At 34.0% G+C, this 72089-nt stretch overlaps 1 protein-coding gene across 2 annotated transcripts; it reads right to left on the bottom strand.

The window, feature by feature from the left end:
- Positions 1-15218: 15218 nt before the first annotated feature.
- On the bottom strand, positions 15219-61522 carry LOC131040958 (L-type lectin-domain containing receptor kinase SIT2). Of its 2 annotated transcripts, none has more exons than XM_057973923.2 (5): positions 60908-61522; positions 18619-19096; positions 18082-18303; positions 17488-17787; positions 15219-16013 (listed from the first exon to the last, which is right to left on the bottom strand). In XM_057973923.2, the coding sequence occupies exons 1-5, from the start codon at positions 61431-61433 to the stop codon at positions 15509-15511; spliced, it is 2031 nt and encodes a 676-aa protein (XP_057829906.1). In that variant the 5' UTR covers positions 61434-61522; the 3' UTR covers positions 15219-15508. The 2 variants fall into 2 exon arrangements, with proteins under 2 accessions (XP_057829906.1, XP_057829905.2); XM_057973922.2 differs by lacking the exon at positions 60908-61522 and adding an exon at positions 22064-22908.
- Positions 61523-72089: the final 10567 nt, after the last annotated feature.

Below are 72089 nucleotides of genomic sequence, written 5' to 3'. Positions count from 1 at the left end.
CTCCCCACACATCCTCTTTTTTGTAAATTTTTAATTCCTAGTCCTCTCCCAGGGAATTTTATATTCCTTTCCTCTCTTTCCAAGGTACTTGGGGAACTCTTCCCCATGTACCTGAGAAGTGTGGAGTGTTGCAAATGTGAAGTTGATTGATGTTTCAATATGGATGTCATTGATGTCAATGTACTGATTCTATTTCAATGCTTGGTCTTTGCTTTGGATATTTTGACTTATTGCAGATATATTCATGATATATTGGCACGTTGTTGGATATTGTCTTGAGATTCTTGTCTCATGTATTGGTGGTCTGGAAGGTGTGCTTTGAAAGTCTATGTTGTGTTGATGATTTTTGTCTGTCAGAGTTTGTAGAGCTCTGCATCTTCAATTCTCTTGTTGTGTTCCTAGATTTATGCTTCTAATGCATGTATCTTTGTTATTCTGATTCGGTGCGTGTTGTTGTTCTCCAGAATCATTCTTACCTAATTCGGCTAACCTCATATGCTCTCTCTTCTTGGTCTGGTGATTGCGGAATTTGGATAATGTATTGTAGCATTGTGGTGTGGTCCACTTTTCATTCCTTTCCACCATAGGAATTCTTAGTGAAGACCTATTTTGAATTATGTTTTATTATATCCTTGGCTAACTTGGAAAATTTATCTTGGAGATCAATATATATATAGTATGGTTGTAATGAAATACATATAGAAGGATTCACACAAGGAAGTTGATTGCAAAAGGAAGATATATCTTTGGTGATGTGAAGTAGTTGATTAGTGTGGTTATGTATTGATGTTGTTTGGTACCGATGGCAATGAGCCTAAAGTTTCTTTTGGCATTGCAGAAAAGTGGTAGTTGTGCCTTTGCGGTGGATGTTTTCTTTATTCCTTTGGGTAGTGAGCCCTCCTTTTTCTAGCGGTTTTAGCTGAGCAGTGAGCCCATCTGTAGTGAGAAATTTTGGCAGTGAGCTATCTTGTAAAAATAACCTTAATCATTGTCACCCTAATAGATGCTTTTAATCTGAGAACAAACATTCTCCGTGGTTTTGCCCTTCTTGGGTTTTCCACGTCATATTTGGTGTTTCATGTGTGTGTTCTCTCATGTTATTATCTACTCATGGTTAAGTAATTTGAAGTTTAAGTTGTTTGATTTATTCATGTAGGAAAGTAATATAATTTTTAATTTACAACTGATTCACACCCCCCCCTCTCAGCTGTCAAAAAAAATCAACAATTGGTATTAGAGATTTGGTTCCTAGAAAGTGAGACTAACCTCTCGAGGAGATCCAATGGCACATAAATTGACTATTATTACCTTTGAAGGATGGGACTATAGTTTCTGGAAAGTAAAGATGCGAGGATATTTGATTTCTCTAAGTTACAAGACCTGGAAGGTTGTGGAGATTAAGTATTTGGCATCAGTAAATGGACCTACTATATCAGATGAGATTGAAAAATATTAAGAAAATGAGCAAGCAAGGTATGCTATCTTTAGTGCCTTATCTAGAACTAAATTGGTGAAGGTTGTTGCTTTAGATACTACTTATGAAGTTTGTGAAAGATTGAAAAGTATTTATGAAGGAAATGAAATATTCAAGCTATCTACTTGATGCAGACTGCTAAGGGCACATATGAGAATTTGAGAATGGAAGAAGGTAAAGGAGTTGCAATCTATTTTCGAAAGGTTGACAGTGATATGAATGAGATCAGAGATCTAGGTGGCATCTTGGACGAGAAGGATGTGATACAGAAAATCATGAGAACTTTACTGGAGAGTACAATGATAAGATGTCAGGTATTGAGGAGACCTATGATCCATCAAAATTCACTAGAGAACAGTTTTTTAGCACCTTGACTACATTTGAGATGAGGAAGTTTGGTAGAGACAAAGAAAAATCAGAAACTACCTTTAAAACATCAAAAGATGCAGATGAAGATTCATATGATGAAAAGAGCCTGGATGAGATGGAAGAAAACTTTGTGAGAAAACTTAAGAGAGGAACCAATAAGTATAAAGGTATGTTACCCCTTAAATGTTTTAAATGTGGAAAGATTGGTTATTATGCATCTAGATGTCTGGAAAGAGGATCAAAAATAGAATTTTAAGGATAAAAAATAAAAAATTCAATAAGAAGCTTACTATGTTAGAGATGATGCTAGTATTTCAGATGATGAGTCAGATTATGAGGATAGTGAATGTTTGTTCATGGTAGAGAAAGATGGACCTAAATCTAATAACTCTAAGATTGTTAAGACTGTTGCTTCAACATTGCATGTTAGGAGAGATAGAAATGAATGGTTGATTGATAGTGGGTGTTCAAATAATATGATTGGTGACAAAAGTAAGTTTGTAAAGCTTGAAAATTATGATGGTGGTTCCAATTAGATTTGGAGATGATTAGATTGCTCAAATTGTTGGAATTGTCTCTATTACCTTTGATGGAAAGCATAACACTAACAATGTTTACTATGTAAAAGGATTGCATCATAATCTCTTGAGTGTTGGATAGATGTGGGAAACTGATTACAATGTTGTCTTTCAGGATGGTGGCTGTGAGATCTAGAACTATTATTGTTATGGGGAAAAAGACTAGTGGAAACATGTATCAATTGGAAGCTTCTATAGGACATTACTTATTATCTCATATCATTGAGAGTTGGCTATGACATCGGAGGATGTGTCATATCAATTTTGACAATTTGGTGAAGATTAGTATAATAAAAGTTGTGAGAGATTTACCAAGACTAACTAAACTGGATAATAGTATTTACAAATATTGTCAATTGGGAAAGCAAACAAAGGAACATTCAAAGGAAAGGAACAATCATCTACCAGATTGTTGGATTTGATACACATAGACCTATGCGTTCCGACTAGAACAAGGAGTTTGCAAGGTGAGAGAAGACATTTATCATCTCTTAGGATACCTCAACAGAATAACGCAGTTGATAGGATGAATAAGACCATTCAAGAGGTGGCACGAACTATGATCAAGGAATAAAACCTACCGGAAGTTTACTGGAGAGAAGCTATACATATTGTTGTGTATACCCTTACTAGAATTCTATTTAGAAAGAAGTTTGGGAAGACATCATATTAGTTATGGTATGGAAGGATACCATCTGTGAAGTATTTCAATTTGGATGCACATGTTATATTCAGAGAGATGAAGGAAATCTTGGAGAGTTTGATAGCTGAGAAGATGAAGTTATATTTCTTGGTTATTTTACAAAGAGAAAAGCTTACAAATGTTATAACAAGAGGTTGAATAAAATTGTTGAAAGTGCAAATGTGAAGGTTGATGAAAACATTTCAAAAGAAGTTGTTGTCCAAGCAAGGTATGAATTTGATGAAGAAGAAAAGAAGAACAAAGATGAAAAGAAGCGGAAAGAAACTTAGGTTGCTCTAATAACTTTATCAAAAACCCCAAGGTATATGCAGAAATATAATTTTGAGGATCAAATCATAGGAGATAAAAATAGAGAAGTCATTAGAAGAAGCAAAGTTGCTAAAGAGAAAGTTATTTTGTGTTTACTTTCTGAGTTCAAACCTAAGACAGTTGAAGAAGTCTGTGAAGATCGGAATTGGATGAAAGCAATGAAGGAAGAGTTGGATCAAATTGAGAAAAATTAAATTCGAGAACTAATCCCTAGACTGGCAGATAAGAATGTTATTGGAACAAAATGGGTGTTCCAGAATAAACTGGATGAAGATGGCCATGTTGTAAGAAACAAAGAAATATTAGTATGCAAAGGTTACACACAAGTTCAATGAATTGATTTTGAAGAAACTTGTTCTCTTGTTGCTAGAATGGAGGCTATTAGAATGGTTTTGGCTTTTGCAGCATATCAAGATCTCAAAGTCTATCAAATGGATGTGAAGTCAACATTTTTTAATGGAGGATTGAAAGAAGTCTGCATTGAACAACCAAAAGGATTCAAATTATCAAATGATTATGATGTTGTTTGCAGATTGAAGAAGGAATTGTATGGATTGAAACAATCACCTAGAGCCTGGTATGAAAGGTTAGATAAGTATCTACTAAATTTAGGTTTTCAAAAAGGGTTTGCTGACAACAATCTCTACTTCAGAGTTGAATCAAGTAAGATATTAATTATTGTTGTATATGTGGATGGCATAATCTTTGGTGGCAATGATAATATGTGCAAGGAATTTGCTAGTGAAGTGTTGAAGGAGTTTGAAATGTCTATGATTGGTGAGTTGAATTTCTTTCTTGGATTGCAAGTAAATCAGAATAGTAAAGCCATTTTCATTTCCCAACCAAAGTATGTTAAAGAATTGTTGAAGAAGTTTGGATTGGAGAATTCCAAACCGGTATGTACTCCCGTGACTATCAGATTCAAGTTGACTAATGGTGATAAATCTCTAAAGACTAGTGCAAACAAGTACGGATCAATGATTGGATGATTGATATATTTACCTACTACAAGACTAGATATCATGTATGTTGTCTGGCTTGCAGCCAAATTTCAACATGAACCAAAAGCGACATGTTGTTGCAATAAAGAGGATATTCAGATACTTGAAACGAATGAAAGATTTTGGCCTGTGGTATCCCAAAGGATCAGACTTCACTCTAAAATCTTATACTGATGTAGATTGGGCAAGAAGTGTTGATGATGATAAAAGTACAAGTGGTGGAGCATTCTTCCTTGGCTCTCAGTTAGTGGCATGGTTAAGTAAGAAGCAATATTTTGTATCTTTATCAACCGCAAAAGTTGAGTACATTGCAACTGCTTCATGCTACACTCAGGTCCTTTGGATGAAACAAACTGAAAGAAAACACAAGAGAAAGGAAAGAAAAACAAAATTCAAGTTTATTGATGAAATAAATCTTACCAAGAGAAATGCAAAAACCTTAGAGCAATCACCCAAATGTGAAGGAGGTGCAAGAACTTTTGAAAGGGGAAAAGCAAAGAAAAACCCCTTGTGTTATTATGAATGAGGCAATGCCTAAAATGAGAGAGAGGGAGAGGGAGCAAGAAACTCTTTACAATATTGTCATTAAGAATAAATGAAAGAGGAGACATCTCTTAAATAGAGATGAGGAGAGGAGTTACAAAGTAACTCCCAAATCTATGAATGCCACCATTCATAAAATGTGTGTGCCATGTGTCCACATCCTCTTAAGGAGGAAATCTAATATTCCTTAATAAAGGAAAATAAAAGAAATGACTTGTCCTCACACATGTACTAGAGGACAAATTACATGTAGGGATTCCAAAGAAATATCTTAAACTAAATACAAATAAACCTAAGCCAAGTAAAAATTAAATATTCTAACACCCCCCCTTAAGCTTTACTTGGGGATTTTACATCAAACCCTTCAATGGGTTGCAAACCAATATTTTTACAATGAAATTGGAACTTCTCTCTACAAAGTGGCTTGGTCAAAATATCTGCAACTTGGTATTCCCCCTTGCAATAGAGGAGTGAAACTTGCTTGTCTTCAATTTGTTCTCTAATAAAGTGGTATTGGAGAGCAAAGTATTTTGTCCTTGCATGGAAAAATAAATTTTTAGCCAGGCAATGGCACTTTGGTTGTCACAATACAATGGAGTTGATTTGTTTTAAGGTAGACCCAAATCTTCAAGTAGTCTTCTAAGCGACAAGGCTTCTTTGGAAGCATTAGTGCATCCTTTGTACTCAGCTTCAGTGGATCCAAGAGAGGTAGATTGTTGTTTTTTACTATTCCAAGAAATTTCTCCTAAACCAACAAAAAAATAATAACCACAAGTAGATTTCTCATCATTGGGATCTCTACCTAGATCGGAATCAGTAAAACCTTTTAAAGTAAAATCAGAATTTCCATCATAAAACAAACCTACATTAATAGTTCCTTTAATATATCTTAAAATTCTCTTAGCAACTTTAAAGTGTGTTTGTTGAGGTTTAGAAATGAATCTTGAAACCAAACCAATGCTATAAGCAATATCTATCCTAGTAAGAGTTAAATAATTCAAACTTCTAACTAATTGTCTATACAAAGTAGGATCAACAAGTGGAGTTTGCATATCAAGCATTAACCTAGTGTCTAATTCAATAGGAATTGAAACATGGTTAGCATAATTCATTTTAAACTTGTCTAAAAGATCTTGAGCATATTTACTTTGAGATAGAAAAAACCATTACTTGTTTGCCAAATTTGCATTCCCAAAAATTAATGTAAAAGTCCTAAATCAGTCTTTTGAAATTTTTGATTGAGTTGAAACTTAATTTTAGAAATCAAATTATTGGAACTTTAAGTTAGAATTAAATCATCTACGTATAAAATAATAATCACAATGTCATCTTCACTATGTTTAATATACAAATTTGGATCATTTTTACTTCTAATGAAACCTTGAGAAAGAAAGAATTTATTAATCTTAGAATACTATTCCCTAGGAGATTGCTTCAAACCATAAGTTGATTTCTTTAACTTGCAAACTAAATGTTCATTACCTACCTTAACAAAACCATGAAGTTGAGACGTATAAATTTTCTCGTGTAAATCACCATAATAGTAGACATTAAAGCATAATTACAATAATTAACTCTTCTAGCTTGAAGTCTATCCATTCTAACTAAGTATTCATCACTGTCTTGAATTAAAGATTTAAACCATTTAGGCCTTCTTTTAGAAGTAATGGATTCATCACTAGAAGAAAAGTCATGAGGAGTAGAGTTATTATTATCATCATCATCATCACTATCACTAGAAGGAATAGAAAGAGATGCATTAGGAGTAGGGTTAAGAGAAGGAAGTTGGTCCTCCACAAGCACAACTTTTCTCTGAGCAAGTTCATCATCCTCTAGTTTATAACAAACATAAATGCCTTTTTCTGCAATACAAACATCTCTTGCAACTTTTACCTTGTTAGTAATAGGATTGTAAACTCTATAACCTTTAGTATTTTCATCATAACCAACAAAAATAAAAGGAGAATATTTAGCATTTAATTTTTGTCTTTTCTTCTTAGGTTTGTGAACATAAGCTGTGAAACCAAAAATTCTTAAATTCTGCAAATTGGGCTTTCTACCAGACCAAGCTTCTTCAGGAGTTTTATCCTTTAAGGCTTTGGTAGGTGTTCTATTAGTTAAATAAGTTGCACAAACCATAGCTTTAGCCCAAAACTTGTAATCCATGTTTTTTGCATGCAATAAACATCTTGCCATTTCCACAATGGTCCTATGCTTCCGTTCTGACAATTTCAAATAAGCATGAAATGCATTATTGACATATTCTCTTCCATTGTTAGTACAAAGAATCTTAATTTTAGAACCAGATTGTCTTTCTACAAACATATGAAATTCAGTAAACACATCAAGCACTTGATCCTTACTATGAAGGAAATATATCCATGTTCTCCTTGAAAAATCATCAACAAAGGTAAGAGCATACCTTGAACCTTGGATGGAGGGATTCTCCATGGGAACCAAAAGATCACTATGAACTAGATGCAATTTAGTATATGCCCTTCAAAATTGACCATGAGGAAAGGGTTCCCTATGCATATTACCACTCATGTGACCATCGCAAACAATTTGAGAAGGAACAATAGTAGGCAATCCATCAACCATATTTTATTTTTACATCAATGAAATATAATTAGAATTGAGATGGTCAAGTCTTTCATGCCATATAGTAAAATCAACAGTAGTAAGCAAGGAATACTTTGTAGGAGCAAATTCATGGAACTTGAATAAGTTATCAATATCCACTTTAGCAGTAGCAATAACATGATTAGTTTTTGGATCAATGATATAACACATGCCCCTATAAAAGTTAATCTTATAATCTTGACAAAGTTTAGGAACTGAAAGCAAATTTGATTTTAATTCAGGAACATAAAGAACATCATGTAATTTATCATTAGGGACATTGACATCACCAATAGCTTCAACTTTGCAACTATGATTATTAGCTAATTGAACATGAATATTGGAAGTATCAGGATGCAAAGATTAAAAACGTTCTTTATGAGAAGTAACATGCTGAGATGCACCAGAATCAATAATCCACTCAAGTGGTTGAGAAACATTATAAGTACATGTAAATGCATGACAAGATGAATTACCATTATGATTACCTTTCTTATAATTAGGTTTATGTTGTTGATTATTTTGGTTCATTGTCTTTTTACCATTTTGTTTCTTAAAACAATTATTAGTCACATGACCATCCTTACCACAATATGTACAATGGGGCCTCTTAGAATAATTATTCTTTTGATTATTATTAGAATTTTTATTATAGGATTTAGAATGAAATTTATTATTAGAATAATAATTGTTATGATTATTATTATTATTGGATTTAAAATGTTATTATGATTTTGATTTTTAGACATAAAAGCATGTTCACCACTTTTAAGAGTACCAAATTGAATTAATTTAGCTTCCTCTTGACGCAATAAATTACAAAAAATATCATAAGTTAATTGAGTAGCTAAACTAGGAATAGCAAGTTGAGCATGAATATTAGTAATAAATTGTTGAAATTGACGAGGAAGACATTTTTTAAGAATAAGATGAATTAAATGTATATATCCTAAACCAGTTAATTGACTATTAATAAAATCAAACTTTAATAAAAATTCATCCATGGATCTAAAATCCGTATACCTGACGTTTTCGAGTTGATCTTGAAGCTGAATTTTGCGAGATTCATTTGAACTATCATAAGTTGTTTTAAAAATTTCTCATGCTTCATATGCTTTTGTACACTTTCCAATAAGAACATACAATTCAGGAACCATCAAAATACCAATTAAACCAAGTGTTTCCTCATTTTGAGCCTTCCACCTATCTTGGTCGGCTTGAGGAGCAGTTGAAGCAGACTCGAAGGTTTTATCAATAGCAACATCCAAAATGTGCTTGAAACGAAAAATAAAAGAAATATGCATTTTCCATGAATGATAATTAGAACTATTTAATTTAACTTCCAGAATTAATGTAGACATAGTTGCAAAATAAAAGATTAGAAAAAAAAAAAAAAATACCCCCTTTTTAAATTGAATAATAATTTACTATAAAATAAAGTGACAAAAAAAGTAAAAATACTTTTTATTAAAAGAAACTTTATTTTCAATTCTTTTAATAATAAATTTAAGTTAAAAAAAACTTTAAGTGTAATTAAATAAACTTTAAACCTTTAATAAAATGGAAAACAAGTTATATTAAAAAATATTATTTAAAAATTACATATATATTAAAAGCTTTATTATTAAAAAATTATAAACGTTTAAGATACGTATGTATAAGAAAAAAATCTTTTTATAAAAAAACTAACTTTTCATTAAAAAAAAATTAGTTTTAATTTTTTTTAAATATTCTTAATATCTATAAGAAAATGTTATTTATGAAAGTTTCAAAAAAACTTTATTTAAAAGCTTTAAAAATATTTTATATGAGAAACTTTGAATAGATAAATTTAAAGAAACTTTTTAGATTATCTCATTTAAAGCTTCAAATCTTGCAAAATTAAAAACTTGTCTTATTATTAAAACTTACATATCTATGAAAAATCTTTTATAATAAAACTTTGCAGAGCTGTTATTACAAAGCAGGGTTGTTACGAATTATAGAGGCAGAATCCAAAAGTGCAGATACATTACAAATTATAGAGGCAAAATTATTTTAAACAAAATTGAACCAAAAATAAGTTTCATTTAGATTTAAAATTTAAGAAATGATTGAAACAATATTGAAAAATAAAATGATTAGAGCAAAGAGAAACTAAAATAGTTCTTGAATCTACAAACATAAATAGTTAGGAAAAAAAAATCAATAATAATCTACAAGTGAAATAAATGTTAAAACCTGCACAAAACAAAAAGATTTAAAACTTAATAAAAAAATAAAAATTATTAATAAAAAAAAAGTTTAGTGGAATAATCCACTTTTATTGAAAAAAAAATAAGAAATATTAGAACCTGCAAATAAATAGAGAATGTCTTGGCGGCAAGCCTTCCAAAACCAAAACTTAAACTAAAAGAAAAAAATCTTTGGCGGCAAGCCTTCCAAAGATAAATTAAAGAATGCAGGAAAATAAAGAGGTTAGAATAGAGTTTTGGCGGCAAGTCTTCCAAAACTAAAAAATAAACTTTAAACTAGAATCTAATCTAAATGGATTAGTCCTCCATGCAAACTTGTTAACAAGTTTGAAAAAAAAAATTAAACTTAAATCAAAATCTGCACAACAAAACATTAAAGAACAAGCTTCTTCTCTTCTCTTAAAAAAAGTGCCTCCAAGAAAGGTGAACTCTACAAAATGGTAACCTTCATCAATCTCAACTTGAAACAAGGATTAGAACATGCTCTAATACCATGAAAGAAAATGCAAGAGCAAGAGAAAAAAAACAAAATCCAAGTAAGTTTATTGATGAGATAAATGTTACCAAGAGAAATGCAAAAACCTTGGAGCAATCACCCAAATGTAAAGGAGGAGGCACAATAACTTTTGAAAGGGGAAGAGCAAAGAAAAACCCCTTGTGTTATTATGAATGAGGCAATGCCTAAAGAGAGAGAGAGAGAGAGAGAGAGAGAAGCTCTTTACAATATTGTCATTAAGAAGAAATGAAAGAGGAGACATCTCTTAAATAGAGATGAGGAGAGGAGTTACAAAGTAACTCTTAAATCTATGAATGCCACCATTCATAAAATGTGTGAAGGAGGAAATCTAATATTTCTTAATAAAAGAAATGACTTGTCCTCACACATGTACTAGAGGACAAATTACATGTAGGGATTCCAAAGGAATATCCTAAACTAAATACAAATAAACCTAAGCGAAGTAAAGATTAAATATTCTAACACAAACATTGAAGGATATTGGTGTATTGTTTGATGAACCTATCTCAATCATGTGTGATAATACAAGTGCAATCAATATCTCTAAGAACTCGATTTTGCATTCTAAAACACAGCATTTTTTTATTCGGTATCATTTCTTGAGAGAAAAAGTATTGGACAATGAAGTGAAACTTGAATATGTACCTACCAAAGAGAAAGTTGCAGATATCTTTACAAAGGCGTTGTGCAAAGATACTTTTGAGTATCTCCAACAATTATTAGGGGTTGATTGATGTTTCAGTGTGCTTGTCATTGATGTCAACATACTGATTATATTTTAGTGCTTGGTCTTTGTTCCGGATGTTCTGACTTATTGCAGATATATTCATGATTTGTTGACACGTTGTTGGATATTGTCTTGAGATTCTTCTCTTATATTTTGGTGGTTTGGAAGGTGTGCTCTAAAATTCTATGAACTGTGCTGATGATGTTTGTCTGTTAGAGTTTGCAGATCTCCACATTGCTCTACATCTTCAGTTCTTTTGTTGTGTTTCTGGATTTATGCTTCTAATGCATGTGTTTTTGTTATTTTGATTTGGCATGTGTTCTTATGCTCCAGAATTGTTCTTACCTGGTTTGGTTAACCTCGTATGATCTAACTTATTGGTCTGGTGATTGTGGCATTTGGATAACGTGTTGTTGCATTGTGGTGTGGTCCACTTTTCCTTTCTTTCTACCGTGGGAATGCTTAGTGAAGACCTAATTTGAATTATGTTTTATTATCTCATTGGCCAACTTGGAAAATCTATCTTGGAGATATATATATATATATATATATATATATATATATATATATATATATATATATATATATATATATATATATATATATATATATATATATATATATATATATATATATATATATATGGTTGTAATGAAATACATATAGAAGGATTCGCAAAAGGAAGATCTATCTTTGGTGATGCGAAGTGGTTGATCAATGTGCTGATGTTGTTTGGTATCGGTGGCAGTGAGCCTAAGGTTTCTTTCGGCATTGCAGTAGAGTGACAATTGTGTCTTTGTGATGGATTCTTTCTTCCTCGAGGCAGTGAGCCCTCCTTTTTCTGACAGTTTTAGTTAGATAATGAGCCCTCCTAGAATGAGCAATTCTGAAAGTGAGCCATCTTGTAAAAATCACCTTAACCAATGTCACCCCAATAGGTATTTTTAATCTGAGAACTAACATTCTCTGTGATTTATCCCTTCTTGGGTTTTCCACGTCATATTTGATGTTTCATGTGTGTGTTCTTTCATGTTATTATATGTTCACAGTTAAGTAATTTGAAGTTTAAGTTGTCGGATCTGTTTCTGTGGGAAAGTAATATAATTTTCAATTTACAACTGATTCACCCCCCACCCCCCTCTCAGTTGTCTGGAACATTCAACTATTTTCCATAAATGGCTTTCCCATCTCATCCTCCAACCTTAAATGCTATCTACTTTTGAATATTCAAGGAATATCAAATCCCTTGCATATCCCCATGCCCCCTTTTCCCAAGGAATTTTTAATTCCTTTATCTTTTATTCTCCCCACACATCCTCTTTTTTGGGAGTTTTTAACTCCTCTTGTCCTCTCCCGAGGAATTTTATATTTCTTTCCTCTCTTCCCAAGGTACTTGGGGAACTCTTCCCCATGTACTTGAGAAGTGTGGAGACAAGAAATGCCTTCATGACAAATCCCTTGGATCTCCCACTCACTTTCAATCCTAGCCCTCCATTTTCCTTTGATCTTGGCCATCCATTCTGAGGCCCTCCAATCTATAAATGGGAGTCCCTCCCCTTCACAAATCATCCACTTCATTAGTAAATTTACGTTGTTAGATTTATTTTCATATCAATCTCATTCATATTGTTATGTTGTGCAATAAAATCATCCATGCTATCTATATTATGTCCAAATATTGCCTCACATAAGTCAATCCATCCATCTCATCATCCAAATCGCAATCAATTGTTGTGTAGTGGAGAGCAATCCACATCCATCAATCACAATAAGAAAATCAAGTGAAGGTCTTAGGTGCACACTTTCTCTTCCCGCTCAATCAGAGGAGGTGAAGAATCAAGGTGAAACAAATTTACATTTGTATTTTTTTATTGCTTTTGATTGTTTATTTAATATTTGCATGCTTGTGATTTTGCTAACCTTGATTTCCTCACGCTCACCAACAAACAAATCAATATTGTATGGTGCTTGGTCCCTTGAAGTAAGGGCCTTCTCATCCCTTGATAGATGCCCTTACCAAGTCAACATTCACAAAAACATTGGGAATGACTAGCCTTCTCAAATTCAAATTCCAAATATTGCACACTGGGATTCGCTCCTTTTTCTTATTATAACACCCTCTCCATAGGCTAAAACCTCAAGGCTCCATTATAGGGTCTCTGCATGTAGCTGTAAAATCAATTAGAAACTCCTTTGGCCTGGCACCGGCTTTAGCTCTCTTCTGAGTGTCTATTGACCCTTGAAGTTGAGCAATAATCTCATCAGAAAGCTTCTTTTTGCCTTGGCTAGATGATTCAACTATTTCTGGTTCTTTAAGGTTTTTAGCTAAACAAAGGTCAATCCACCACACCTAGGGTTTCAAATTGAGCTATGAAAAAAACTCTAGGAATGCTTATCCACACACAATTGTACTAAAATAAGATAAAACTAAAGGCAGAGCACAGTGGACGAGCATAGAAGTACTGGAAGTCAGTATAACTCTTAGCTAACAAAACCTAAGATAAATCTCTAGCATGCAAAAACTAGAATCATTTGAACAAGGATTCGGCTTATAACAGTGGAATTGGATCATTAATTGTAAGCACGTAACTGTTTGGTTGGTGCGAACTAGCTGTTGCAATTCATATTTGAAAGTTGTGATTGCAACAGCTATTTACCTGTTTCAGGCAAAAACTCATGTCGCGGAGATGATAGAGAATGCTAGAATTATCAAAATATACTTTGTAAGATCAAAGTAGAATCATTTGAACAAGGATTCGGCTTATAACAGTGGAATTGGATCATTAATTGTAGGCACGTAACTGTTTGGTTGGTGCGAACTAGCTGTTGCAATTCATATTTGAAAGTTGTGATTGCAACAGCTATTTACCTGTTTCAGGCGAGAACTAATGGGAATAGAACGCATTAGTTTGTAAATCCTTATTGTGCGGCTGCGAGCTTGTTAAGATCAATTAGCTTTCCTTAGTCGCGCAATGATGCGCAAATCATAGTCACTGATCTTTTCGTACCGTGTCCACCGTTCAGTTGACCGCAGGCCTACACAGTTACCAGTTACAAGCAACTTCTTTTGCTACGTGAGCATTCCTGTCCGTCAATCAAGCCTAATCCGATTATACTTTACTCAACTGATTCATATGGGCCCCGTGGGATTGACTGGCCCACCAAATAAAAGGTTCAAACATTTGGCAAACTCTGTTGGTCTAGTTGTGATGATCTATCTGTAGTGTGGGCCGCGAGGTGGAGTTGTGAAACTAGGTACTAGAATGTGCATCTTTCGCTAACTGTGCAATCGCACGAGAATCTAGACCGTTGATTGAAAATGAAGAAGCACAAGCCAGAAGATCGAAGACTTTGACCACAGGCTTGTGGGCTTAGCCTCAGTGAGAAAATCCTCCTAATTGTGCAACAATGCACAAATCTGGGTCGTTGATGCAAGCACACCTGCACAATTAGTAATATAGAAATAAAAGCCAAAGTCGACCGAAAAAGCTAATAGAAGGGACCAGTTGTCGTGATGTTACAGAAGGCATAAGTTGTGCACTCATGAGAAATGTGCATTGTATTACACTGTAAACCCTTCAATAAGCTTTAATACAAATCTATTATAGTAAATCTATGAAGAATCTTTTTTTTTCAAACAAACAATCTCTGCTAGGGCAAACAGACTGTTTAGCACTATGATATGTTACCAGAAATGTGTTACACTATAATCCCTTCAATAAGCTTTAATATAAATTTATTATAGTAAATCTATGAAGAATCTATTTTTTTTTAAAAACAATCTCTGCTAGGGCAAACAAACTGTTTAGCACTAAGATATGTTACCAGAAACAAGAAACGAGAGAAACGTAATGAAAACAACACAATGGAAAACAAAGTTTGATGAGATTGTGAATAAAAAATAGTGAGAAACAGTTTTAATATATATACATAGATTTAACATTTTATATTATTAATATAATACTATTAAAAAATATTACTATAACATATTATAGTATAATAATTAAGATTAACTAAATCTAATATTATATAAAATTAATTCTCTTATGATAATAAATAATAAAAATACATATTCATAAATAGTAAATATATTTTTTAAAGAGTATATAATCATAATAAAATGAAAATAAAATATAAGATATGGAGCAACATTTTCTTCTATTGAAAACAGGCCCATAAATTAGGCTATGGACATGTTCCATTGTGTTTCTTACAACTAAGGCCCAAAAAATAGGCTATGGACATGTCCCATTGTGTTCTTATAAGGAAATCACTAAGGATTGAGGAGTATATACTCTGTCAAGTTCATTCAAGACTACTGAGCCTCATTCCTTTCTTGATACTTAGAGAACCAACTCTTGGTGGACTCGTTGTGATAGGGCATCGTCCACCAATCAGACTTGGCCCCCTTGGGTAAACTGTCAACTATATTCACAAGAGAGATTTCATTTCTTGCTGTCGCCTTGAGTTGGTTGAGCTGAATAAATTGTCCTGGGAAGTCATAGAATTAGGATTGGATGAACCATAGGACGTTCCAGTGAAAAATCCGCTTTTAGGAGTACTGCCCAAAATGCTGCTATTAAAAGAAGGCATGTTGAGAACAGGCAAATCAGCCTCCCCTTCAAGTATCTGCAACACATGCCTGATTGTCAGCCTTTTTTCACCCTGAGGATGACAGCAGAAGAGCCCCAAATATAACACCCTCTCCATTTCTTCTATATCATAATCACCTCGTAGCCTTGGGTCCACTGCATCCATAATTTTCTCCTGAGAATACAACTCCCACATCCAGTCTACTAAAATTGCCTCTGAATCATCTTTGCTAGGATCCACCGGTTTCCTCCCACAGGCCACCTCCAGCAAGACCACACCGAAGCTGAACACATCTGTGGCAGGTGTGGCCTTACCTGAGTAGAGAAGCTCTGGTGCAATGTATCTGATTATACAGTACAGATTTTCACAAAATACAGAGTTAAAAATTATAAAATATGAAAAAATAAAACTGAATTGTAAAGCCATGAATATGATGAATAATGCAGGGAATGAGGACCAAGTTCCAGTAGCCTGGGAAGTTTTCTGCAAAGGGAAAATATTTCCTAGTAATTCAGTTGAGGGGACAACCAAGTTTTGTCTGCAGGCCTCCAGGAAATCTCAAAGCTGTTTGTAGTTAAATAGTTCCATGAAAAAATAATAATTCAGTGGACTTGAGAATTTTTAGGATATTGGATAGAGCATTGTCATTAAGTTCTTTGAATATGATAATGGAATCTGGACCATAGGTAAAATGTCATTTATCACAAATGCTTCCATAAATATTTGAGTCAGCCTCCATAAGAGCCTTTGCTAGAATCTTCACCCCAAATACTGGAGTGCTCATTTTTCCCATGGAAATTCGTGTGGATAATGTAGAAATGCTAGAGACGTGCAATTTTTGCAGAAATATGTTTACAAACATTGCTGCATAATGAGTCGTGACAGCCTTTATTGATGTGGTTTTAGTTATAACTCGTGAACAAATTAACAGGTGGCAGTTCCATTTACATTAAATATAGCCTGGCAAATTTCATTTATTTGAAACCATCATCCTGCAAACTGCTCCCAGAGATTTTGAGCAGTAACCACAATCTTGAGGGGCCTAATGAAAGGCCATAAACTTGAACTATCTCCAGGAGTTTATAGGGCACCTATAAGGCCAATCCAAATAATCCCATTATGTAAATTGTGCTCTGAGGTATTTAAGATAGTTTTGTTAGATGGAAAATATCAGGGACGGGCATTTTTTATTTTTCATTTTGAACAGATATATATGCAGGATTTTAATGCTGTTTTTTGGTGGGGAATGGATTAGGAAAGAAATGACCATCTCACTACACACTACTGTACATATTGGATCTTTGGTTTCATTTGCTGCTTCAGTTTTCTCTGTGTGTAAGTAGATTCATGTGCTGTATTTTGTTCAGACATCTTATGTGTGTTTGATGAAGAGAATGTGATTAAGTTTGACAAGCAGATTAACTACGTCTCTTCTTTTAAGCTCGAAGGAAAACAGTAACTGAGGATAATTCACTGGGGACAACTGCAGGGTGAAGGGTATTGCAGGGAGGATAAATCAGAGTAATTTCAGCTAGATTTGAATATGGATATAAAGAGAGAATCTGAATTTGAAGTGCTCTGCATCAGCGTATTATGGATATAAAGAGAGAATCTAAATTTGAAGTGCTCTGCATCAGTGTATTTACTGACAGTGATATTTACCAAAGCTCAACACTAGGTTCAGTATATATTTTGCAGAGTAAGCACTGAGGCAGACTTTTGGGCTTTAATGGGACTTTAGGAAGGGGAAACTAGAGATTCTATGCATTATTAAATAGATTATAACTAACAGCTGTGAATGAGGTATACAACAGTACCCGAGAGTGCCCACCACATGTGTTGTCCCAGGGTTCTCGCTGTGGTCATATAACCGTGCCAGGCCAAAGTCACCCAGACGTCCATTCATCTCCACGTCCAATAATACATTGCTGGATTTAATATCTCTGTGCACAACCCGTTTTTCCCATTGTTCATGCAGGTACAGCAGCCCAGCCGCCACGCCCTTAAGGATTGTGTATCTCTGACCCCAATTGAGGAAAGTGTTTTTCTCAAATATCATTTTGTCAAGGCTCCCATTTGGCATGTAGTCATAGACTATGAAAAGCCGCTTCTTGTTTCTGCACAATTTGAGACAAATAAGACTTATAAGACATTTGATGTAATAAAAGCTTTTCCTCCTCTTACTAGCAGTGCCTGTGTGTGGATTAATTTGCTAAAATTTAGAAGTTTCAAGTGCAATAACTATTTATCGAAGATTCATGATGCAGTTCAGCAAAGGGACAGTCACTGGTGTTCTGGAACAAAAACAGTTTGAAAGAGCCAAAATAAATTTGTTTAAATTGGATAATTGTTATTTTAGATTTGTTCTAAGCACCACCAATTTGGTTCTGCAATAAAATTTAACTACCTACCTGCACCAGCCACGAAGCTGGACTAGATTCCGGTGCTGTAACCGCCCCATGCTTGTGATTTCTGCAACAAATTCTTTTATTCCTTCGCGAACCTCCTTGTTCACACACTTGACTGCAATTTCCTGTCCACTAGCTGGCAGAACCCCCCGGTACACCCTCCCAAAACCCCCAGATCCCAAAACCTCCACCTCTGCAAAGCCCTTTGTGGCAATTTTCAACTCTCTGAACAGTGGAAAAAGTGCAAGCATGTGAGTTTACCCGACATTGATGAAAGCATATAAACTACGATGTATAGACTTAAAGAAAGCTTTACAGCACATATGCCCAAATGGATGCATTGAACACCCTCTTATACAAATTTCCAAGTTGACGTGGTTAGTTTCCTTATATAAAAATCTCCAACCCGATGCTTTAACATCCTCCTCTTCCATGCTAATATTGTGTGGCCATGGCTGCGTGCTTTCAGACTCTTTAACTTGTGATAATCATAGATGTGAAAACTTACAAATTATGGGCTTCAACAGAGCAGTGGCATACCTGTAGGAAAATCTGTGAGGCCAAAACTCCAGCTCCCATTCTTCAATAATTTCTCTGTCCCGGTATCTTTTCAATAAAAATAAAGCTCCCGCCAAAGGTATAAGGAAGGAAACTAATGTAATAATAGCTATGAATCCTTTAGTTTTGTATAGAGGTTTCTTTTTCCACATCAAGGAAGGGAGATTAGATACATCTAGGTTTGGTGCAGTGCCATTTGTGGTGAAGCTCCAGGCAAGAATGTAATGTTCTGCAACAAAATTCCCCGTTGCTGAGGAAAAACCAACATAAACCTGATCCTGCAGAACAGCTGAGAGGTTCACGTTCATACGAGATATGAGGGGTTTCTGTGGTTTTGACATCCCAGCTAGTGTCATGGTCACATTGATCTGGTCCTGAATGTGGTCATAATCTATCCAGACCTGAATGTTCCGACCACTCTTGAGTGTCACATTTACAAAGTTTTGGCCATCCCAATAACCTGAAAAGGAAATGAAAAGGAGAGATTTTATCAATACGAGAGAAGTACTTTGGTATAGTTATTTTCTAAATTTATCAATACGAGAGAAGTACTTTAGTATAAGTATTTTCTAAATTTTTGTAAAGTTGGTTATATATTTTTCATAGTTTGCAACAACCAGGCTGTTATATGTGAAACATTGCCATGATCTCAAAAACATTACAAGAGAAATACTACGTGAGTTATAATTAAGTTGAATTTTGAAACAGGGGATTAGAGAAGTATAAATAAGAACAGGGTTTACAGAAACAAAATGGTTCTTTTAGTTGACAGTTCATATTTAATGAATGAACAGTTGTGGGGTTTTGGACCTTTACTATTGCCATAATTAGAGCCACACAACACCGCCAGACAATACTCTCATCCAAACCTTCTGTGAAGAGTTTCAAAACCTCTTAATTTTCCCCACTCAAAAAGTTGGAATATTAAGGGGAAAGGGTGTGGAAAAATTAACATTAGTATGGATGGTTCACATACATTGTATTTTTAAAGATAAATTTGATGTCAATGAAATTTAATCAGGTTACAGTAATTATGTTTCTTATAGACAAGCTGCTAAACTTAATTTAGTTTATATCTACTATAACTTCTTATGTCATATGGTGCTTACAGACTTCTTTGAAAGTACAAACCCTTTAAACAGATTACATAAGCTGGGAATATTGAACTTTTCCAGTTGGCTAGGGGAAGGAAGGTTTTTCCAATCATCAGGATCAGACATGGCTTAGCATTTGAGCCCTAAGGTTAAACGCCTCAAACTAAAAAGTCTTGGGCTAATTGCTGAATCTTGGGATTTTTTCGGGCGATTCCGGATACAAAACATACCGGAATCTGATACTGAAACGTATCTTCTGTGGGTACATCCAGGGTTCGTGTTTTTAGATACAGAAATGTTTAGTGATTCTAATTTGATCTTTTTGATATTCTTAAGACCTACAGTGCTGATTAGTAAACTTAGAACTTATCTATCATGAGATTCTAGTTTGATCTTTTTGATATTGAAAGCTGAATTTAAATTAGTATGTTATGTTTCCAAATTTGAAATTTGTAATGGTTTTGTTTAGCATAGGTATTGGTATATGACAAACTAAATTCTATTTTTTAGCTATCTATATGTATATGTATATACATGTATGTATATGTATATGTATATACATGTGTGTATATATAAATATATATTTTTTTGTATAAACGTACCCAACCCCACAAAAAAATTCTGCTGTACCCGTCCCCATTCCCGTACCCATTTGGCAACTTAGGTCTTGGGATCTCCATAAAAGATTTGTATCCTTTCATTATTGCTTGGTAATTAGTAATAACCTGTTGTGACTTGGTCACATACAACAAACTAACTTGCCTAGTCACATAACTCATGCAGGGTCTCTCAAGAACCTAAATAGGAAATCTCTATTCCATTGTAATTTTTAACAACCTGTATCCAAGGCTGAGCTCATATAAAAATGCTGGAACATAACAGATCCCCTACCAGGCCAGGATACAAGAAGTTCGTGGAGTCAAAATTTGCTCTCTGGTCCTAGCCCACCCTTCAAGGGGAAAAAATGTCTTAGTAATTGGGAGCAGACAGGCGTTTCAGCCTCACTGCTCCCCTCATGAAAGACAAGTGGCATCTATAGGCATTTTTGCGCTCTTGCCAGGCTTTCAGAAAAACGAATAGCAGAATAACTTAGAGATAAGGTCAAATACCTGAAGCCGTTGATATGATAAAAGGATTTTTCTTGTTTGATTCTAACCCTCTCCCAACCAGTGAATTTGTCCACATTCTGGCTAGCTCTTTGCAAAATCCTGAGGCAGGCTAATAGTAGAATACATGGGACTACTGTATACTATTAAGAATCTTTGAGTTCGAATGCTTACCATGCTTATCAAGACATCCAAGTTAGTACTACAAAGAAAGGTCTTCCAACAGAGTATACAAACAGATTGCTAGAGGCAGGCTCTTCAAGTGCCTATGCCTGCATATGGTAAAAGCCCAATAGGTTTTCCAACAGAGGATACAAACAGCTTGCTAGAGGCAGGCTCTTCAAGTGCCTATGCCTGCAAAGGATAAAAGCCCAATAATCTCATGTTTGCTTATCCAGCAGGAGGATTTAAAGCTCTGTTAGAGGTGTCAGAAAGAAAGTCCTATTTTGATCCGGTTTTCGCATGTTTCCTTCCGCGCATGTAAAATTCCAGATTGATTTAGTCACTTCAATCCCTGATTTTTGTTACAACTAACTAGGTGATTGAAAGCAAGCGCCCCAAATGGATAAACTTAACCTTGAAACTCGAGGCTAGGGCAATTCTTTTGGCTTTCTCATGTTTTCTTCTCTATTTGTAAAAATCTGGGTTCATTTAAACTAAATGAAATATTGATTTCTGTAATGTGTTATACAGGACAGGTTCCCCATATGGACATATAGGCTTTGAAATGCTAGAGAATGGCGACTTTAGGCTCTTTCTCATGTTTTGACTCTGCATATGTAAAGCTCTGGATCAATTTAATTACATGAATAATTGATCTTTTGTGATTATATGATCAGAAGCAGCTATCTCAAATGGGTTATCCTTGACCTTCAAAAGTGAGGCCACGGTGATCTCTAGTTATTCTAATGTTTTTCCTGTGTAGGTAAACTAATTGGATTGATCTAGGCTAACAAATCCTTGATTTTTGTAATTAGGTATCCTTGTCTTTGGAATCGAAGGTCGGGCTCTTTTTCTTTGTTTTCTATTCTAGTAACATGTGCGACGGCATAGACGCGAGGAGCTGTTGTTATGGCGATTTCCTGCGATTCAGCTTCCTTATAATTACTTAACTTGCTTCTAGTGTTAATGGCAGCTTGCAATTCCTTCTACTTACTCGGCAGGCTATGTATTGCTACATTTAAGTACTAAAAAAAAAAACACTTGCAAAAGGAAAACATAAAAGACCTGCATAACGGGTGACATTAGACACGAGGCTGTTAAGATCCAGTCCAACATGATTGTTACTAGGGTCTTGGAACTCCACATTTTGGCTCGTGTCGAACTCCACTGCAAACAGATGATTATAATCCTTTCCATCGCTGGTGTCATTTAATAGGCCCAGGTATTCAGCTGAAGACGCCCCAATGAGAGATGTGGTGGGGCTCATAACGAAGGCTATTCCATGGCCAGTGCCCTCTGCCTGAGGAGGTGGCACCATGGCCATAACAAAAGTTGTGCTGAAGGAAGAAACAGTGCCATTAGATTTTATTTGCAGAGGAGTGGAATAGAAAAGGCGACCAATCATCCACTTCGTATCATTTGTAAGCCTCACTACTTCTGAGCGGACCACAGCATTCTGGATGAACACCAAACTAGGAGTGACATTGAAATTGTTGTAGACAAAAGTAGTATACGTTTTGTTGTCAGAAGATTCTTGTGCTGCTGCAATTAATGTTATTACAAACAATAGCTGCAGGCACAAACTCAGTCTTGAGCTGTGCATCATGGCCTTCAAAACCTAGGCCAAGAGAAATCAACAGAGAGAAAATGTTTCCTAATTCAAAAATTAGAATACCATGAAGCCAATATATTATTCCCTCTACATACAACCTTCTTTAATTAGATTAAAGATACACGGTTACAGCTCAAACAACAGCCCTCAGAAAATGGGCAGCCATACAAACGGGTATTTGCCTCCATGTTACTCTCTACAAACAACAGGTACCCATAAGTAAAAGAGAGATTACTCTAAAATTAAGGAAGACTACATAGAAGTTTTTGCATTGAACAAGGTTTCAGTAGTTAACATGTTCAGCCGGTGGGGCCATGGTCACTCTATACAAAAGAAGAACAGAACGCTGAAAAGTCTGGATAAGAGTATTAAAAAAAAGATACTTCTTATATTTTGTATAAAAAAAATTTAATATTAATTTCTAATTAAAAATAAAATTTTAAGATTTTTTTTTCAATGATATAATACAATATAGGGGAAAGGACCCAGTAGTTGAGCATGTTCCAATTGTTGTGAGGGTTGTTGATACCTTTTGTTCCAAAAATTGAACAAATAAAACCTATTGTTTGAAACAAAAAATATCAATTTTTATTAGGAAATGTACCAACAGTTGTTAGGAAATGTACCAATAGTTGTTAGGAAATGTACTAATGTTGTAAAAAGTAACCAATCAGGTGATGCCACATCGGCTGCACAACTATTGGGGTCTCTTTTGCACGCCTATTGGTCTCACTTTTTTTGGGGGCTGTTTTGGACACCTTGGCAAAAAGCATGCTGATGTGGCATCATATTTGATGATGTGGCCCTGAAACCTTAGTTATAAGCAGGGGACTTGCTAAGTAAGCTGCTGTAAAAAAATCGGAGTGATTCGAAATTTCCAAGTAGGATTTTGAGAAGCGTGAAGTTAGGGTGCACGACTATTGGGTCCTTTCCCCTAGGTGGAGGGAGTTTAAACTTGATGCCAGGATGGTTGTACAAGAATAAGAGGACTTCATCTATTATGGTAGGAGGTTTAGAATTTTTTTAAATAAAGAGTCAAGAATAAGGGGATATCATCTATTAAAGCCACATTTATATTGAAATCAAAGAACACATTGTCATTCTTACTAATATATATCAGTCGTCAACATAAATATTAGATCAACTCTCTATAACTTTAGCCTCCAAGGACCTCCAATGGCATTGCCTCCATGGCTTATGAATGAAATGGAGATTCTTCCTTTTAGTGCCTCATAATGATGAAGGAGATTGATCAACTCTTAAATTATTGGTGGTGCAACTATAGTTTCCTACCCACTTGGGTGTGCAAGCATGAGGCCCTTTACATATGACCGAGTGGAGTGGCACAAGATTTGCTTTACATATGACCAGGTGGAGGCCCTTTATTTAAATTTGATGGCAGTATGGTCATACAAGAATAAGGGGACTTCATCTAATATGGCAGTAGGTTTAGAAGTTCTTTTAAATAAAGAGTCAAGAATGAGAGGACTTCATCTATTAAAGCCACACTTATGTTGAAATCAAAGAACACACTGTCATTCTTACTAATATATATCGATCGGTCAACATAACTATTAGATCAATTCTCTATAACTTTAGCCTCCATAGACCTCCAATGGCATTGCCTCCATGGCTTATGAATGAAATGGAGATTCTTCCCTTCAACACCCCATGATGACAAGGGAGATTGATCAACTCATTAATTATGGGTAGGGCAACTATAGTTTCCTACCCACCTGAGTGTGCAACCATGAGGCCCTTTACATATGACCAGGTGGAGTGGCACAAGATCTACTTCTTAGCTTATGCCAAGATATTAATTACAAAGGCAATGATGGATCCAACAATTCCATCATATCCCAATGATCCTAACAAGAGGGATGTGGGCACTTGTCATTTGCATAGCAAGCATATCAAAAACAAAATATCTCTTCCCATCATTTTTCCATCAAGATTGTGGAGATATATATGTTGGTGGGAAATTAGGAGGATAGAGCTATTCCAAAGAACCTTATAATTTTGCATATATATATATATATATATATATATATATATATATATATATATATATATATATATATATATATATATATATATATATATATATATATATATATATATATAATTGAACTAGAACCTTCTAATATATTTTTTAAAGCACAGGATAAATAGAATTTGAGACAAACTATCAAGATTGTATTTCTATATAATTTTGTTTATATTATAATATGTCTTAGTATTTTATAGTCATATCTCAGACATATTATTAATAAAAAAAAATTATTATTTTATTGACAAATTTTAAACATTATCAATAATCAATAAGATCATAAATGAATGTTTTTAATATTGATATGGATTGTACTTACAATAAAATAAATAATATTCCATAACCATAAGAGTAAGCCTTTGGACCATATATAAAATTATTTGAAGGTGGCATACAAAATTTAATGGTATCTAAATTAAAATTGTCATTCCATTTATAAGAATTTGAATAATGTATCATTTCTTAATAAAAGAAAATCAACTAGCCCTCCACCTAAAACTTAAGTATAAAAGAAGTGTCGTTGTCAATCGAAAAACCTAACAAATTATTTGTATCTATCTAATAAATTATTTTATAAGATTTGTGAATGTACCTTCCTACCACTTTTTTTGTGAAGATTATACTATTCATTAAATTAATATAAAATTATATTTTATCGAAAAATATGATTTTTCATTTGTATCCCTCCTATAAACTATATAAAATTATATTTTATCGAAAAATATGATTTTTCATTTGTATCCCTCCTATAAACTATCTTTGATACCATGAATGTTCAAAATCTTTTAGGCTTGTGAACATTAAAAATCTTTAAACTATTTTTTATTTATTTTAAAATTTGGTGACACGTTCCATGCAAGTCACACCACTAGCATTAGCAGTGTACAAACAGAATTCTAAGGAAGAATGTTGACAAACTGACAAAGCAATTGAAGGACGCATCTTCCCGTGAGTCACAACAAATATACGTTAAATATACCTACCCCCCACCTTAACAGTCGCCTATTTTTCTTGAAACTATTTGGAAAAATAAATTTCACACTTATGTGTTGACCTAAGTCCCAAAGATATTATTTTTTTATTTGATATTCCATGAAAGTCATAGTCATTTGTTTTTGAAAGGAAGGTGATAGGAAAGTAGCCTTTCATTTTAAGTCCTTTATTTCTCTTTCTTTGTTATGTCACCCAATTAAAAAAATATTTTCATACGTATTAACTTCTAGATTACAAGAAAAATAGATGTATTAACTTCTAGATTACAAGAAATTAGCATACTTTATGAGCATTCAGATCAGATGGGCATTTTTTAATGTGGGCTGATGGACATTAGTGGGAAAAAAGGAATTACCTTCTACCTAAAGATTGTGAGAACACTTTAGAGGTTGAATGATCAAATTGTCAATAGATGAGAAATCATATTCACATGTAGGGGGAAAGATGTAGTTTTAGAAAGAAGATAAATGGTACTTATAATGTAAGTGATTGAGAAATAAATAATGATTAAATATATGTGTGAGGTAGTATATAAGTTGTTTTATATTGATATATAAGTATTTTAGGGTTTTGTATCAATATCAATTAGAAATATTTTGTGTTGTTTTGTGGTGTAATGATGTATGAGTAGGTGTAGGAAGAAATATTCAAACTTCATGTTATTCAAAGTTCAAATGGTTTTGTCATGTAATTGTTCTTTAATGACATTGTCATGCATGTGCTAGGATGTGTCAATTTCAAGTTATTTAGATATTTTAAGAAAATGTTTGTAGTGGTTATCTTTATTGAATTTGTAATAATTGTAGTGGTTCAGTGGATGTTTGACTATTTTTGACATATGTTTTTTTATTATTTATGGGGTGTGTTGTTTTTTTGGTAGTTTTTAAAAAAAGTTTTAATAGATAAAAAGGGTCTAGAAATAATATTGATATGATGTAAAATGAGATAGAATAGATAATAATTCAAAAAGGGGATGGGGTTACTTTTTAATGATTTGAATTATTGATGTGGAGATTGTTTCAAAGATCGGTTAAGATAGATATCATAATTTGATGGAAGACTCGTTTATGTTTGTTTATGGTTGGTGGTGACAATGTGTTCTTTTGGATTGGCTATTGCCATCTTTTTTCTCGATGGTATTGACTCTAGTAGCTTGATAGCATCTTCCTCTAGAGTGGGAAGGCTCAAAAGTCTCAAGTGACAATGAAGATGGAAACCTTGAAGGAGAAGGGGGGGTGAAGGAGGAAGCAATAAGTTTCTAGAGGAGATTATTATGGATTTTATGATATTCATGGAATGTGATATAAAAAATGTAGACCTTAGGCACTAGGTGGTGCATATTTAGCAGCTAGCTAAACATCTCATTGGTATTTTGTCCTACATGGCTAAAGTTTTTTTGTTAGACTTGGGTCATACATGCAGTTGAAGGAATACATGTGATGTGACACAAACCCTTAGTAGTGCTTCTATGATGTTGAACATCATTGGTTCCTTCCAACGTAGAGGATGTTGTTCATCAAACCAACGTGTATTTCAATTATGTTATGGATCATCGTCATGCGATGATGGTGTAGAAGCACTAACTTAGCTTCATTTTTTTATTTAAGTGTGTCATAGGAGTTTTAGGGTTTTCATTTTGGTTTGAATAAATATCCATGGTGACTGTTTTTTATTTCCTCAATAATGTTTTCTTGTAGTGTTTGTTTTGGAATACAAAGATGCTTTGTTGGGTGTAATTGGAACACCAACGGTCATGGTATGACTGTTGTTGTCCAGAATTTGAAGTTTTTAATAGGCCTCAAAAACTATGAGGCGGGGGTTGTTGTTGTTAATGGTTACATTTTCGATGTTGAAAGATTGGAAGGAAGAAGGAATAAAGTCTTTTCATTTTATGTTGCTCTTTCGGGTGTTTCTTGAATTTTATTTTTGTTCTTGTTTGCTCGACCTGTAGGGTCTCATTTAGTAGGAGTAATTCATCTTCTGTTAGTGATGTTGTGAATTGATTTGTTCTTGCATTTGTCTGAATTTTGGTGGTAAGGAAGATAGGACTCCATGTCATTTCTGTGACAGAAAGTATTCGAACTCAAGTGGTCTATGAGGTTGAGAGTCTAAGATGTAAATGATTACCATTCCACCTTGATGTTAGATAAGATCAAATGGAATGGGTAATGTTAGGGTAGTTTTAATGGTAGAGTTAGGTTCTGCAGCAGAGGTTGGAGAGGGGTTTGTCACTCTTCAAAACTAAACCTAACATCTTCATGTGCTAGGTTAGGAAGTTTATTGTTGTCTGTTAGACAGAGGACCCTATGAGAAGGTTAGGTGAATGGTGAGAGAAAGATAGTTTTCACCCTCTGTTGCATCAAGTGGTATCAAAGCACAGTTATAGATCAAGAGGAAGAAGTGAATGAAACTAGGTGCTAGTAAGTTGAAGTCCAAGATGCCTTCGAAAGATTATTTTGCAGCAAGGGAGATTCGGGAGTTGAAAGATCAGCTGCTCTCAAAGGAAAAACTTTTCAAATAATCTCAAGAAGCAACCTTGGCCCAATTAACAGATTTGGAAAATAATCAAAGAAGAGGAATGGTCAATGGTGACCTAAGTGATGAGGAAGAGAAAGGGGGTGACGGTAACAACCTTCTTGATGTAGTCCAACAGGTGTCAGAGCCACCAATGGACCTTGAAGAGTTGAGAATGGTAAGGATGCTCAAGGTTGTGAAAGAGGATAGTGTCTCCATGGTGAAGGTTGAAGTGCCCATGTATGGAGGAAAAAGAGATAGTGAAGAGCTCCTAACATGGATAGATGCACTTGATAATTTCTTTGAATTTGAGGAGTTAGAGGATACCAAGAAGGTAAGGTATGCCAAAACAAAGTTGAAAGTCTCACTTGGTGGAATTTTGTTCAAGAGTAGAGGGTGAAAGGAGGTAAAACAAAGATAGTGTCATGGGACCAAATGGTCTCAAAACTCAAGGCTCAATTCCTACTAGTTGATTATGTTGTGCAGACATTTAGGAAACTTCAAAATTTGAAATAAAAGGATATGGATGTTATGTCATATATTGAAGAATTCCACAAACTGATTTTGAGATCCGGACACCATGAAGATGAGATGGAAAAGATTGCAAGGTATCTCAATGGGTTGAGATTCAATATATAGGATGAATTGATTTTGGCCACCCCAAGGACTATGGAAGAATGTTATCAACTTGCTTGTAAGGTTGAAGAAAAGATTAAGAGAAAGCAAGAACAACAAGGAAGAGGTAGGGGAAGAAATTTTAGAGGCAGAGGAAGTCATAGTGGAAGAGGACCACAAAAGGACCTAGGTGAGTAGAATACAAAACAAGAGTCTAATGGTGATACAAGAGTTAGTTTTAGAGGTAGGAGACTAGGAGGCAGAGGAAGATTCAATGGGCCAGGAAGGGGTTCTAATACCTTCTCAGGAAAGTGCTATAACTGCAATCAAGTTGGACATCCAGCATGGAAGTATCCTGATAAAGCTGGTACAAGTTCTTATAATGGAGAGAAGAGGAATCAATTAGTGCAGGAGGAGGATGAAGTGAGTTTGAAATCTCCTTCTTTTCATGTCACTCCGGAGACAGGAGAATCTCTGATGATTAAAAGGACTAATAAAAGTACCAACCATCAAGGAGAGCCTCTCTAAAGGAAAGCTTTGTTTCGAACAACCTGCAAATCTCAAGGCAAGGTATGCAAAGTTATAGTTGATTCAAGTTCAACGGATAATATAGTATCTTTAAAAATGGTGGAAAAACTTAAGTTGAAGAGAATCCCTCATCAAAATCCTTATAAGATATCATGGCTTAATAAGGGACTACAGGTACTTGTGAATGAGCAGACATGGGTAGAGTTTAATATAGGTCCTTAAAAGGATAAAGTTTTCTATGATATTGTTCCAATGGATGTGTCACCTTCTTCTTGGAAGGTCGTGGCAATTTGATAGGAGAGCCCAACATGATGGCCATAAAAACACTTATGTTATTGAGAAGGATGGAGTGTCTTATGCCCTTGAACCACTGCAAGAAGATGTGGGTGCAGCTCATGAGGGACCTAGTGTCATGATAGTGAAGGAGAAGGATTTTTTTAAGGATCTTGAGGAGGAAGGACCTGGATATGCCATTGTAGCTAAGACAATTTGCAACACTACAACTAGTGACCAGGAATAAGTCCCAAATAAAGTGCAGGGTCTGCTTGACAAGTATGAGAATATTGTAGTGGAGGAGTTGCCAAATGCTTTGCCTCTAGTCCAGGATGTAAGTCATCACATAGACTTAATACCTGGTGCAAGTCTGCCCTTAAGTTGACACCTCAACAAAATGAGGAGATCAAAAATCAGGTGCATGAGTTGTTGGATAAAGGTTTAGTAAGAAAGAACCTAAGTCCATGTGTTATGCCAACTATATTGGCACCCAAAAAGGACAGGAAGTGGAGACTTTGCATGGACTCTAGGGCTATAAACAAAATCACAATTAGGTACAAATTTCCTATACCTCGGATAGAAGACCATATGGACAACCTAGCAGGTGCAAGGTAATTTTCAAAGATAGATTTAAGGAGTGGTTATCATCAGATAAGGGTAAGAAAAGGTGACGAGTGGAAAACAACATTTAAAACCAATGAAGGCCTCTATGAATGGTTAGTGATGCCTTTTGGGTTATCTAACGCCCCTAGTTCATTCATGAGACTCATGAATGAGGTCTTGAGGGATTTTATCAATAAGTTTGTAGTAGTGTACCTGGATGACATTTTAATCTACAACAAGACAAAAGAAGAACACTTGGACCACTTGGACAGGGTTTTGAGGAGATTGAATGAGGAAAGGCTAATGATCAACCTCAAGAAGTGTGTGTGGATGAAGGAGGAACTTGTCTATTTAGGATTTGTGATCTCTCAAGAAACTTTGAAGATGGATCCCACTAAGGTGGAAGCAATAATCAGTTTGCCTACACCTAAGACATCTGGAGAAGTTAGGGGTTTCCATGGTTTGGCAAGTTTTTACCGCAAATTTATCAGGAATTTTAGTCATATTGTTGCACCAATGATTGGCACCATTAAGGGGGAGAAAAATACAGGTTTCAATGGACAAAGGAAGTAGATCAGAGTTTTGAATTATTGAAGAAAAAGGTATCACAACAACCAATCCTTACTCTTCCTAATTTTGGTAAAGTATTTACTATTGAGTGAGATGCTAGTGGGTTTGCAATAGGTGCAGTATTAAGTCAGGAAGGAAAATCAATTGCATTCTTTAGTGAAAAACTGAATGAAGCTAAAAAGAGATATTCATCATATGATTTGGATCTTTATGCCATGGTCCAAGCACTTAAAAAATGGAGACATTACCTTCTACCTAAAGAGTTTGTAGTATTCACTGATAATCATGCTCTGAGTTTTCTTAACAGTCAAGAGAAATTAAGTCACTAACACATGAAATGGGTAGAATATATTCAAGCTTATACATTCACCATCAAACATAAGAAAGGGCAAGCCAACAAAGTAGTTGATGCATTGAGTAGGAGAGCAGGACTAGTACAAGAAGTGCAACTCCAAAGTGTGGGAATAGACATTTTTAGAGGTATGTATGCTACTGATGTAGATTTCAGTGATGCTTTTAATGTATGCCAGCAATTTCAAGGTTCATTTCATAAGGACTATGAGGATTTTGTGATACAAGATGGGTTACTCTTCAAGGGAGCGTAGTTGTGTGTTCCTAAATGCTCAATGAGGGAGAATTTGGTGAAGGAAAAGTATTGTGGACTTTAGGAGGACATTTTGGCTATGATAAAACTTTGGAATAGGTCAAGAGGTTTTACTATTGGCCAAAGATGCACTTGGATGTAAAAAAATTTGTTGATAGTTGTATGATATGTTAAAGAGCTAAAGGTTCAAGTTCCAATGCCGGTTTGTATCAACCTTTACCCATACCAAGCAAACCATGGGAGTCAATAAGTATGGATTTTGTGTTGGGACTACCAAGGACTTCAAGGGGGTTTGATAGTGTCTATGTAGTAGTGGACATATTTAGTAAGATGACACATTTCATTGCATGTAAGACAACTAATGATGCTTCTCATATTGCATATTTGTTCTTTAGAGAGATAGTAAGAATTGATGGTGTGCCATTGTCTATAGTATCAAACAGAGATCCCAAGTTCATTGGTCATTTTTGGAGAACCTTGTGGAGAAAGCTAGGGACAAATTTAACCTTCAGTTTTGCCTACCATCCTCAAACAAATGGGAAAACTGAAGTTGTGAACAGAACTTTGAGAAATTTATTGAGATGTTTGACAAAGGAACATAAGGAAGCTTGGGATTTCACAGGTTGAATATGCCTACAATGACTCAGTCAACCGCAGTATTGGTACAGTACATTTGAAGTTGTTTATGGAATTCATCCAAGGGGAGTCTATGAGATGAGAGATATAAGTGGATTGAACAAAAAAGTGCACATGCTGAAGATTTTACTGTAACCATGAAAGATATCCATGAGCAGGTTAGAGAAACTTTAAAGAAGAGTGTGGGAAAGTATAAGAAGAGTGCAGATTTGAGGAAGAAACATGTCCAATACAAGGTTGGGGATATGGTGTTTGCTTGTCTCATAAAGGAGAGGCTTCCCAAAGGCAAAACAACAAGTTGATGATGAAAAAGATTGGTCCTTGCATAATAGTACACAAGTTCGGTCAAAATGCATATGAGATTGAACTCCCACAAGGAGTTGCCATCTCACCAATCTTTAAAGTGGTTGATTTACACCCTTTTAAGGGATCTGTTGTTGCAGGTCAGGAAGTAGGTGAACTTGAGGATGTTGATGTGGACTGGATTAAAGACCTTCCACCTAATCAACCTATGCAGCTTGAAGCTATTCTAGATTCCAAAGTGGTGAAGAGAACAAGAAGGAAGGAGTATAAAGAGTACTTGGTCAAATGGCTTGGTTTACCAAATGAGGATGCAACATGGATATCTGAAGCAAACATTAACCAACATGGAGTAAAATTTGAAGACCTTATTTCATCAGGAGGATGAATCTTTTCCTCTTTGGGTGTATGGTGCAGGATCACTGACTTAGCTTCATTTTTGGTTTAAGTGTGTCATAGGAGTTTTAGGGTTTTTATTTTGGTTTGAATAAAGGTCCATGGTGACCGTTTTGTATATCCTTAATAATGTTTTCTTGTAGGGTCTATTTTGGAATAAAAATATGCTCTGTCAGTTGTAATTGGAACACCAATAGTCATAGTATGATTGTTGGTGTCCAGAATCTGAAGTTTTTTATAGGCCTCGAAAACTATGAGGCAGGGGTTGTTGTTGTTAATTGTTACATTTTCACTGTTGAAAGATTGGAAGGAAGAAGGAATAAAGTCTTTTCATTTTTTGCTACTCTTTAGGGTGTTTCTTGAATTTTCTTTCTACTCTTGTTTGCTCAACCTGTAGGGTCTCATTTAGTAGGAGTATTTCATCTTTTGTTTAGTGATGTTATGAATTGATATGTTCTTGCATTTGTCCGAATTTTGGTGGTAAGGAAGATAGGATTCCCTATCATTTCTGCAATAGGAAGTCTTCGAACCTGAGTGGTCTATGAGGTTGAGAGTCTAAGATGTAAATGATTACCATTCCACCTTGTTGTTAGATAAGATTAGGTGGAATGGGTAATGTTAGGGTAGTTTTAATGGTAGAGTTAGGTTCTGCAGCAGAGGTTGGAGAGGGGTTTGTCACTCTTCAAAACTAAACCTAACATCTTCTTGTGCTAGGTTAGGAAGTTTATTGCTATATGTTAGACATAAGACCCTATGAGAAGATTAGGTGAATGGTGAGAGAAAGATAGTTTTCACCCTTTATTGCATCAGATGAAGTAGAGGCAAATTCGTTTGTAAAGGGTCAAGGAAGAAATTGCTAAAGGGGTTAATGTTTCACTTTTAGAGGAGGTTATTCCCCTTTCTCATTATAAGGCCATGTCTATTAAGGAGGTGGTGATATTTCCTCCAAGTGTTAGCAATGGATGGAAGCCTGTGTAATTTTCCTTGGCCCCCAATGGACTTCTTGCTCATCCTATTATTTATTTGGGAAGCTATACTTTGGGTTTGAGTTTTGGCTTCTTCCGGTTTGGCTATTTTGGTAGTGTTTCTAATATGGGTAGTAGTTGATGGTTTTTTTTGTGATGTTTTAAACTATATTGTGGTAGTTTCACTATGTTTATGGTTCCTTTTTGTATCCTTTTGTATGCACATGTGAAAAACTATTTAGGTGTTAGTTTTTTTTCTTACAAAGGTGCCTCATTAGTTTCATGGAGTAGAAGGTTGTGGTGAACCTCATAATTTTTTCCAATAGCATCTAAAAGATAACCTCATTTTTCTAACAACTCCGAAATCCCAAATAGGTTTATAAATAAAACAAAAGATAGAGTAGACAGTTTGTAAACATTCTTTGCTTTTCTCTAAATATAATATGATATATGTTATGTGGACATGCTATCTTCAATAGTAGATTTGTATTATGTTATATTCATTTCTTAGCTTGAAGAATGTGTTAATGTATGTTGTAGAATCTAAATTCTTTTATGCATCATTTTTTCAATTCTATTTGAATGTGTTTGATATAGTTCCTGGAGAAGAGTCCTAAATCACATTAACATAGTTTTATTTTTAGAGATCAACTTGTAGAACAAAGAACTATCTAGCAATTTTGGTATCAAAGCATCCTAAAATATTGGGAAAATGGAATTTGTGAGAAGATTTATAAATGACTCAAAGGAGAGTTGTTGGTGTGGTTATGTATGTAAATCCAAAGTTATTTTATGATGTTAAAAAGAAGATAACCAACTTGGACAAAGACATCAAACAAAGGAAGAGGTAGAAGAAAACAAAAGACAAGTAAACAAGGATACGGAAATTAGAGTTTGTATTCGGGAAATTATAGCAGGAATTGAATTAGTGTTAGGAAAGGATTAAAAAAAGTTGAATAAAATATGTTCAAGGATGGTTAGAATGTGAGAAATATTAGTGGGAATAACTACCTAGATTGTGAGTAACAACTATCATCAAAGAGGAATTTTGTTAAGTCTAGGATTAGACAAGGGTTATAACTACTAGAACAAGGAAATATTAAATATCTTGAGTGGTAGAATAATTGGTAGATGGAGGGCCCTTAAATATGATTTGTATAGATTTTGAAAGAAGAAAGATAGATGAATGGGTTGAAGATGAAAAGGATGTGTGGGATGAATAAGTTGAGTTGTGTTTCCCTAAAGAATGAACAAATGATTATTATGTCAATAGGATAAGAGTTTAATTATTTGGATGAAAAAGAATGCAACCTATCACTAGCTTGATAGCCCAAGATATTGTAGTTGTGGAAGTGATCCACAATAGAGATTAAACAACAATAGAGATTGAGATCTTCGAAGGCACCATATTTGATGGTAAATAGAACTCCTCGTAAAAGATGTTGATATTGTGAAGAATCAATGTGAAGGGCATGATATTGTGAGCATGCCAAAAGTTAATATGCTAGTAAAAATATATTAAGATGAAAATAGACTCTTAATTGTCTATAATATGATAACAAGTCATGGACAAGAGACAAACTAAAAAGAATAATTAAAAAACATGCCTAAATGGCATAGTGAAAAGGAGGAAACATTCATGCAATTTTCTAATTCTCTTAACTTGATTTCTATTTTTAATGTGTTGTGTGTAGGCAAAATAGACTGTTAGACAAGTGATAGAAGAGCCACATTGGCTTTCAATGGAGGAGGACCATTAAAAGTGGGTATAAGCTTGGAAAATATAGGAAAAGAGAAAGAGATTAAAATGATAAAGGATGGCTTATGCTCCAATAAGAGGCCAAAATAAGAGGGAAAAAATATTTTAAAAAATACTAAATTACTTGACATGGTGGAAGGATGTACCACATAAGTTGATTTCTTGAGTTCTTGAAAGTAAGAGATTAAAAAATTTGAAAATAGTATGAAGGTGATGTAGCTACCCTTTTTATGACTATGTCCCACCTCCTATCAATTTAAAGTAATTTAAATATTTTAGAAAAACCAACTACCCTTTTTTCAATTTGTAACTAATGCGGTGCTTAAATTTAAGTATTTATTATTTTTCGCATGTAGTTTTATTTATTTATGGGGAGTATTGCTAGGGGGAAAAGAGAGGGATTTTTTGGTAGATTTTCTTGAGAATAATTTTTATGGAGTTTTGGGAGATAAGAGAGATCTAGAAATAATCTTGGTCCAATGCAAAATTAGATAGATTAGACAATTTTTGTAATTTTTCAATATGATGTGTTGTGGAAGTATTATCTTCATTTTTATCTTAATATTATGTTGTATCCATTTTATAGCTTGAGAAATATTTAGTGATTGTTGTAGATCCTTATATTATCCTTGCTTTTTAGTCTATTGAAAGCATTGATGTGGTGCCTAGAAAAGAGTATTGAATTCTAGGAAGAGAGTATTACTTTTAGAGATTAAATTGCATGTCATAGAAATCTATATACTTTCCCTCTTATTTGGAAGTTTACCTTTAGTTGGAATATTTGGAAGGAACCCACTAACACATGTACACATATTCATGACTCTTGACATGGAAATTGAAGAGTTAGGTTTTCTCACAAGGGCTCTTGGGGCATTGGGCCTCTTGCATATTTCTTATGCAATTTTACTTTTTTTTACCTTTAATTGCATGCAATATCCTTGGGTGGAGAGACCAGTGTGGAGGAACTACAACTTGACTAGAATCATGCATGGCTTGCCTTAATTGTAATGAGTAGGTGGAGGGAGTTACAATTTGACTTCCTAAATTATTTTTTGGACCCTATTGATGAAGTATAACACATTTATGGAGTTTACACTTATGGGATTTATATTTTTTATTCTCTTTGTTATTAGTTATTCCTCCTCAAGATGAATTCCATATTTGGGTAAATTAGCATTTTGTAAAGATAAGTAAAGCTAAAATGCACATACATACTTCTTGATTCATGTCCTTCACATCATACATGCTAGATCAATTGGTGGAATGGTTCCCTCCAGTGCACATCCTTGCTCCTTGACATATATGGCTACTAGCTAGCCAAAGTTCCCTATTGCTCATAGGAGGCCATCACTTCAAACCTTTGTTGATCCATGACCACTTTAGAGGCTCAACCCTTTTCTCTTTCCATATAGCCAAGAGTTGCTAAGATTTGAAAATAGAAGCAAACCATTGACAACCATACTATTAGAGGAGTAAAAAGTAAAGCCAGTTTTCATAGGCTTAAGATTGGTGATAGAGTTTTCAAATAGTTTTTATGGGACATGTCTTATCATACTTTCAATCCATAAAAAAATAGAGAAGGTCAACATTTATTAATTGAATTGCCTAATAGTCTTTAAGATTTCATTCATCACTATGAAAAAAATCCAAATCTTAGGAAGTCACTCTTGAATGACAAAATTTCTCTACAATAATGATTGAGTGTAATTCCTTGCTAGGTCTCTCGATCCCAATATGTATTCTATGATCAATTTTTGACAAAAGATGAACTACAATAAGTTATCTTTGAATGACCAATAATTATAAGGCCCCTAGTTGTGATGGTTTAATTTATGAACACTATAAATTTATATGAGAATCAATTGGTGAAGATATTTGTAAACTTTATCTTGAATATTTTCATTATACTTCCTTAGGAAATATAAAAAAAGCAAATACAAAGTTCATACCTAAGTCTGATAACCCCAAGGACATATGTAGCTAGAGACCAGTCACCTTGTTAAACGTCCCTATAAAATCATTATCAAGACACTTTCATTGAAGCTTCACAATATTTTTCTTCAAAATTCTTGGCTTAAGAAAACAATATGAAAATAAAATCTAAGCATATTCTTGACAATACCACTGTAGTCTAGGAAGGAATGGAATGGTCCATATATTCTCAACAACAAGTCATGATTGTTAAGATTGACTTTTCTAAAGCTAATGGTCACATTTAGCAGACATGTATTTCGAATTTGGTACCCAATTTTTGTGTTTAATAAATTTTCTCTTTCTAATGTGTCTATGTGCATTACCAATAATGACTAACAATATCCTTCATTTAATATTTTTTGAGCCCTCCACAAAGGATAACCTTTGGTTGTGACTCCCTATGTGCTTATTGCAAGAGTCTTTTTCTATCACTCAATTAGTGTTGTTTCATATTCAAAGGCATTTTATTTTCAGCTTTTTGTGAGGAGATAATTAATAAATCGTATTTATTAATTATCTCTAATTATCACATGATATTCCCTGCTTTTCTTAATTTCTTTCATTCTTTCGTTTTATCCTCTTATACAGAGATATTTAATAATTTTTAAATATTAAATTTTTCATAAAATCCGAGCCTAATTTTCGAATTTGGAAACTAATATCTTTCCTCGATTTTCAAAAATCAATCTTTTTGGCAATATCTCATTGATCTTAATTTTAAATTCCACAATGAGGTATGCATCTTCAAAAATCTGTTTTTTTCTTGTGAGGAGATAATTAATAAATCTTATTTATTAATTATCTTATAAGAGGATTTTTCATTTATTTTTAATTCTTCTATTTATCTTTTCAAATCAATATCTTTAATAATTTTTAATTATTAAAATCTTCTTGATATTTTCAACTTTCTAATTTGGTATTTATGAGAAGATAATTAAATATTTTATTATTTGTTCTCATAATATCTTCCCATTTGCTTTCTTTTATCTTCATCTTTCCTTAAATGGCATCTTTGTTGTGCACTCAATCAAGCCCGTCCATCTAACCAAAAATCTTTTCAATCTTAGTCATCCAATCAAATCCCAATTTTTCTATAAATTGAACTCTTATTGCTCATTTTCGACAACCATGCTTTGAGTATCCATACGCTGCAATTTTCATCTTGTCATCTTGCTTGCTTTCACTTGCATGTGCAATCTTGTAGGTGAGATCCACAAAAGTCCAATTTGAAGGAGAAAGAAGGACACTGGAGGTTAATGAAGGAAACGTCCGCGTTTTGGTTTTCACTTTCTTTTGATGTTTTGTCTTTCATTCTTCTATTGATTGATTTGGGAGTATTTTCATCATTTGTTAGTTTTTGTGGTTAACTAATTTATGTTATTAATCCTTTTCTCAAATTCCTAGTTACATTTTTTGGTGAACCCGACGTGAACATGTTAAATTTGATAATTTTGTGTCTCTAATTTTTGCATGCAAGTTTTATGTGTGGATTTGTTCTTGCAAGCAGGTTTTTGGTGTTAACATGTTGTTGCATGCAAGTTTTAAAGGTACTAATTTATTGTTGCATGTAGGTTTTAAAGGTACTAATTTATTGTTGCATGCAGGTTTCAAGTATTGATTTGTTGTTGCATGCAGGTTTTACGTGAGGATCTATTATTGCATGTGGTTTTTATGAAGTCTAAACAATGATTCATGTAAGATTTCTTAACATGCAATGAACAACAATTCTTCACATAGTTTAATTAGAGGGTTTTAATGAACAACAATTCTTCACATAGCCTAATTAGGAGGTTGGAATGAACAACAATTGTTCACATAGCTTAATTAGTAGGTCAATCAACAACAATCTCTCATTACAATCTACTAAGGGTTTCAAAATGAATCATCACATACTCTAATTAGGGGATTGAATGAACAACAAATTCTCATTTCATTTCATAAGGTGTTATAATGAACCCCACAATTTTCATCTAGCTTTTTTAAGTAGGGGTATAAATTGGACAATTTATTAATGATTTGTGTATCATAGTGGCATTTATGGGCAAAATATTTCATTGAAACCACTAATTGATTTAGTGCAAGACGCGACCAAAGAATCTTATAAAAAATAGAGTGTTTGTGATTTTTAGATTAGTGCACACTTCAATTTCCTAAAGGATAAAGAACAACCCAAGTGGAAATGGGCTAAAGCCAAGCTCTTTCAAGCCACTACAAACAAATCCGTTTGTGACGAAATTTGCAAGAGATGGGTGTTACATGCTTCCATAACAGTGTTATGTCTTCCTTAGTGTTTATGTGAAACGTAAAAGCCTATAGAGTGTAACCTTTCCAAGCTGGGAGGCCTCCTTTAATGAAGTGGAAAACAATATTCATTATGGCCACTGAAATAGATGTCTTGACTTTAACCCTTTGTGTTTAGTTTGCCAAAAACCTTCTACTTGTTGACTTGGGTGTTGTGATACGCACATGCCGAAGAAACCCCTCATGTACCCTTCAATTCGAGAAAGTAAATTTCTTGGGAAACGATGACCTAGAAATTCGAAGCTTGGTATGCCCATATAAGTGAGTGTCGTGGAGGGGAGCCAATGCTACCAAGCTTCTAACTATTTGGTTGAATGTGATATTGTATTGCTAGGGGATTCAACAAATATTGTCCTTGCTAGCCTTAGGATTTGTTGTTGAATGTGCATGACTGTCTTCTTTCAAAAGTCAAACAAACATTTTGTCTTTTGTGCTTGTTAAAGTGAATCATAACCAAAGGACATAATTAACATATCAAACATTGGCAAACAAAACAATGTCCACAAATGACCTTGGTTGTCAAACAAAGTCAAGCTCAAACAAGATTCAAACAAAAATCAAACTTGGTCCAAAACATTTTCAAAGTATCCATCCAACATTTTAAAAGATTTCATAAACATGGCTTGTCAAACCATTGGGAATCCTTGTTTCAAAATTCATGTCACTTAGGATTAGGTTTTGCATAGTCCAAACTTAGGTCTTAGGATGTTCAAATTGCCTTCACAATATTCTTTTTGCATTATCATAATTCCCTTTGCATCTAGGTTTCAAAAACATTTTCTTATGTCTTGGTCCTTCATTTCCATTGAATTATCATTATCATACCAAAATTAGGTCTTGGCTTAGGTTGCATTTTGCATATTTCAAGTCATTGGTCCTCACATATCCTTATCATTGCATTGTCATAAACCCTAGTCTTATCTTATCTTGATTTTGTCATATCATATAATATCCTTAGATCATATCATATCTTGAGACCATATCATATTCATATCATACCCTAGGTCCTTGTCATCAATCTTTGTGCCCTTTGCATTTAATCTCAAAATTAGGTTTGCCAAACTTCAAAAATCAAAACTTTAGATTAAACCCTAAGTTGTTGTTAGGGAGTCTTGACCTTGTCCAACATTTTTCCTTTTGTCATCAACATCATTTTGTCAAACCTAGCTTAGCATCCAAGTGTATAGGTGATACATTGTCACTTTTGTCATTTTAAGGTCTAGACTTCATTTAAATTTCCCAAGGTTGTGTCTTTAGGTTTGCATTTCAAAAGTTTGTCTAAATCTTTAAAAATTTCAAAAACATAGATTGCATTCTTGTCCTAGATTGCATTATCATTCCTTAAAATTGTATTTACTTGCACATCATTATCATTTCAAAAATTCCAAAAATGTCCAAAAACACAAGTTGCATTATTGTCCTCTTAGGTTGCATTTGTCATTCCATTACTTGCATCTTATTGCATCCTTAAAATTCAAAAAAAACCCAAAACATTGCATAGCGACTTGCCTATTGAAACAAAGTTCCAAGATCCTATGATGCAACAAAGTTTGACATATCTGGCCGATTATTGGGCCAATGAATAACACAATTCAATCAAGTTTTAATCCAAGGCAATCACAATTCTATCCGACCCAACAAAAAGGCAATATCGGTCAAACATTTTATGATGAAACAAGTATCCAAATACAAAAACTAGAGGATAAACTAGCTCGAGAAACAAAGATCTTAGAACAAAAAGTGAAAAAAATTGAGAAGTCTAGCTCCCAAATGATGAAAACATTTCAAAAATTCCAATTTCCAAATCTAAATATTGAGCCAATTGATGTAAAAGTTCTTATCGAACGATCAAACATACCAGCTCTCATCTCTTGAATAAAGATTATGAAACAATTTCAAGAAACAAACACAAATTTTAATCAAGTCCCAAATCATACTTCATTTGATCAAACTCCATTCATTCAAATCTCGAATCGACAACCAATGATCCAACATACACAACCAATTGTCCAACATATCCAACAAACACAATCAATGGTGCAATTTCAACAATATGCTCAACCAATCACACAATGTCAACAATTGGTCCAACCAACTGTCAAGTATCGACAACAAACTCGGTATCAACAAATACAACCAAAAATTCAAAAACAAAAGTTGCAACTTACACCAGGACAAATTGCGATCATGTCAGATCAATTAAACCCAATCCAAAATCAAAATGTAACATCAAACCAAAACCAAATATCTTTCAAACAAGTCCAAAATCCAAACCCAACCAATGTCAAAACCTCACAAGGATTCAAATGTATCTCTAAAGAAAGGTAGCTCTAGTATTACAAAGTTCTTAAAGAGAGTCCTAAGTGATTTTTCTAGGAAAGATCAAAATTGTGTACCCATGTCTAGCAATGTCTCATCCCCTCATAAGCAAATTGACTCTCCAGTGGCATCTATTCTGACACCATTTGAAAATTGCAAGAACCTTCCATATCATCCTCATCAAATCATACATCAAATAATGCATCCTCCCAAGGGTTGTTTGCAACAGAAATACATGCTAATCTATGTATTTTATACAAATCCCTTGTACTATTTGGAAATGCAAGATTTAATACCATTAGATGATTCTCTTTTAGAGAGTCTCATTCAAAGTCCATCTCCCTCATGTCAAAGCATTGATCCCTTGCCAAAATACCCCATACATATTTGAAGTCCAACCTTATGTCAAGAGGATAATTTAGAGCACAAAGAAATAAGTCTTGAAACAGATCAAGATTAGGACCCTAAATTTTTTCCATTGCGTACTACATTTGACCAAGATCTCATTTCCTTTGATGATCCTCCCATCCCTATCCAAGAACATGACAAATTTTCAAATCTCATTGCCATTCCACTCCTTAAGAAAGATCAAGATATCCCTTCCATTCTTCCTAATGATCCCATTGAAAGTCAAGAACATAGCACCTTTAAAGAGGAATCCAATGATCTTCCTCCTTGTCAAGATCAAAGTATCCTTTTAGCTTCATGTACACCAAAAGACCCTATCATCCCTCTATATCCTCCACAAGATTCATTTGTGTTGTCATCTCCATGTCCTAATCCTCCATATACAATCCAAGATCTCATTTCTTTTGATGATCCCTTTATTCCTCCCATTCCATCTCATGAAGAGCATGTCATTGATCCTGATCCCCCTAATGATTCAAACATATCGGCGCAAGATTTTCATGAACCCCCTTTGGTACAATCCAATCAACTTCATGATCCCATCATTTATTTCATATCATATCCACCTCATAATGAACTTGCATCTTGTTCCCAAAGCAAAGAGTCTCCTACAGGTCAAAATATTTATAAATCCAAATGGGTAGACCTTCACAAGAAAGAAATCCTCCATATCAAAGAAAATATTAATGGTAATGGCCTCAATGAAATTCCTCCAGACGTTGGTATCCCTACCAAACTTAAATCCACTCATATGCCTTCCCCATCATCCCTTCCATCCATTTTAGGTCCTTATATCCCTCCACCCACTATTCAAGGTCAGAAAAGGCACACATCCTTGAGAACCTTCCATCCATTTAAAAGGCCTTCATATAATTCATATCCATCCATGCATTATTTCCCTCCTCCAAGCAATTTGTATGCCAAGCATAAAAGTCATAAGTCCAACAATCCATATACAGTCAAGGATCAACATGTCCAATCTAACAAACATGTCAAAACAAAGAAAAATATGATCCAAAAAGAAAAATATAAAAGGCCACAAAGACCCATTGAGCAATTGAAAGAAAAGTCCAAATATATATGGGTTCCTAAATCACTTGTGCAAGCAATACATTCCAAGGAACTACAAACACATGAAAAATTTAAAAAACAACGTGGATCCCCAAGTGGCTCATAGTAGCATAAAAAGAAGCATAAAACTTGGCATCCAAATTGCTACTCCTCCATCTAAACCTTTCAAATATATTCCTCCATCACCTCCTTCATCCATTTTGGGTCCTTATGTCCCAAAATCCATAGCCTTTCCTCCAAAATCTCAATATCCAAAATCCACTTTTCCTCCATTAGTCCATCACCCCTCAAGGTGTGTGCCAATGTTGATATTGCTAATATTTCCATATACTCAAGCCCAATTCTTCAAATACCCTATCCATTATCCAATGCATATTTTCCATCCTTCCATCCCTTTGGTCCAATCTTTTGCATAAATCCTTACCTTAGTTTCATCTCGTTTCCATGTCATTATCCTACCAACGTCTTTGAGCATACTTTTAATAGTCATGGTCCATTTTTCAAGGCTACTATCTGAGTACCAAGATGCTTGAGTCCTTCCATCCTCTATCATGTGTCTATTTTCTACTAAAAATAGTAAAAAAAAATTAAAAATACAAAAATTGAAAAAAAAGAAAAAGAAAAAATAGTAAAGAGAAATAATTCATCCACTAGTGAAAACCTAGAAAAATAGGCACCTTGGGCAAGTACCATGATGAAAACCTGGCAAACAAGCATCATGCATAATCTATGAACTTCTTGCATACCACACTTGGGGGTAGTTTTCATTTATGCTATCCTATTACCCTTCATTATCCTATCACATCTTATTACCCTTCATTATCCTATTAGACCCCACCATCCTAGTCCATCCTATCCTATCGTTACCCTATCATACCCTCCATTATCCTATCATCTATCATGTCCATATATCCCCTTTTCCACCTTTGATCTTGATAAGGTTGAGGATTTTCATGAATATCATGCATCCTATTCACAGCTTTCAGTCTATCACAACTTTTGGTCTTTATCCCTTAGCTTATTACAACCTTTCATCCATATTCTTTGGCTTATTGTAACCTCTTGTCACTATCTCTTAGCCTATCACATCCCTTATCCTATTCATGCCCTTATCCATTTTTCATCTTGCTTATCCTATCCATATCCTACCATCGTCCATACACTCTTTTTTCGTCCCTTGATCTTAAGGACGTATAATGCAAAACATGGTTTCAAAAAGCTCTTGACATGTCCCTCGTGCCATGCCATTGCTTTATATTTTCATATCTAGTCCCTTATCCCATCACATGGTAGCCCTTGGGAAGTGAATCTGCTTTGTTTCCATAATAAATAGCCTTTGTTTCTCCTCTATCCACCAACATTTTAGCAAGCTTATTTATCCATTCACCATATTCCTTTCCTTGCTAGACACTAGGGGAAAAATCATAAAAATAAAATAACGTCCTGAAATAACATAAAAACATTCATAAAATGTCCTGAAATAATTTTAAAAAACATCAAAAAAGTCCTGAAATAACACAAAAACATTGTAAAATGTCCTGAAAAAAAGCGTACAAAAAAATCCAAAAGTTAAAAAACCCTAAAAATTGGGAAACATCAAAATCCAAAAACAATCATTTTTATTTTGTCAATAAAATGTCCCTTTTGTACATAGATAGACATTTGAGAAAATGTCAGATAGAAAACACATCAAACATTGCGCCTAACAAATCATGCATTAACAAATGAACTTTTCAATCAACCAAGCATTCAAACTAGTCAACTTATCTTATCAATCAATCAACATCAATATCATTGGTCCTTGTCAACATTATCATGGGTCTTATACATGGTGTAGTATACTCGAAACCAGACCATGTCCTGTCTTAGACAAGGTATTGCATTCCCTGAAACCAAACAACATGATCGTCCTTTTATCACAACATTATCACTTTGGCAACAAAGATCAAAATGTTTGTTTGACTTGTTTGAATTTGCGAGTCTTATCTTTCATTGATTTATTTTTTTCTTCGACCATGTTCCTATGCTACTCGATGATGTCATTGAGTGATTTAGAGTGGTCGGGATGGCTCGTGGCCATTTTTGTGTTTGTCTTTTTGTTTGCAATGTCTTTTATAAAATTATGGGGCAAGTATGTCTAGGGTGTCTATGATAAGTACGTTCACTTTGTGAATGCCGCACATACCTTGACCCTTGACACACATAATATCTTAGGGTGTTTTGACTCATTCCTTGTTTGTAACATGTTTGTTTTACACAAAGGGACTGTATTATCGCCCCAACTTTCAATGCCATGGTGTGCCGCATCCATTTTGCCATATCAAATAAAGGTTCTCACGTACTATTAGCATTTGTGAAAGCAAGATTTCATCATACTATTCATTCTTCACTTCTAACTTGCATTTCTTCTAGCTGACATCTCTTCTATCCCATCAATCCTTCTATCTATTCATCAAATCAAGCATTATCATGTATCTATTCTATCTGATCAATCGAGAATTTCTTTATTTGATATCAATCAATCTTTTTCTACAATCAATTAACATTCTTCACTTCTGACTAGCCATTCTTCTCTTCTTTTGAGAGATCATTCATTTCTTTTATACATAAACAATCTCTCGAGGGGGTATCCTACCTCCATTCCTCGGTTTGCCGAGGTATGATTCTTTTTCAATTTTCTTTGAAACAACGCTCAAAATCGCATTGTCTCAAAGAGGGACAAAATGTAGACACTAAAAAATGGTCAACACCTGCATCTCCTATTTTTTAACATATCATGCGCATAGTGCCTCTTAGGTTTAATTAATTAATGAAACCCCCTTTTGCTAACAATTCTTCTATGTCCTAAATAAATAAATTATTTTTTATTTATTTGTCCCCTTTGTCCATTAATTAAAAAAAATCATTTTATTTAATTAACTAATTTATCAATTTGAGCAATAAATTAATAAATCATTTATATTAATTTATCATATTTTTCTTCCTCCAAAATAAAGAATTAATAGATTTTATTTATTAATTCATCTTTATCATCTTTTTGTGAGAAGATAATTAATAAATCTTATTTATTAATTATCTCTAATTATCTCTAATTAATAAATCTTATTTATTAATTATCTCTAATTATCCTTTCATGTGAGGATTTTCCTTGTTTTTCTTAAAAAAAATTATTCTTTCGTTTTATCCTCTTATATGGAAATATTTAATAAATTTTAATTATTAAATTTTTTTCATAAAATCCTCCTAGTTTTCGAATTTGGAAACTAATATCTTTCCTTGATTTTCAAAAACCAATCTTTTTGGCAATATCTTCAAAAATATGGTTTTTTCTTGTGAGGAGATAATTAATAAATCTTATTTATTAATTATCTTATAAGAGGATTTTTTATTTATTTTTTATTCTTCTATTTATCTTTTCAAATCAAGATATTTAATAATTTTTAATTATTAAAATCTTCCTGATATTTTCAACTTGCTAATTTGGTATTTATGAGAAGACAATTAAAGATTTTATTATTTATTCTCATAATATCTTCCCATTTGCTTTCTTCTACTTCATCCTTCCTTGAATGGTAGCTTTGTTGTGCACTCAATCAAGTCTGTCCATCTAACCAAAAATATTTTCAATCTTAGTCATCCAATCAAATCCCAACTTTTCTATAAATTGAGCTCTTATTGCTAATTTTTGACAACCACGCTTCGAGTATCCTTATGCTGCAATTTTCATCTTGTCATCTTGCTTGCTTTCACTTGCATGTGCAATGTTACAAAATGTAAAATAATTATGTAAGGGATTATCTATCAACCAATAATCCATTTGGTGCTCTCCTATTATTTCTTGTTAGGATTGAGATATTTCCAAGGATCCATGGATACATGCTTTCAAATTCTATAACAAGAGTATCAAGATTCTACTTGATTTTTTTTTTAAACTATCAAGAATTTTCTCTCCTCACCCAAGACTAAATTGAAATACTATCTCTCTAATTAGGATTTTGAGACCTACCACGCTATTATTGATTTAACTACCCTATTATCTTGCAAAAAATAAGGGTTTGTTGTATCAAACCTTAATGAAGAATTGAAATGGTACCCAAACACACCATTCCACAACTACAATCCTTATACGAGATATTTTTGGCTATCTTTTCATATTCACATGTTCCATAAATCAAATCCCAAATAAATTATCTAGTCCTCATTTATCACTTGGCCATGTAGGTTCTTGATTGTTTGGTTGGATATTTGAACCAAATCCACCTCAATTTTCTATTTGTCAATCATGTGGGAAAAAAGAGACTTTCAAGAACCTTTTCTATTTATATCCCAAATATCAAGAATCTTGGAATTGGATTCATGGATTATTCTAATTTCTTAAGAGACCCTTGAGCACCTTATTTGATTTTGTCTCAAAGCTCAAAACCTTTGAATTTTATTCATAACTTTTTAAATCCTTTTATATCTAAGAATTCACAATTCTTATAGCATATGACCTTTTTGGGATATTAGCCTATTATTCTTGGTAAATTTTCTCATATATGACACGCCTTTAGGTCAATTTTTTTTTAATCATTTGGAAATATATAGACTTAATTTTTTTCATTAGTATTTTATTGAAATACTAACTCTCTAGTTTGGATTTAGAGACCTACCACACACACTATTATTGATTTAGGTACCCTAGTATCTTGCATAAAATAAGGGTTTACTATATCAAACCCTAGTGAAAGGATTGAAATGGTATCCAAACACAGTATTGGACACAACTGCAATCCTTACAAGGGATATTTTTGGCTCTCTTTTCATCTTCTCATGGTGACTAAATTGAATCACAAATCAATTCTCCAATCCTCATTTAGCTCTTTGCATGTAGGTTCTTGATTGTTTGGTTGGATATTTAAACCAAATATAACTCATTTTTCCTAACTAGGGTCTTTCCATTGGAACAAAATTATCTTAACCAATATTTTTCAATTATGTGGGAAAATGATGCTTTCAAACACCTTTTCTATTTTTATCCCAAATATTAATAATCTTGGAATTGGATTCATAAATTTTTGTCCTATCTTAGGAGACTCCTAAGCACCTTTTTTGGTGTTGGCTCAAAACCTTTAAATCTTATTCATGATTTTTTCAATCCTTTTAGAGATAATAATTTACAACTCTCATATCATATGTCCTTATTGGGATATTAGCCCATTATTCTTGGTAAATTTGCCCATATATGAAATGTTTTCAGGTTGGAAATCCTTTCTTAGCGTTTGGAAATATAGAAACTTTATTTTTTCACTAATATTCTATTGATTTTTTTTCTTTCTTTATAATAAATATATTATTTTCTCCAATGATCTTATGTAGATTCAAATGTAAGCTAACAAAAGTGCACTTGAAGTGGCACATCTCTTGTGACTTATTTTATATCATTTGGGTAATGCCCCATGCATAGTTGCTAGAGTATTACTAACTACACTTAGATAGTAGGGATCACTATCAATTATATGGGCACCAACATTGATGTAGACAATTTACTTAGGGAGGTCATGATTCTCAAATGTGTGATTCCCATCTCATTCCAAAAATATTTGAGTGTTGATCTACTCACGATTGGCTTAGTCATCAGGGACATACATTTGACTCATCTTAACCACATGACTAGGGGAACCTAGATAGCTAGATTTTGGTAAATTTCCTTTCTTTTATTTGACCATCTCATAGAAGAAAAAAATGAAGAGTGAAAACACTACATAGGAATTTTATTTTGATGGCCTAGACCCTACTAATGTATGGGACAAAATAGATGACCACGACACCCCCACTTATAGTAGTCTAGCTCGTATCACATAGTGGCTTTTGCTTATTCTCTTGTAGTTTTATTATTTAGGTTTGGTCTAGAGTGAAGTTCCAAGTGTAAATTATTCCACCCTCCTTTTATGAATATGCAAAATATTATTTTTTATAAGAATATAATTTATTTTTAAAAAATAAAATATAATTATTATTGGGATCTTTGACTATTTCTTAGGTCACTTGAAGATTCTTACCACCTTTTGACAAATTTACATTCTTGATTTCCCACTCAAACCTATTGGAGAATGATCCCACACTTGAAGAAATGCACATTTAAACCCTTGTCGAGAATAAAAAAATTAACTCCCAAGAGAGAATGAGAAGGTATAAGAAGAAGATGAAGTGTTATTATTTTTTAATGGGGCCTTAGATGAAAGAACTAGGGAGTGCCTAAAAGAGAATAGGAATCATTTTTAAAGTATTTTTTATAGATATTGGGCTACATATTGAAAAGATTGAGAACAATTGTGGTCGTGGAGAGTGGAGATAGTAGATTGTAAGCTCATGTTAGTAATTTGTCTTTAGTGTATTATAAATCTTATTTTTTAATCTTGGGTGTTTGTAGGGTTCTTATTTTCTTAAAATAGGAATTGTGTTATAATTTACCCATGAAATCTAATGTAAAACATGTTTCAAAAAGATCGATAAAATTAGTTATTTCTTCTATATGTCTTAGTCTCATTGTTTTGGATAAAAAATCAATAAGAGTAAATTTGTAGGTTCTTGATTTTGTTTATAATTAACATCCACAATTTCTTTTGATGGTTATTAGTTCTAATATATGTGAATAAATAAAATTATTTATTTGTACTAAAAAATAAAATAAAATATTGGCTTGTTAGGGTTTAGTGTGCACACCCAAACTTGTATTCTAGTTTTCTTTCACATTGTTGTTATGCTAAAATGTCATAAAAATAATATTTTCTTGTACGTAATAGGCTTCATCTTGTGTTCTTAGAAGTGGATTTGTGTGTTCTTGATGCATAAGGAGAGGATTATCCTTTATTGGGTGTCCTATCTTTGACTACACCATACTTAAAGTGTAATTTTCAAATTCTTTCAGAAATGATAATGAGTTTCCCTAATTGTAACCTCCCAACTTTGATATATACAAAAAAGCTATAACCAAACCTAAAAAGTCAATAGTTCAATATTCTAAATAAACATATCTATAGCTCAAAATTGTTACAAAACTAGGTTATGCTCATGATCATATTCAAGAAAAGTTTCCATACAGTTTGGTTCTACTACTACAAATATATCCTTTAATGATGTAACATTTTGCATTTTCTAATATCATCAAGACCTTTCTTTAAATAGAAGGTTGTACTAAAAAGTACAAATATACACCTCTATTCCTTATTGTAACAAACTAAATTTGAATATCCACAAAATATGTCACATGAAATGATAAACTTGAAATATTACTAATTAAAAAGACTTAATTTAAATTATTGTATTACGATTATAAAACTCATCATTAATATACATAGATGTGCATATAATAACACTTCCAAAATCAAAGCTTTTTGTCTTTAAAACTATCTAAATTTAGTAATATTCTTAATTATCCTTATTGTAAGAAACTAAATTTAAAAAGATTTTTTTTCATATTTCCACAATCCATTAGATTATCTCTTAGTTTCTTCTAGATGTGATTTTGTGTCTATTTTTTAGCATCAACATTTCATATCACACTCTATGATCCATCATCATGATGTTCAAGAGTACAAGGAGATGTAGAAATCTAATTGTATATATTTTAGCATCAACATTTCAAATCACACTCTACGATTCATCATCGGAATGTTCAAGAGTGCAACGAAATATAGAAATGTTACACTTATACATCTCCTAGCACTCTTCAACATCCTAATGATGGACCACAAAGTGTGATCCAAAACATTGATGCTAAAAAATAGACACAAGATCAAATCCAAAATCAACTAAGAGATAATAAATTTGAAAATCCAAAAAAGATGTCATATGAAATGATAAATGTGAAATATTCTTAATTAAAAAAATTGAAATTATTGTATTACAATAAGACAACTCATTGAATTATATATATATTCAAACCAATATCCAAATTAGGACAATTAGAACTATACAATCAACATAAGCAAAAAAATTGATTGCATGATAATATTTCCATCATTGTGATAATAGGAAAAAGAAAGCTTTACAAAGTTTAAAAAGTCTTCGCTATTTTGAAAGAATTAATATTGTGTAATAGTCAATAAAAAATGTGTATGTATTTATGTGTGTGTGTATATTCATGCATGCATACATATGTGAATACATATATATACATATATATACACACACATGTATATAGGTTTTTTAGGATGCTTTAAATATAATAATTAAAATATGTTGTATGGTGTATGTAAAAGTTGGTAGATTGACTTAAACCTAATTTCACAAGTCTTGAAATTTTGGACTCGAATTTTCAATTATCCATTCCTTGTCTTTTAGGTAAGGTTTTCATCCTAAGTAAAAACTACAACACAGATTTGACTCCCTTACTTTCAAATTCAAATTTAATCTTGGGACTAATCTATATTCCTTCCTACTTGCTATCATTTTCCAACTTGAGGATGTAATGTGCAATTTACATGCTAGGGTGTTGTATAAAATTATAAGCCCTAATTATTTTTAGGATAAATAAAAAGGGAAATGTACATCTCATCACATCCATTCATTTATCTATTATGTAATCTAACTTTCAAAATAAGAACTCACATTAGCATCTACATCAATTGACATGTATTTAATCCTTGTTCAGACCATTATATCATCTCATGTCTTTTGTGCACGAACGATCTCCCAAGGGGGCATTATCATATCAAATCTCGACATCAATTTCATATCAAATCAATTCTTCATATCTAGGGCATCATATTAACTTTTCATATCAAATCAATTTTTCATATCCACAACATCATATTGATCAAATTTTGACATCATATCCAACAAATTTTCTTTGAATCAACATGTGGTCACATGTTAACTCAAAGAGGGGCAAAATGTAGACACCCAATGAATTAAGTGATTTTTATTCATTTAATTATTCTTAATTCTTCCAATTAATTAGATTTAATTAATATACCCTTCTTCTATCTAAGCCATTTAATTAAATACCCCCCCCCCCCCCCCCTCTAGCCATTTTAATTAAATTCACATTTAATTAAAAATATCAATTTATCCCCTTTCCCATTTTAATTAAATCTTCATTTAATTAAAATCTCATTTGCATTTAAATAAATCTAAATTTATTTAAAAAATCCCCCCACTTGCATTTTCCTACATCTCCCACTTGCCTCCTAAACCCCCCTTCTAAATTCTTCTAGAACCCATCTAATCCTAATCAATTAGCCTAATCCCTTCAATCATTCATTTTCCCTAAATTTGAGGACGTCACTTCTCAAATTTGGAGAAAAGTCTTCCAAAAGCAATAAATCCTTTATGTCTTCAAGAAGCTAACTTGTTGAGTTCCCCCAAATTTGGAAGGACTCTTACAAATTTGTCCCAAAAGTCTTCCAAACCATTAATGGTTAACTCACCCTTTTGGCATGGTTAGAGACTTTTTGCCTAACTCAACCTTCATCTAACCCAAGGGTCTCATCAAGCATTGATGGCTTTAACCTTGGTTATCCCTTTAATCCTTGCACAAGAGTTTATCCTTTGGGTAAAAGCTTTATCTAATGGATAACCTTAGCATAACCTTAACCCTTACCTTCTAAGGTAACCATGAGGTCTTCTCAAGAATTTAATGCTTCTTACATCTCCTCTCAAGTAGTCTTATGTTGACAATTGTCACCATTTCATTGGTGAGAATTGTAAACATGGATTGATAACTTTCAATCTTGGCCCTTGATAAGATCATCCTATCATGACCCTCCATTGCCCTATTTTCCCTCTAAATAGAGCCCATTCCTTCTTCAAAAAAATCAAGTCTTTGTGCATCAAACTTATAGTCTCATAACATTAAGCATATTATCTCTCTTTGATAGAATAGAATTTTAGATCATTTTGATAGCATTATAATCTTAGATATATCATGTTAATCTCATATCATGTTAGCTTCATCTTAGTATCATTTTCATACTAGTTTAAGCTTCATATCAATATCTTGCATCCTATCATCATTTAGTTTCATATCTAAATCATCACTAGGATCTTGGTTGCATTCCATTTAGATCTTAGAATCATTTAAATCTCGGTCTTTAGGTTGTCATCTTAAAGAATCAAGTGCTCTTCCAAGCCGAGAGCCACCTTGAATCTTGAAGATCCTTGGAGATAGAGGAGCATGGAACGATTTTAAAGAGTTTAGATTCATTTAACTTGCTTTATTTGGATTTCTAACCTCTAATGCAACGTTTCATGTGTGTGTTTGAATTGTTTTCTCCTCTTGCAGGTTGATACCACATTTCCAACATACATTTCTGGTGCAATATCAAAATACTTGGCTATGGGAACATGCAAGTAACTCCATCGGGGCTATGGATGCCTGGCTGGCAATGGAGCAATATTTGTGAGATTATAGCGATAACCTCGTCGGGGCAATGGTTGTTTGCTGGTATCGAGGCTCTATCCAGGATACTTTTGAAGTTAGGGTAACTCATGTAGCTAGTCATGCTGGATTCTGAAGATTACAATGATCATATGAGCTGGAATGAACCCACTTGCACACACATGGGTAATCAAAGACTAAGTACCTTGATCCAGTTTGGGATTCTTCTTCCCTTTTGAGTCTACTTCCCAATTGCTAGAAATATTCAGTTGAATTTTCCGGAGGTTCCAAGTGTGGGTTGGGTCTCTATCTTTGAAAAGTTCAAGAACACTTATTCAGATGGTGCTAAATGTTGTGACAATCTTACATATCACGTTTTTGCAAATGGAAACCCGTATGCGTGGGGGAAAATTTCATCCACTCTATTCTTCCTACCATGTCTCCCATTATCCTTTCTCTAATATCCATTATCTATGATCTTGCTTCACCTCATCCATATCCTCTAATCCATACCATCTATCCTATCTATCCATTGCTTCTACCATCTAGTTCTTTCTACAATCTTGCTTCACTTTATCCATACCATCTATCCTATCTATTCATATCTTCTATCATCTAGTTCTTTCTACAATCTTGCTTCAATTTATCCATACCATCTAACCTATCTATTCATTGCTTCTATCATCCAGTTCTATCTACGATCTTGCTTCAATTTATCCATACCATCTATCCTATCTATTCATTGCTTCTATCATCCAGTTATTTCTACAATATTGCTTAGCTATCCTATCTATTCATATATTTTGTCATGCAGTGCTATCTATGATCTTGCTTCACCTCATCCATATCCTCTAGTCCATACCATCTATCCTATCTATTCATAGATTCCATCATCTAGTGCTATCTATGATCTTTCTTCACCTTATCCATATCCTCTAATCCATACCATCTGTCCTATCTATTCATTTATTCCATCATCCAGTGCTATCCATATCCTATCTCTATCCATATCCCCTTTTCCATCCTTGATCTTGATCAAAACTAAGGACAAAAACATGATTTCAAAAAGCTCTTAAGCTACCTTCATCTTTCTCCTATCGATTTCCACCTCAATAGTTCAATCATAATATTCCTTGTCTTGCTATACATTGGGGCGACCAAATACATCTTTCTTCTAATCCAAAAAATCCAAAAATCCAAAAAAATCAAAATAAAAAATCGACAAAATCAAATAAAAATTGAAAATCAAAGCATGAAAGCATGGACAATCCATCAAATCCAATCAACAACAGGCAAACCCTCAAAGTCTACAATCAACCTGATCACATGTCTTGTTAATAAATTCATCACTCGAAATCAACATCAACATCAAACATGTCTTATACAGGAATAGGTACACTCGAAACCAGACATATCGGGTCTTATACGGGGAACTTACTCTTTGAAACCAAACATTCCTATCAATCATTGAGTCTTGATGATCAACCCATCTATCAACATCAACATAAACATGTCTTATACAAGGATAGGTACACTCTAAGCCAGACATATTGGTCTTATACGTGGTACTCACTCTTTGAAACCAGACATTCCTATCAATCATCGAACCAATCAAAACAATGACATAGATCAGTATGACTTCTAGATTTTTAGCCTTATCTTTATCAATTGATGGCAATACATGTTTCAAAAATCATATTGTGCATATCATATCCACCCATCTAAGACATCACCAAAAATTCACAAATGCTTATCAATCCTGGACATACTTAGCGTAGTCACTGTCTTTGGTTTATTTGAATCAGTTATCCAAATCATATCCCACCATGGCTTGGTGATCAGTGTACATACCCATTTCAAAGTAGTATAAACAACAAGGGGCAAAATCCTAACCTCGCTGGGGGCATTTCACCTTCAATATTTTCAACATCAGACCAAACACGTAGCAAGACAACAAGGATCAGAACAACCAATAAATGACAAATGACAATGCAAGAAGGCTAGACATCACGGACTTGAACTGATTTCAACTAAACAAAGATCTATTTGCAAGATGTTTTAATTTACAAGAATACATTTCCAATAGCATGCATGCTTACTTATGGTTGTTAATTTTTTCTTATCATATCTCCTAAGTAACTCGAGGATGTCTCAACGACTAGAGAAGCAAGGAAGGAATGTGATGTTTTATTTGTCTTCTATCTGTGAGTGAAGTCTTTTATCATACAAATTTGTCTTACGACATGATCAAGTAACATATCACTAAAGACATTTCAGATTTGTATGAGACAAAGGTTAACTCTTGTCTATTTACGCAAGCAACACTCAGGTCATCTTGGTTCAATTATACCTCAACACTTGTGTCATCTTGCAATATCAAAATCCATGTAAGTTATACTCAGGTCGTTATGGTTCAATTATACCATGATGCTTGTATTAAATTTCAACAAATCAAGGCTCGATGATGAAAACAAGGGAAGCACTGGCGCTTTGATCACAATAGATGGCAACATTGAGAACGAGAATGCATATTAAGCTTTGCATTAACTTTACATCATTATCATCTTAATCTTGCATTAAGTTGCATATCATTTTAATCTTGCATTAGTATCATTATCATTATCATAAACATCTCACAACATTATCATCTCATAAATCAAAGCAATGCATCATCACATTTTCAATCATCTCATCATAAACCATACACAATCGAAATTAAGAGCATTTATCTAAGCATCACATCATCCTCATAGAATCTCATATCAAAACATAATGCATATCATTCATCATTACATCCATCACATGCAAATCTATCGTATCATCATGGAATCTTTCTTTACTTTCATATCTTCATCATTCTTCCAAACTATCTTCTATCATGTCTTATACAGGATGTATCTTTCCTGAAACTAGATGTTTTGATCAGCTCTTATACAAGATGTATCTTTCCTGAAACCAGATGTTTTGATCAGCTCTTATACAGGATATATCGTTCCTGAAACCAGATGTTTTGATCAGCTCTTATACAAGATATATCGTTCCTGAAACCAAATGTTTTGATCAGCTCTTATATAGGATATATCATTCCTGAAACCAGACGCTTGATCATCCATGTCTTATACAGGCGGTATCATTCTTGAAACTAGATGCTCGATCATCCATGCCTTATACAGGAGGTGTCATACCTGAAACCAGACTTGATCTCAATCCAATCAATCTAATCAATCTTATCAAACCCATGCATGTCATCACTATCCACTCTTCTATCTTTCAAATATCATTCTTCTTCTTTCGAGAGACCATTCATGCCTTTTGTGCATGAACGATCTCTCGAGGGGGCATTATCATATCAAATCTCAACATCAATTTCATATCAGTTTCATATCGACATCAGTTTCATATCAATTCAATTATTCATATGTGGGGCATCATATCGACTTTTCATATCAAATCATTTTTTCATACCCACAACATCATATCGAACAAAATTTGACATCATATCCGATAAATTTTCTTTGAATCAACATGTGGTCACACGTTAACTCAAAGAGGGGCAAAATGTAGACACCTAAAAGTTGCACAATGAATTAAGTAAATTTTATTCATTTAATTATTCTTAATTCTTCCAATTAATTAAGATTTAATTAATATACCCTTCTTCTATCTAAGCCATTTAATTAAATTCACATTTAATTAAATATCTCCCCCCCCCTCTAGCCATTTTAATTAAATTCACAATATCAATTTATCCCCTTTCCCATTTTATTTAAATCTACATTTAATTAAAATCTCATTTGCATTTAAATAAATCTAAATTTATTTAAGAAATCTCCCCACTTGCATTTTCCTACATCTCCCACTTGCCTCCTAAACCCCCCTTCTAAATTCTTCTAGAACCCATCTAATCCTAATCAATTAGCCTAATCCCTTCAATCATTCATTTTCTCTAAATTTGAGGATGTCACTTCTCAAATTTGGAGAAAAGTCTTCCAAAAGCAATAAAGTCTTTATGTCTTCAACAAGCTAACTTGTTGAGTTCCCCCAAATTTGGAAGGACTCTTACAAATTTGTCCCCAAAGTCCTCCAAACCATTAATGGTTAACTCACCCTTTTGGCATGGTTAGAGACTTTTTGCCTAACTCAACCTTCATCTAACCCAAGGGTCTCATCAAACATTGATGGCTTTAACCTTGGTTATCCCTTTAACCCTTGCACAAGAGTTTATCCTTTGGGTAAAAGCTTTATCCAATGGATAACCTTAGCCTAACCTTAACCTTACCTTCTAAGGTAACCATGAGGTCTTCTCAAGCATTTAATGCTTCTTACATCTCCTCTCAAGTAGTCTTATGTTGACAATTGTTACCATTTCATTGGTGAGAATTGTAAACATAGATTGATAACTTTCAATCCTGTACCTTGATAAGATCATCCTATTCTGACCCTCCATTGCCCTATTTTCCCTCTAAATAGAGCCCATTCCTTCTTCAAAAAAATCAAGTCTTTGTGCATCAAACTTATAGTCTCATAACATTAAGCATATTATCTCTCTTTGATAGAATAGAATTTTAGATCATTTTGATAGCATTATAATCTTAGATATATCATGTTAATCTCATATCATGTTAGCTTCATCTTAGTATCATTTTCATACTAGTTTAAGCTTCATATCAATATCTTGCATCCTATCATCATCTAGTTTCATATCTAAATCATCACTAGGATCTTGGTTGCATTCCATTTAGATCTTAGAATCATTTAAATCTCGTTCTTTAGGTTGTCATCTTAAAGAATCAAGTGCTCTTCCAAGCTAAGAGCCACCTTGAATCTTGAAGATCCTTGGAGATAGAGGAGCATGGAACGATTTTAAAGAGTTTAGATTCATTTAACTTGCTTTGTTTGGATTTCTAACCTATAATGCAATGTTTCATGTGTGTGTTTGAATTGTTTTCTCCTCTTGCAGGTTGATACCACATTTCCAACATACATTTCTGGCGCAATATCAAAATGCTTGGCTATGGGAACATGCAAGTAACTCCATCGGGGCTATGGATGCCTGGCTGGCAGTGGAGCAATATTTGTGAGATTATAGCGATAACCTCGTCGGGGCTATGGACGTTCGTTGGCAGCGAGGCTCTATCCAGGATACTTTTGAAGTTAGGGTAACTCGTGTAGCTAGTCATGCTGGATTCTGAAGATTACAATGATCATATAAGCCGGAATGAACCCACTTGCACACACATGGGTAATCAAAGACTAAGTACCTTGATCCAGTTTGGGATTCTTCTTCCCTTTTGAGTCTACTTCCCAGTTGCTAGAAATATTCAGTTGAATTTTTCAGAGGTTCCAAGTGTGGGTTGGGTCTCTATCTTTGAAAAGTTCAAGAACACTTATTCAGATGGTGCTAAATTTTGTGACAATCCACAATGAGGGTAGACTTAACAAAGCGAATTTCCATTATATCAAATATATACTCCTCATGGTATCAATCATATGGTAGAAAGTGCCAATTTCTTGATAGCGACACCCCTACTATTAAATAATTCATCTAGGTAGCTTGTTGCACGACTTACCAACTAATGTATTTCTCTGTGTTGTAAATATGTAGACTCCCTTATGTTCTTTGTTGAGGTTATTGATGTCAATAATACAAATTACTATGTTGTGTGAGAAATTTAAAACATGAGTGACTTGAAAATTCATATTAAATATTTGATGCATATTATGGCTCTATCTCACTATAGATGTTATTGTATGTAGATGAGCTTGTCTATAATTGAAGAGTGTGTCCAAATAAGGAGAGAGGATAGAGGAAAAATGTATGCGTTTTTCCAAATGAAACTAAAAGCAAACCAAATGTTAATTTGTATACCATATATGTAACTTTGGCAAGGATATGGAAAATTGGTGTAAATTAAATTAATATTTTTTATTTATCATTTCTAGGAATTTATATGAGTGAAGAATAAGCTCTCAATTTCATTGACCTATTAAAATATGGATAAACATGTTTTTAATATTTGTTATTAAAATGAGCAAGTTTACTGCTATATATAATGAAAATCAACCAATAGTAAAAAATACTAACTCTAGATTGGTTGAAAGGTACAATGCTTAATCTCTATTTAGTAAAAATGGAACCTATTGGTATCTTGCCAACTACAAGAACTAATAATGATGGTCAATCCATGTCAAGATGGTTGATTTTCCTAATTAAAGATCTAAAACCATACACTCAATAATGAGGAGTTGAGCTTTGAGAACGCAACATAATTTTATTATGTTATGTCAATATCTAACTTGGAGTTGATTTGGATAAATATTACAACAAAATTTTGAAGGGATTCATTCATGGTAGAGTTGGATAGACTTGGAAGGGAACCCATAAATAGGAAATATGATATGTGTGGTTAGGGACAACCACAAGACATCCAAAAAAAGGAAGCAAATGAGTGTGTTAGGTTAAAGAGGGGTTTCCTATGGAAAAGGATCAAACAAGAAAGTGTCAATGACAAACAAGTCGAATGTCAAACAATAAGATGTGTGATATCTTCAATAATTTCAAGGATAAATACCTCAAAATAAAATAAAAACACAATGTTTGTGGAACGGCTATCCAACCTCTAGAATACACCAATACATAAATTATGATGTATGAAAGTAACTTATACATTAGTGTATTCTAAAAATTAGATATCAAAAAAAACCAAAATTACATACTTTTATGTAATAATTTTTTAAAACTTTAAACTAATAAAAAAATATTTTAATTGGAAAGAGGATTTGTAGTTTTTACTTTATTCCCCCTAACAGAAACAACTTGCTCTTTTTGGTAGTGGGCTCAATAGTGCTCCATCCCCAACAATTACAACCAGGCTTAATTTGGCAAAACATTTGTGACAGGATTGCAAACAATTTGAAGGGAAAAAACTCACCATGAATTAAAAAAACTACTTCTAAAATGGAAACCATTCAAGATTGACTGTGAATTTACTAATCCCAACTTCAGTTGAATACAGAAGAAATCCATGAAAGAAAAAGAAAACCCAAGAATATACCTGCATCAGGAGGAATGTCAAGAGAGTTGAGGCTGTTGAGATCCAAACCCACATGGTTGGCACTGGGATCCTGAAAATCCACACTCTGACTGGTGTCAAACTCCACTGCAAACAGATGGTTGTACTGTTGCCCATTGCTGGTGTTATTCAAGAGACCCAAGTAAACAGAAGGCTGAGCCCCAATTAGATCTGGTGAGGGTGCCATAACAAAAGCTAATCCATGCCCTGTGCCTGCTGCCCCCTCAGGGGGCACAATTGCCATCACAAAACTTGTGCTGAAAGAAGAAAGGCTGCTGTTTCTTTTCATTTGCACAGGGTGGGGATAAAACACACGACCAATAATCCACTGTGTATCATTTGTTAGCCTTACAACTGGTGAATTGATCACAGCAGATTGGATTAGAGTCACCTTTGAAGTGGCAGTAAAATTGTGGAACACAAAAGTGGTCTGTGTTTGATTGTTAGCAGACTCTTGTGCTGCAGTTTTTACTACTGCAAAGAGCAGTAGCAGATACCAGAAACCCATTTTTCTCCCTATGAAACTTCAGATATCATAAGATTTTTCTTCACAGAAGATGTATAATAAAACTTGTGGAAATTGGCCTAACTAAAGCAAAAACCAGGAAAGTGGGCATTGGATTTGATTAACTTTAATGGAAAATCTCCAGCCGCATTCCCAACGACCCAATTATATTCAAAGTTTGACTAACTTTTTTGTTTTCTGGTTATTATTGGAGGAAAGTCAGTGTATTGCATCACACAGCTCATAGATAAGTACAGGTGTATGTTTTAGAACGAAGATTTTTAGTAGAAGATTTAATTGTCAAAGGGTTTTTTTTTAATTTTTATTTTTTATTTTTTCGTCTATTAGTGAATTTGATTGAATTCATCACGGAACAAGTTTTGTTGACTGCAAGGTTCACATCATATTGGATGAGGTTTGGACAGTGCCCCCAATGAGTGGAGTAGATACTCCTCAATCCTTGGCTCTCACTCCAAGAGATTTTACTAAACGATATTATGAGTTTGATCTAAAACCCTCCAACAAATAAAAATAATGATTTAGTATTTAGAGTAAATAACTGAACATTAATAAAATTGTAAAATTTGGTGTTAGGACTATAATAATAAATGTAGAATTAAATTTGTAGAAATTGAATGAATTAGACGGGAAGGTTGATTTGAAATTTAGATGGAGGAATATATTGATAAGAATGTTGGGAATTGATTCACTAATAGATTCCAATATAGGGTTTTTTTAGACAAATGTTTCAGGAAATGTCAATTGATTGTAGATCATTTTAGTGTTGATCTCTAGAGAAATGAATTTGGTGTGTAGAAAAAAATCTAACCCACAAGACTAAATTGGCAAAGAATATAATGGCTTTAACAAAGTGTTTGAAAAGGATGGTTTCAAGATACACTCTTTGAGAACTAGCTAGGCAAAGATTTATTCTACTTTGGTCAAGCCCCTAGATGGACCAATTTAGTAATGATGAACACATATTAAAGAAATCAAACAAGCATGCTATATTCCTAGAATGATGACTTAAATTGACAATTCAATAAGGATGTTCAATGATACATATATGGATTAGGGTATGTGACTTGATTTCAAATAGATAATGAATGTCCCTAAATACAATAGCATAACATAAAAATGTGCTCTAAGTTAGCTCACAATTTAGCTAGTAGGAAGGGATAGACAAAAATCAATTTGAATTTGAGTTTTAAAATTGTGAGGTTTAGATTCATGTGTGGAAGTGACATAAGTCAATTTAGCACCCACAAGTCTGAACCAAGGTGGGAAATAAGAAATCCACAAACCAGAATCATTTCTCAAGGATGAGTGATGATGGGGTTAGGCTAGGATAATATCGTGAGTTGAATCCAAGGAAAAAATATACCACTTGTAGAATTGCTATTGTGTAAAGCAGACTAGTCAAAGAGGGCCCGAAACAAAAAGAAAAAGATCATAGAACATAACAAAAAAAGGCATGGGTATGTAAGTTTCACCATTACATTTTGATCTCACTTTGATGTGAATGTAAATATTATGAGAATGCATATCAAAGTCAACAAAGTTGTTAACAGGGGAAGAAGATTTTTGAAACACAAAAAGCATTTATCACACATTAAAATAGGCACTAACTACCACTTGCTTGAAAACTATATTCTAAAATAGTAAAAGTAAAAATGAGAAAGGTAAAAGATTTCATCTGAGTGGAAAGTAGTAAAGCTTTGATAAAGTGAAAGAATGATGGGACTTCAACTAAGCGAAATATTTTTACAATGCAGAGAGATTTATGATGCTCCCTTCAACATAGAAATGCTATGAGTTTGTCAGTACAAAATATAATTCACAAAAGGCATGTTAGTGGCATATACATGCACCCCCTCCAATTCATTCATACAAAGGATAAAAATAATTAATATGCAAAGAACTAGAGGTAAGGAGAAAAAAAATAATCATGATAAAATGTAATGACCCATTTTTAATCAATTTTTGTTTTTGGAATAAAGGGCCAATCTCTATCTCCAAGGAGTTAATCCAACGCCTAAGTATGGTTCATCATCATTTCCTAGGTTCCTACCAATGTGTTACAAGTGGCAAAGATCTCATAAAATCTAAGTGGGGGGTATTTCTAGTCATATCTCTAAGTGTTTGCAAGTTGCTAGACTTTTAAAGTTCATCGTATTGGCATGCATTTCTAAGTGGGGGGTATTTGTAGTCATATCTCTAAGTGTTTGCAAGTTGTTAGGATTTTAAACTTCATCAATTTGGCATGCATTTCTAAGTCCAACTTATCATTGGTTCTCACTAGACTTTCATACTTTACCATATTGGCATGCCTTTCTATCCAACCTCACTTATCCTCTAATTTTGTTGAATTTTTAGAATTTTCCATCATAGCATACCTTTCTACTAAACCCCACTCTTTCATTTCCCCTTATCAAAGTTTCAAACTTATACTTGCTAGAATGCCTTCCCCCAACCCCCAACTCCCAACCTATGGCATGTTCCACATAGTATCATGGACCCCAACCGCTAACATTCATGCCTATTTACAATGTTCACCTTACCTACCTTCTGATATGACTCAAAAGCACCATTAATGCTAGATTTGACCATGCAACTTCTCTAAAAGGGTTTATCCACCTAGAAACATTATTTAAACTTAAAAGGGGTGTGAATTCACATATACATGCATCTTGAAGGATAATAATATCCATGTTCTATTAATACTTTGGTTGAGGTTTGGTTGCCACTTCAAAAAAAAATCATAGGTTCTTCTCCACCTAGCACACATGGATCAAAGGATGTCATTAATGTTAATGACATCAAGCGCCAACAACAATGAATCTATTCCCTAGGTTAGTTGAATACATCAACAAAGATATATTTTAGTATTTTCATTACTTTGGTATTATTGACCATTCTCCAAGTTGAAATCCTAGCCAACATTGTTCTAAGCACTAGTGTTCGAATAATCAAATCCAAGGATGAAAACCCTTAGATTTATAAAGACCAAAGGATGAAAAACCCTTTGGTTACCCAAGGACAAGGATATAAACCCTTTTTAACTAGCAAGATGATCACCTAAAGGTCGTGCATGAGGTTTGAGGTAACATATATTTAGCTATATCGAGTTGCACAACATTTCAATTTGCATGGGAGCAAGAATCGTATTTGTCAATTTGTTATAGTTGTTTTTGTAGTGTTGTAATGTATTTCATAACAATAATGTAGGAAATGCCTTTATTATTTGGCTTGCATCTTTTTTAGTTTAATTTATAACTTGGGTGTTAATGTATTGGGGAATGTGAGGAAAGTTCAACTATTAATGTAGATATGTAGATGTTGAGTAGATTTGTTGGGTTTTTGTCAAACGTAGGTAAAATACATAGATCCAAAATCTATTTGTTGGGCTTGTAATAGCTAGTTATAATAATTAAGTTTGGTTTATTGTGTAGCATCCTAAATTATACTCTCTTACAATTTTGGCCTCATTTGGGCTCTCACCTTGGCATTCATGTCTTGAGGCTCAATTAGAGCCCTGATTCTGCTCATGCCATGTAATAAGTTCATCTTTTTCAGCATGCACACTTTTTGCCACCCATTTCTTGGTCCCTGATTGGTTAGTACCAGGGCGCTAGCACTCTTATCCTCCCAATCAAGGCCCATTTTTGGACCCCTTAACAATAACATCAATTGGGCGAGAACCTAGATCTCGTGTTACCTCATGTTAGAATTTTTATTTTTTTTACTAGCATGTATAAAAGGAGGTCTACCCCTTTAATTTTGATAACCATCCAAGACTTTTGTGCAATCAATTCAAGCAATCAAGCATTCAAACTCAAGTGAGCAAGCAATCAATCTTCTTTTAAGCATTGGAGCATAAGTAAAGTCAAGATTCAAACATTGGAGTTGACATTCATGTTTTATGTTTATGAAGACTTAATGAAATCCTAATTCCAAGTGGAGACAAACAAAACTCCATTAAAAGGTATATCATTAGTGTTTTAGACTTTTTCAATATTTCCCTCAAAAGGAAACCGTTTCCATTATAACAATTCAATTACATTTCATTTCTATTTCATGATTAATTCCAAAAATAGGGTTTGACTTAAGGCAAACCCCTAATCCCAACCATTTCCCCTTCTCTACTATGTGAGGAACAAGTATGGAGTTGCAATTTTCAGATTTGGTATTATTTATAGAGACAAACGGGTTCCCCTTTGGATAGCGAAAAGTGCAAAGGACCAGAGCGACGAGTATTCTAGTCTCGACATTTTAGGAGCTCCTTCTAGGAATAGATCTAAACATTCACATTTTACTCAAAACCCAAGTTTGCTGCTCGATTCGACCACTACAGCTCACTATTTATGCATTTTTACTTCAAATTCAGCACATTTACTCTAATTTAAGCATTTTCATAATTCAACTTAAAAGAGGGTATCAATTTCCAATCCAATAAAATCTAGTAGAATTTCTCAACCCCATCCTTGTTGATTGGAGGCTAGATCTAGTGGATTCACCCCTATATAATCTAGTGGTACCTAAGCAAAATATTAGTGGTTTTACTACTGTTAGACACACTGCACCATTGAGAGGGGGTGAATCAGTGGTTCTCAAACTTTTCCCATTAACTATCCTATGTGAGCATACCGATTAACACATCTAGTTGAATGCAGACTTACCAGTTAGAGGGGAGACTAAACACAAATGCATTCACACAAAGGGACGTCACATAACACCAGGATGTACGAGGAAAACCCAAGATGGGAAAAACCTCAGTGAGCAATGTTGTTGGAGTCTACTACTCCAATTCAGCCTCACAATGAAACTCTATTACAATATTTAAGGCACCAACCCAAGGAGCACCAACCCCTGATTTATGAGCCTCAACCCAAAGGAACACCAACCCCTACATAGTTTATAGGCTACAACCTAAAGGAGCTACAACCCCTGCACCAAGCTACAACTCAGTGACCACCATGAGCACATCAATTACAAAAGTAGTTATCTTGTTTCAAGTGGATCTTGCAACCATTTCATATACCTTACTTTGTCAGTGAGATGCCTTCTCTGCTACACCGACTCACTCTTCTGCTGCTCTCATCTGTTGCTTTGCTTGCCAGTAAACTCTGTCAGTTCACCTCTCTTCTGTTCTGCTCTTACTGGATCTCCTCCTCACTCCTCTTCTCTTCATCGGTACTACACTCTATCGGTTCTATGCCTACCTACTCCGTAACTTCCTTCACCTTTGCTCTGCTGCTATGAACACTACTGGTTCTGCACTGCTATCGGTTGAACACTTCAATCCAGTTCACTCTCACCCTTAGTCTCTTCTCAGATATGCTTTGTGCACTTGACTGATTTTCTCTCACATGCATAAGTAATACACTTTGCAGCAACATAATATTCTTCTATTCAGCAGCACTACTCTCTTATCCAGCACCAACCATCTCGGTTTTTGGCTTGCATATTTATAGACTAGTTTTCCCGCCAAAAACCAATTCAAACTTTGAGCGGTTAGGGTTTCCTCATCATCCTCGAGGTAAACTAAATCCAATCAGATCTTGCCCGATCTAATCTCCCAAATAGCCAACTGTACAACTCTGCCATTAACATGCCTTCTTGATCACACCTTCTATCTTTGGCAATCTGCTTCCAGTCTGTTGGCACATCTCAGTCAATCGCTATAAATGGCTCAGTTGTTTCCTTTGCTAGCTCCAATCTACACAATCAATCTATCCTAGATCTCGAGCCGCACACCTTTGCAACTCTACCTCGAGCTTCACAGTCACCATTAATGTTGGACCAATCATAACTACCCCGTCGGTGTACATTCCTTCTTCATCTGAATGCAGGTTTGCCACCTTGACTCCATGTGGCATCCATGTCGACCAACTGCCAACTTGACTCTTCATGTCGGTCCAGATAGGATCACCGACCAAACACTCTACCTATTTCTCTTCTCTCTCAGTTTTCTAATCCTGCTGGTATATCACATTCTACCGGTTAACTCCTCATGTCTTCTCTTTGTTGAGTTGTCGATGGAACACCACAATGGGTTTCCAGACATGTCTATCCAAAGCATGCTCATTCCCACAAGGTGTGAAGACATCTGCATCTGTACCTTGTCCATATTACCGGTGGACTTACATACTGGTAAGCACTCTTGATGACACTCTGTCATCAACCTTCACAAGACTCCATCTTCAGTTAGGCCACATTCCTCTATTTGCATCTGCTCAGCCTTGCCTTCTTCTTGATCAGTTCGGTCCATATCACAATCAGTTTGTCAAGATTACAAACACATCACACTCCATCTGTTCCAGAAACTCAACTTGCCTTCTCTATCGGTCTGGTGCATATTCCTATTCTCATGCACTTAAGGCATTCCCTCAATTCACCAGTAGATCCAGTGAGAGCACATTCACTATCAGTCATCTCTTCATATGGTGACTACATTCTTCATCCGATGGGAGTCCTGTTGTTCTGCAACCTCACAACATTCTGGTGACATGTTCATTCTTCTCTTCCGGTGATGTGATTCAGGTAACATTCTGCCTCTTCATCACAAATAACAACTCTAGCACCTTGGCCCTCCAACTTCTACACCGGTCATGAGATTTGCAGGCTGACAACCACTCACTTGGTTGATCTAACTTCTCCATGTCAACACATCACTTTTCAGTTGACATAATTTTCTTGCTGGTGATACATTGTGCTGGTACTGGTAACCTTACCATTTCATCCACATAAGTTAGGCACAAACTTGTGTACCGGTGACTCCAGTGATCATCTTCCTTACCTTACTAGTGTTCTGCAACACAAGGTGATATCCAAGATATCTCATTCTGTACTCCTTCATGACAGTGTTGCACATGCATCTCTAATACTGGTAGTCATCCCATACTGATTGACATCAATGACAACACTATGCCAACAATCTCCCCCTTTGACATTAATGTCAACTCATGTAGTATCCGGCATACTACATAATCTTTCTCCCCCTTTGCATGATCCAATGGATTGTCACACATGTAGTATGTGGTTGTCATGCCCAAAATTTAGGGCAAAAACGGAATGATTTTTTTTAATAAAAAAACTAATTGATTAACAAGTTCACTCACACGACAAGCGTTATTGAAATTTCCATAATTATATTCGAGCTAATTCTGAAACGAATCAAGCATCGATAATTTGTTTAATTCTAATTGCGGAAAACTAACTGGTTTAAAAATTTATCTCCACGAGATACCTAGTCATTAAATTTATTAAATCCATCATGATAAAGGAATAGGAGAGGAAAATTAATTCAATCTCCAAAATGACTATAAAGTCTAAACAACCATATTTAAATTTCTGTTAATTACCTACTCCAAATTATAACCGGAATTTTATATATATATATATATACATATATTTATAAACTTTAATTCTTCGAAAATAACTTTCCAAAAAAACAAACAATATTTTCCCAACCCTAATTAGGGTTCTTTTTTTTTTATAATATATGATCAACTCTTAAACTATCATATTATTTTATTTCATTTAACCCTAACCCTACCCGGGCTAGGGTTTAATCTCTGTTTTTTTTGTTTACCACTGAATTTTTTTAGCAGGGCCGAAACCCCAATGCGGCGGCCATTTTTCACTGCAGGTTCGAAGTTGGCGACAGGGAGGGCCGAGGTGCCACTGTGTGGGCGCACAGTGGGCGCTGCGGCACCACTGTGTGTCCACACAGTGGGAGCCGAGCGGCCCGCACTGTGTGTGCACACAGTGGGCGTCGCGCGGCCCTCACTGTGCGTACACACAGTGGGGCCCGCGTGGAACCCAATCCCCTTTTTTTTTTTAATTTATTTTAAAAAAAAAATATATTATATATAAATATGTATATATATTTATATATATATATATATTTATATTTATATAAATAAAGGTTTTAAGGGTGAAAATATATAAAATATATATATATATTTTTTAAATAAGATTTACATACAAAATTTTAGACAAAAATAACAATGGGAAACACATAATGTAAATCCAAAATTACATGTGCACAAATAAACATATATATATATATATATATATATATATATATATATATATATATATATATATATATATATATATATATATATATATATATATATATAATTGATATAAAACTTAGGCTCTTTTATTTATTTATTTCTAATTGCTGATAAAAGAAATAGAAGTAGATCTTTTGCTAAACTTTTATTCTAACACTTTTTCTTTTTTCTGAAAATACATCATTCTATTCTGAATAAAACACATTCATTGATTTTTCCACTAATAAAACAATTACTTAAAGCACTCTTATTTTTTTTATACTTAGAATTCTTCAATAAAATAACCCATACTTTTCAACAAGTAGAATACAGATAAAATTCATTTGAAAACTAATTTTTCCATAATACAAAAGAAGCTTTTACATGCAATTTCAAAGAAGTTTTTCTTTTTTCTGAAACACAAATAGAAGTAGAAATAAAACAAACTTTTACAACTCTAAGATATTCTGCATATTTGCAGGATGTTTCTTTGCTTAGCTACGACAATAAATCTCAAGCCTATTTTCAAGAATTACAACTTGCTTCTCTTTTCTATGAAAGAGGCATACTTCTATAACAAATTTAAACATATATTTGCAACTGGATTTAAGTATCTTCAACAATAATCTTCTGTGTCTTTTCATGGTTCCTATTCTCTTTCTCCTGACTTTCCTGCATAATAGAAAACACAAATATGACCACGGAGTGCTCACCTCCCAGCCTAGGCTAACTGGTAGCCACCCCCGAGCTCGGAGAACCAATTCCTAGACGGGTAACATACAGGCAACACATAGAAGACAATGCATACAGATAATCAGACACACTCCCAACTTGGCTTCACAGCACCACACTTTGGTGATGATCTTTTCAAAGGGTGGTAGTGGACCAATACCCTGAGGAGAACTGCAAGTATGAAATAAACAAGAAGCCACCTCATGGCACAATAAATATATCAAGAATCTCAACCCCTTATTCCTTATGCCCCCCAAAGGCATTCTAGCCTTATATCCCTCCTTATGACCCCCATTGCACAAACAGGCCATGCAGCAAGGGTCACACAAAGATCCCTTGTGATCGCTCTCAAAAGAGAGTCTCTCACTCGAGGGTTGTCACTGCTACCACCCACAAGATCCTCTTCTCTCCCAAGAGAAAGAGGTCTTGAGGAAACTCCCAAAACACCACACAAATCATAATGCAAAAATACCAAAAGATTTTTCAACAAATACATTCAAGAACACAGATTTCTTACACCAACAAACTTCCAGACATAAGCAAGAAGAAGACATTATAATAAATAACTGAAACCAACCTTAATCTACCCAAAGGTATAATGATATTTGATGAAGAGCTGCCCAATCCACGAATCTTTTTCCTTCTACCCTTAATCAATTTTTCTATTCCATAACATTATTTTCTTTTCAAAATCTCTCTTGTCTCCAAAAATGGAGAGTGGGTGATTACCCTCAAAATCTCAAAATCTTCCTTAAGAAGCTCACTCTTTGAGTTCTCACAAGTTTCTAAAAAAAATCAAAAAAGAAAGAAAGCAAAAATGCAAAAAGACTCTCATTCGAATAAGAAAAATCTAAATTAGATTCAACTTCTAAATTTTCAATTTTCGCACAACTCAAAAAAGCCAATTTTTAAAGCGTTAAAAAGATCATTATAAAGTAGAAACTTGCCTAAAATTACCCCTAACCCCTAGGTATACCTTATGGGCTTTAGGAAACCCTATTAAACTACCCTTAGGTGTTCATTTAACCCATTTTAAATCCCTCTGAAGTTTATTTTCGGGTCAAACATAAGCTGACCACCCCAAATATTATATTCCCAAAGGATTTATGACAACACATTATTTTATTTAAGAAGAACTATAATTAAACACTTTCCCACCAAGAGACAAAATAAAACATTTAAATTTAAATCCACACATGTGTCAAGTGACACAACTAAAACACTTTTACAAAAATAAAACATGAAATTGTCTCTTGTGGATTTTACACAATAAATTTAAATAACACTTAACACTCATGCAGCATATACTGTTACGAATAAAATACAACACAAACGGGGTGTTGTCTCTCCAAATAGACAAACCCTGGCTTACGAACATACATAAGTCTAGGTTTGGTTCTCCATAATTTCCATGGTCACATGGTAAATTTCCTGCGCATCTCAATTTACACATTAGTACTTCCAAATATCCATATATAATACAATTCAATAATATAACAATGCACATCATTACTTGCATACAATTTTCATCTGCACAAATTGAATACATCTTTAATCAAGCAAATTCACATAAGCAATTTCATCCCAATTCACATAAACTAAACATACATCATAGTTCTATATTCAGAGTAAAGTCCTGCAAATTCAATAACGACATCTATCATTGCAATATCATCTTATCTAACAATCATGTAGTGTTCTATCACAAAAGCATATAAGTAAAATCATCAAATCATAGCAATGTTATCCCAAATCCTAATATCATATAAGTTCTAAGTCTCAAAAAGCAACAAAATAAAGTATCCATCATAGTCTAAAAATAAAATCCACTGAATGTCAGACTGAGTCGAGGTGAGGCCTCACA

Source organism: Cryptomeria japonica, chromosome 9, assembly GCF_030272615.1.
Source record: "Cryptomeria japonica chromosome 9, Sugi_1.0, whole genome shotgun sequence".
Taxonomy (NCBI): Eukaryota; Viridiplantae; Streptophyta; class Pinopsida; order Cupressales; family Cupressaceae; genus Cryptomeria; species Cryptomeria japonica.
The sequence above is the reverse complement of the archived record's forward strand: the minus strand, read 5'-3'. Positions and strand labels throughout refer to the sequence as shown.

What these genes read in the sequence shown, in the direction of transcription:
- LOC131040958 (XM_057973922.2), bottom strand. Translation starts at nt 22,604, where the DNA reads ATGATGCACAGCTCAAGACTGAGTTTGTGCCTGCAGCTATTGTTTGTA. An exon ending in CAGCTTCGTGGCTGGTGCAG is followed by an intron (nt 17,788 to 18,081) that starts GTAGGTAGTTAA and finishes CAAATTGTGCAG; the next exon opens with AAACAAGAAGCGGCTTTTCA. An exon ending in CATGTGGTGGGCACTCTCGG is followed by an intron (nt 16,014 to 17,487) that starts GTACTGTTGTAT and finishes CTGTATAATCAG; the next exon opens with ATACATTGCACCAGAGCTTC.